The sequence below is a fragment of the Hyaena hyaena genome, unplaced genomic scaffold, assembly GCF_003009895.1.
Source record: "Hyaena hyaena isolate Hyena2069 unplaced genomic scaffold, ASM300989v1 scaffold_40, whole genome shotgun sequence".
Lineage (NCBI taxonomy): Eukaryota > Metazoa > Chordata > Mammalia > Carnivora > Hyaenidae > Hyaena > Hyaena hyaena.
The window spans coordinates 2,906,657-2,978,745 of record NW_024080672.1 but is presented as its reverse complement, the minus strand read 5'-3'; positions in this window follow the sequence as shown (position 1 = coordinate 2,978,745).

The window sequence follows — 72,089 nt, the reverse complement described above, 5'->3', positions numbered from 1 at the left end:
TAATTCTCCAGACAACCAGATGAAATAATTACTATGATTATCCCCATCTCATAGATGAGAAAACAGCCTCAGAGGTGTTGAACTTTTAAACTGCTTTATCAGAGACTTAATGATTTTATTTAAAAAAAAATATTTACAGGGGTGGCTCATCGCTTTAAGCACCCGAACTTCAGCTCTGGTCATGATCTAGAGGTTCATGAGTTTAAACCCTCCGTCGGGCTCTGTGCTGACAGCTCAGAGCCTAGTGACTGCTTCAAATTCTGTGTTTCCTCTCTCTCTGCCCCTCTCCTGCTCACACTCTGACTCTCTGTCCCTCTCTCTCTCAAAAATAATAAACAATTTTTAAAAATTTTAATTAAAAAATATATACTTGTGGGGTGCCCAGTGGCTCATTCAATTAGACCTCCAAATCTTGATCTGGGCTCAGGTCATAATCTCATGGTTCCTGAGTCCAAACCCCACAAAGGGTTCTGTGCTGACAGTGCAGAGCCTGCTTGGGAGTCTCTCTCTCTCTCCCTCTCTCTGCCCCTCCCCAACTCTTGCCCTCTCTCTTTTTCTCTAAATAAATAAATAAATAGACTTTTAAAAAATATTTGCAAAGCTTATTTATTCAGTGTTTCTTGTTTGTTTGTAAGTAGGCTTCACACCCTATGCAGAGCCCAACACAGAGCCTGAACTGACAAATCAGAGGCTCAACCAACTGAGCCACCCAGGTACCCCTATTCAATTTTCTTTTTTATGTCTCTACTCAGTGATCCTGCAAATGATAACTACCACCGTGGGCATATATAAATTCATACTTTGACTTTACAGATCCATGTTAATTATGGCTCATGCTGTACAACATAAACTGTGAATAACTGTTAGTGCAGATAATTGAAAATTTCAAGAATTACAACTCTGAGTTTTCTGTTCCGAAGACTATCCTTTTGTGTCCCTACAAAATAAAAGCTGCTTAAATTTCTCACACATTTGAATTTCACAAGTTATATTTATAATGAGAAAATACTATGTTCAATATGCTTTGTAAACTTAAAAAATGCCTGACAAACTTTAAACCACCAAACAAACGTGGTTTGGTTTTAAGCTATTATTTCCAAACAGAAAGTGAAGCTCATCAGAATTTTTTTTTCCAAACAGTCACACTTCTGGTCCATAGAAACAACCTAAAACTACAAACTAAAAACAACAGTTAAGGAATGTGTTAATTGCTCACTGGCCAGTGTCATTGCTTGACTGAACTATTCCCAAATGGAGACAGAATATAAATTTCTATTCTATACAGATATTAGAATAGGGTCTGACAAACACAAAAGAGGAAGTGGGGAGGGAAGAAAGGATAGCTTCAAATGTGTATTTTACAATAAATATACCATGTACTTCTGAGAATTTGCTTAAATCAATATTTTAAGTCATACTGTTGCCCAATTCTATTAACCAAATGTAAAGGGTTCACTGCAGGACAGAGCTAAAGCACTTTGCTAATTTATGTTTATTGATGAGGACTTGGCTGGAGGAGGAAGATTTAGCTTTTACTTTGACAAAGAAAGGGAGCTCTAGTACTTGGAATGGAATATTGCTGCAGTGTCGCTGGGGAAAATCCAATTAGAAGATCTTCCCTGTTTCTGCTACCATCTAGGCTACAAACCCATGTCTCCATCCCCATCTCCTCTCCCAGCAGACATGGTACCCACAGTCCTATGGCTCTATTCATTGGGTTATTGTTGGGTAAGCGATCAGCCAAGAGTTTGGCTGATCCAACATAACCAACTCTGGGAATGTACTGGAAGGCTGTGGGAACCCATGAGCTCCACCAGAGGCTGCAGAACAGGCCCTGAAAAGGACAGGAACCAAAGAGCTCTGTGGACTGGGGAAGTAGACACGCTCATAGTAGCAGGAACCCTACGGTCAGCATGCTGCTGCATGTTTTCATCACTTCTTCTTATACTCAAGGGTCCATGTCCTGGAAGAGACTGTTCAATTGGCCAAGATCAGGTCCTATAACCACTCCCTAGCTGCTCAAGAGCAGGGAAAGGAAAGACATGGCTGGCCCCTTTCATTCACTTCCCTAAAGAGAGATGTGTGGATTTATGTTCCCACTAAGGCTTCCTATAAGTGGGGGAAAGAAATTCTCAAAAAGGAAACTGGTATACTCTTGAAGAGGGGGAATGGATAGTCGGCAGCCAAAACTATATGAATATTTACTTATGTAAGTTTAGGAAGGGTTGATAATTAAGGACTGCAAACAGGTAGTAAAGATTCTGGAGAAAGCAGCTATAGGAACAGTGAGAATGAGTTGGCTTCCAAGAACCTAAACATATGGCAGACACTGGGCTAGGATTTAGTTATATTATTTTATTCTACCTACGTGACAACACCATGCAATCAATGCTATTGCTATTATTTCTGCTTTACCTCAAGATGAAAAACCCTGAGGTTGATTAAGATAAAGCAAGATTTTTTTTCACCTCAGCACTGTGGACCCTGGAGCCAGATGATTATTCATGGTAGGGAGATGTCTTGTGTATTGTTGGATATCCAACAGCATTCCGGCCTCTACACTATAGATGTTCATAGCACCCTACCTCTCACAACTCTGTCAGTTGTAACAATCAAAAATGTCCACTGACATTGCCAAATATTCCCAGGGCAGGACAGAATTGTGCCCAGGTGAGAATCACTAAGATAAAGTCACACCACATAGGAACTGCTCCCAAACCTGTCTGAAACCACCAAACCTACTAGCCATGTTTCTGACACACACTTCAGTCTACAGAGCACTTTCACATGGATTTTTTCACGAGTGTCTGAGAACACTCTTGTGGGGGAGGGAAGGCAAGTTTCATTGTTTTCCTTTGAGGAAACGGAGTCTCACAGAGTCTGTCACTTACCTAAGAGCTCTCAATCCTCAGGGTGTCAAGCCACCACTCAAGAAACCCCTTTTTGGTCTGCTTAGCTTTTAGTTTGTTTGGGCTTGGGTTTGTTTGGGTGTTTTGTTTTGCTTTGTTTGCTTTTGTTTTGCTTCCAACCCAGTATGTTTTCCACTCTGCCAGTTTTACTTTAAAAAAATTTTTTTTAATGTTTTATTTATTTCTAGGGGAGAGAGAGAGAGACAGCGTGAGCAGGGGAGGGTCAGAGAGAGAGGGAGTCACAGACTGAAACAGGCTCCAGGCTCTGAGCTGGCAGTAGGCACAGAGCCCGACGACGCGGGGCCCAAACCCACGAACCACGAGATCATGACCTAAGCGAAAGTCGGACGCTTAACCAACTAAGCCACCCAGGTGCCCCACTGCCAGTTTTACTTTAAACAACAGGAATAATGATAAGAAAGAGTTTCTTAATCAAAGTGTTAAGCAGAAATAGAAATTCTCTTTGAATGATTAGGTTTTCCTGGTTTTATTACTTTGAAAGAAGTCAAAAGTTAAAAAGAATAAAGGATGGAAAGAAAGGAAGGAGGAAGGGAGGGAAGAAAGGCAAAATCACCAAATCAGCCCCCTCCCCACATACATCACAAGTTGCTTTGCATCTGAGAACGAAGAGCCCTTAGGGTTTCACCACAGAATGGCCCCTGTCCTTCCTCTAACATGCTGAGGCATTGTTTTATTTCTGACTCAGAGGGAGGACTGACTCACAAATACCAGTTTACCACTTAGTCTTTCATTGAAGGTCTCCTGGCCAAGACCAGGTCAAATGCGAGGCAGCTTGAAGAAGAGATCAGATGAGTTCACGGCCCAAGGCAGAATGGCTGCAGATGTTTGGGAAGGAAAGACTTTCACAGCTGGGATGTTCGTGACTTAAAAGCAAAACAACCCTCCTGGCTAATTAGAAACCGAGACAATGCCTAAAAAGAAAACAACATGCCGTGGTTAACCACTAGGGCTCCCAGGCCTTGTCCCAACTGCTGGAAGTGGTGGCCAGCTGCGATATCCAGGAACCACTAACAATCCTCCTCATCCCTGGCCTACCCAGGTGCGAAGGGCCATGTCAAGTCCTGGAGACGCAGCAGCTGCCCCCCTCCCTGGGGAGGTGGGAGTGTTGGGTGGGAGTGAGGAGTGGCAGATGCGAAGTCCCAGGCAAAACCAGCTTACCCGCACTTCCTTCCGGCCTCCCTTACGCCCTAACCCAGTATGGTGGGGTAAACGGTCCATGAAATTAACAGACCATATTCAAGCCCCAGCTTTGACTCTCAGGCTTCAATTTCTTTCTTCATCGCTAAGACTAGAGAACTGTATTTGTTGCCCAGGGTTGTTGTGAGGACTAAATAAAGCCATGCATATAAGACACCTAGGAGAAAGAGTGACATACAATAGGTGTTCAAGAAAGGCTATCAGCTCCTTCACTATGGAACCCAAAACCCAGGCTCTTCCCTCCATGTTGGCTTCGACCTCTGCTGTCAATCAGCACAGACTGAATGCAGTGACAGGAGTGTAAATTCTGCTTCCCCACCCTGCTCAGTTCATAACTCCCCCAAACGCCCTCTCCTTTACCTTTGGGGATGCTTCCTTTTTTCCATGAGCCATTGTCACTTCCGAGAATTCTTCAATGAAACCTCTGACTTGGATAGAGTGGCACTAAATGCTATTCCAAGCAATTGCATCCACAATGAGCTCCTGGCACAAAGCAGTATTTACTTGGTTCTTTGCCTACACGGAATAATTCCAGTACATCCACTCCATGCCCTCCAAGGGTATTTTCTAACTGATATACATTCATGCTCATGAAGTCAAAATACCTCTAAACTAGAGAGAGAAAGATTTAACAGGAAGTGAAAAGAAGTATATGGGGTAATTTTTTTCTTTATTTTTTTAATTGCTTAGATAAAAAAAGATCCCAAGAGAGGACATAGCAATTTCTTTAATCCAGGCTAATAGAATTCTTAACAGCAAAATCCTACATAATTCCTACAAATACTGAAATGCCTGATTTACCATACTTACCTTCATCTCCAACAGATTAGATGGGCAGTCTCAGCTTCATTTTTCTCCTAGTAAAAGACTTCTGCTCTCAAGTTGGAAACTCAGAAACACATTCAAATTCAAGTGGAAAAAAAAAAAAGGAGAGACATTTGAAAGTGATTTCTAGAAGAAGTTGCTTTTCAAGCAAGAATCTAGACTCATGCTGAAGAAAGATGTGCCATGGAATTTGGACATCGGCAGTGAGATTTAGGAAGAAAGAACCCTCCCTGGAGAGTAGGAAATATTCTTCCATTTGGGATTTGCTTTTTGGCCTACGTCAAGTCTCTCTGTGGTTTTAGTGAGGGATTTAGAGAAAGAAGAATGAGGAACGGGGATGGTCCAGGGCCCCAGGGGGTTTTGTCTCCTTACATGCTACAAAACAGCTTTCTTCCTCAATAGGAACAAGTATGAAGAGCTTGCTGGTAGTCCTCTCAGTATCTATGCTCCCTCTCTCTATGGTAAGAACATTCTTTACCTCCAGGAATGGACACATGTCATCAGCCTCCTGGTGGCTAGGAAGGGCCCTGGGACTTAGCTCTGGCCAGTGAGAAGTATCATGTGGCAGCCTTCAGGAACCTAACTAAGAAGCAGTGTAGGGGCACCCTTGCCATGTCTTCCCCATCCTATCACTGAAACACAGTACTCACCGTGGTGAGTGTGGGTCATCCAAGGGCATGAGCACAATCGAGAAAGCCTGGCCCTTGACCCTGTGAGCACTGTAGCTGCCCTGAGCCAACTACTTGTACGTTTACAGGAGATAGAAGGCAACTTCTATCTTGTCCAGGCTGTATTTTGGGTTTTTTCTCACTTCCAGCTGAATGCAAGCCTAATCAATATGACAGCTGAGTGTAGGCTCTTAGGTTAACCCCACAAGCCTATTGATTGGCCGTGGGTTCATCTGCGCTCTAGTTCAGCTCACGGTTGGTAGGCCAGCCTCGGTGTATAGGCACCATGTTTAACTTCTTCTCTCGTTAAATGTCAGAGTGCCAAACTACTGCCTAAAATGATGTCATAAAATAAAACCTATGTCTAAGTTGAGAGCCTTGCACACAAACCCGTGTATGCTCACACGTGTGTTTTATAATATATACACACTTTTCATTGAGATAGCAGCTGTATAGGTGGAAAGCCTTCTTTCCAGCACGCCACATCTGGGTAAACTCCAACAGCCAATCGCCTTTTCACTTTGTCAAGGAGTAGAAAATGACTCATTGTATCTGAAACAGGTTTAAGTGCCCCTGATTTATTTACCTATCTGCATTCAATTAGAAAAGTGCCGTTATTTTCTATTTATTTATAGACGTCATTTTGGTTATGCTGGTGCTTTGCTATATGTTGTTCACTTCCCTTGAACAGAGAGGCGTGTTTACAAAGCCCTTACCCATAATTAGTGTCACTCAGCGGAACAAGGCACCTCTGTTTTGTACCTGCCACAGCTGTCATGCTCTCTTCAGAGCGAGTTGCACTGATGGACGACTTGAGTCACCCATTTCTTCAGAAAGTAGCATAAAAAGTGTTATTGCAGTTGGCCTGGTGCTCAGGGAAGCCATATCAGGTGTTATACTCTGTGACAGCCCACGCTCAGAAAGAGCTTCCTCTATTACATTTCCAGTTAATTATTCCTGTACATTTCAAGAGCTCCATGTCACAAAAACGTGGCATGTAGTCGATTTGGATTAGCTTTATCCTGTCAGGTGATGGCAGACCTCAGACGACACGTTAATCAGTGGCTGTTGGCCTGGATATGCTATGCATGTGACTACCATCGGCCATATTTAAGTGGTGGGGGCAGGGGGTGGGGAAAGCACTTTTATGGGTATATATTCATTAGAATTCCAATAAAAGTACCATGTCTGTTTGAGAAAAATATAACATGACCCACTGCTGTGTTTAATTTTTCTCTAGGACACTTTCCTATTAACATAAATTGCTTGAAGGAAAACCATGTTATAAGTAATATTTTTCTTCAAACATGAAGCCTTATTACAACTTCAAGGTCTTTTTTTAAAACATTGTCATGATCTTCTGCTTTTGGTGCTTCAGATCCAGTCGCAGGCCAAATGGACTTCATTCCAATGTCATGGCAATGGTGGACCACAAGAAATGGAGCCATGGCTGAAGGAATTCACCAGTTCTTCTCTGTGCTGGACAGAGTAAGTACTGTGCTGCACATGCACATCTTATCCCAAATGGAGCAGAAGCTTCACAGAGCTCTCTCCTCCAACCTGCCAGGGTCATAAGCGCACTATATTCTTTGAAGGATTCAAACAGTATACACATGCAGTCAAAGGAAATTGAGCATTGAAGATTTCTTGTACTGGATTAATGCACTTTTCTAGGGAAGCTTTCTATTGTGAGTAACAGAAGAAGTCACCAACACTAAACCATACCAACCTAACCCAGGGGCATATTTATTGCTTGCTGAACAATTCATTTGAAGGTAGCCAGGTCCCATAGATTTGGAGAATTTGGGGTACCATCAGGGTTGCAGGCCCCTTCCATCCTTCTGCTTCTTGGAAGCTGTCATTCTCAGGTATGTATGCTACCTGAGGGTCAAAAGATGGCTCAGGCATCAGTACATTTCTCCTATTATCAAGAAGTTAAGGGGCACTTGACTGGCTCATTTTGAAGAGTGTGTAACTCTTGATATTGGGGCCATGAGTTTGAGCCTCAGGCTGGGTGTAGAGACTACTTGAGTAAATAAAATTGAAAAAAAAAAAAAAAAAAGAAGAAGTTAAACTCTTTCCCAGAAACCCAGAGCCAAACTGGGTCACATGACCACCCCTATAAGAATGGGTGGGAAAGCAACTATCTGGATTTTTCCATCTCTGAAGTGGGATCTGGACAAAGGAGAAAAGAATTGGAAATGGTTGATGAGTCAGCTAAGTCTGCCACAGGGAGGCCCCAGGTAATGCCATGAGGGGGAACTCTTGAATACCTAGATAGTGGCCTTCCTCTTCCACTTAACTTGAACTTATAAGCACAATCTTAATATTGCAGAAATCCACTCTATGCCCTGCAGTCAGAGAGAAATTGCTAAAATTTTATTCTGATCAAGTCCCTCTTCTCCTAAAAATTTTTTTTAATTAAAAAAAATTTAGTATTTATTTATTTTTGAGAGAGAGAGAGAGTGCATGCACACATGCACGTAGGTGAAGGGCAGAGAGACAGGGAGACAGAGGATCTGAACCAGGCTCTGTGCTGAAACTGGAGAGCCTGACACAGGGCTCAAACTCAAGAAACATGAGATCATGACCTGAGCCAAAGTCAGACACTTAACCAACTAAGCCACTCAGGTGCCCCTTTTCTAAAAATTCTTAATCATTCTCCACTTATCTCAGGATTGAGTTCAAACTCCTTCATATGCTTAATTATCTTTAAGGCTTCACTTCTTTTTACCTCTAGAATCTTACCTCTCAACTATATTACATTTTGTACTTAATCCAGATTATTCTCAACTACTTTCAGTTTACCAACTGCACCCCATTCTCCACTTTTTTTTTTAAATGTTTATTTCTGAGAGAGAGAGAGAGACAGCGTGAGCAGGGGAGGGTCAGAGAGAGAGGGAGACACAGAATCCGAAGCAGCCTCCAGGCTCCGAGCCAGCTGTCAGCACAGAGCCCGATGCGGGGCTCGAATCCACGAATCGTGAGATCATGACCCGAGCCGAAGTCGGACGCCCAACCGACTGAGCCACCCAGGTGCCCCTCATTCTCCACTTTTTTATGGTGCTTCCTCTACTTGACAAACTTTATCTTACACACACACACACTTCCACCTGGATAATCTTTCTTTTCTTTTAATTGAGATATAACTGACATATAACTTTATATTGGTTTCAGGTGTACAACATAATGATTTGATAAGTGCAAAATGATCGCCACATTAAGTCTAGCAAACATCCATCACCATATAGTTACAAAGTTTTTTCTCTTGTGATGTGAACTTTTAAAATCTACTCTCTTAGCAACTTCTAAATATACAATAAAAATAAATGAACAATACAATATTAATAACTATAGTCACCATCCTGTGCATTATATCCCATGACATTTACTTTATATGGCTAATTTTTCTCATTCTTCAGATCTCAGTAGAGGTAATATAACTCACTTCCTCTGCAAAGCTACTCCTCACTCTAAGACCAAGTTCACTGCCCCTCCCATAGACTCTCCTAGAATTCTGTACTTTCCTATCAGTGTGTAGGATCCAGAAGAGGACCCTGGGGAGGAAAAAAAAAAAAACCAGCCACTTCTGATGGAAAGAATGAAGATGAGAAAAATCAAAACCAATTTTTGTGTATATCTTTAATCTAAACTGACTCCAAGTCCCTGTTCAGAGTTAGGAAGATATCTGCCATAGCCAAACAGTTTAGTGCAGTGGATAAGAACGACTACTTTAAAGACCAACTGCCTCAGTTCAAACCTGAGCTTCACCAATTATTAGCACAGAAATGCTAGGTATATTATTCAACCTTTCTCAGTTTCAGTTTCCCTATCTGTAAAATTTGTAAAGTGAGGATAATGATAGCATCCACCTATGGTAGATAATCAGTTGCCTAGTCAACATCTATTTCCCATCTAGCAATAGTCTTCCACAAAAGACAGAAGAAGCTGGATCTAAATAAAATGAAAAGCAAGGAAAATTGTGTTCCCTCTACTTCCTCAGGAGCTTGACATGGAGAATGCAACCCCTGAAATTGTGGCAGCCATCTTGGGACCCTGAAGGGAGCCTACCCAAAGACAAAGCCCAACAAGCCAAACAAAAGGACAGAAAGAATCCAAGCTCTTGACAGGGTCATGTGATAAATTTACCAATCTTGAAGCTGTTCTATCTTCAGATTTTATTCCTAGAGAAAATTCATTATCACTTAAGTCATTTCTAGTTGGTATTTTCCATGCTTACAACTGACAAAAATGTTACATAATATATCCCCTCTGAAGACTGTGAGGATGAAAAGAAGTAATGCATGTAAAGAGCTCAGTGCTGGACCTGAGCCAGAGAAAGACCTTGGAACATGATGTCAGTCATCAGTATCAACCAGGACACTCTTCTGTCAACGAAAAGAGATTATTCCCAATGCACCTCAGGCCAGTGTAGATAGTTGTAGAGGATAAACTCCTCGAAGGAAGGGACCTTGTTTGGGTAAAATTCATTAATTTCCATCATCACCCAGACCCATGCCAAAGACTCAATGAAGAACAATTTGAATAATTTTTTATTATAATATGGCAGTCTTGGCAGTCCGATGACTATCAAATGATACCAGAATACCAGAATACTAAGCTTCAAATCATGCCTATTTGGTGTTTTGTTTTTTTTTTAATTTTAAAGAAACTAACATCAGACACTTTAAAATGTAATTGTAACTAGTTGCATGTGGTTGCCATGAATGGCCCAGTTTTCTGAACTCTGATTTATTTAGGGGATGTTAATTTACATTTGTCCCTTTCACTCATCACTATCCCTTTATTACCAAACTTTATTACTTGTGGTCTATAAATTCCTCCATAGCATATGGACCACATAACTTTCTTGGATACCTAATTAACAAGGATTTTTTTTCTAAACTGCAATTATAACAAAATATGGTACATTTAGCTTAATTTTCAATTTAATGCTTGAAGGTGCATAGGAAATTTAGCTCTGTGGCTCAGAGATGGGGAAAGCTGCCATGTATACATTCAGTTCCAAAGAGTGGGTCTGGGGAGCAGATGTTCATAGGAGCAAAAGAGAGATGAGGATAATGAAAAAGTGTATATGAAATGATATCAATGATTAAAGGCCAGGATGTAGTTCATGCTCATTAATAGATGAGGAGAAAGGAATAGGAAAGGGAAATCTCACAGTTATCAAAGAACATAAAAGACACTCCATTTCTGGCGCAGGCAACCTGCCTTCTTCCTGGCTCCTTCACAAACCTTTCTTCCTCTTTCATGCAGCCCAGCAGTGTGGACCTGTAACCACTGGATGTGTGTCCTGAATAGGAAATCATCCCTCTGAATGGAAAAAGAAAACACGGAGCACATTGGAAGACCTAATATGAGTAACTGTATGGTCTGAGGAGTGTTCTTCTGGGAGATATGTTTAGTGAAAATATTCTTGAAAGTGGAAACTATTCCAGAAAATCATATGTTATACAAAAAACCTGAAATGCCTTTTGCACTCATGCACAGACTTAGTGTGCACAGGCTGGTGTGGCACAGACTTCTCCCTGCCACACCAGCCACTTACCACAGCTAGCTCTTCATTTGTTGGGGCAGGGATGTATATAATCCACCTTTGGATTATACTTACGAGTGTCTTTGGAATGAATTTTATTTCTATCAGTACATAATGTTGTCTGATGGCAACGTAGGCAGGGCTCAAAGTCTGTGGTACCCATTAACCATTTGCGTCATGAATGACACAAAATCCAACTCAAACTGTTTCAAGCCAAAAAAAGAAAAAGGAGGAATGTACTGGTTCACATGATTGGAATGCCCAAAGATTTTGCTGGCTTCAGGTAATGTTTGATCTAGCAACTCAAACAGCACCACCAATGACCCAGTTTCTCTCCATATCTCTGCTCTTTCTTCTGCAGTTTGGCTTTATCCTCAAGCTCCCCACCATGCTCTCTTCTCCCTGCCTCAACCCTGAAGCTAAGAACTCTCTTTGGGATCACAAAACAAATGTCTGTCTCCATTCTTATGCCCTCACCCCATGCAATGTGGCAGATTCCATGGAAGAGAAGGGGGGGGGAAAAGATCTCTTTTCAGAAACACTAGCAAAGATTTTCTTCTATCTCAGTAAATATTATTGGATTAATGGCCTCTCCCAGAACAAATATGTAGCCATAGGAAACAAATAATAGTACAGGCTTAAGCAAAGTATGACTCTCCCATGAAATTTTAAGGGAGTTAAATTCCACCCACATCACATGATAAAAACGGAGGAAGAGAGCTTTCCCAAGGACTGTAAACAAGAGGAGAAGCAACATGTGCTAAGCAGCAAGTAATAACACTGCATCTACTCACACAGTTTACCCTCCACAAGTGGCCACTCTCCTCTATTTCAGAGGTACCATGAAATGGAACACTCTGGAGGGTGCCAGATGGGAAAACAATGAACTATCTTTAATTAGGTACAGATATACAATTAGATATAGGCATGGATATAGAGATATTTCCTTAGGATACTCCTGAAGTTAACTTTCCCCTTTGTGACTCTGGAAGTTGGCACCTTGTCCTACATCAACTAATGATGGCCAAATGCCTGAATCCATAGGGGAAATTCAAGGTGTTAACTTTTCCTTTCTGACTGCTTCTGTATAACATCCAGCCTATCACCTAAGAGGCCTTCACTACAATGGACATCAGTAATCTCATTAAGTAATTCCCCTACAAATAAAACAAGACTTGATGACTTTTTGGTGGACATCAAAGTAACTTTTCCCCAAAGCTACCACACAGGAAACAAAAGTCACAGCTGTTTCTCCAGTGTTTAGCACAGTGTGGGTCACGGAGTTAACTGGGAATAAATATTTGAACAACTATTCCTCTGATTGAATGAATGATCGAATAGGGTACAAACACAGGCATCAAAGTAAAAAGGGACATGGTCACAACCCCAAGTCATACCTCATCTCCTGGCATCCTTCCATCACTGGAACTAAGGTCTCTAATTAAGCAGATGGCTGTTGACACTGAAGTGGCCTTAAAAAAAATTTTAAGTCTCACTGGGCCCATTGTGGGCCTCCTTTCTCTGTTGGTTCATAGGGTATAAGAACTTGGAGCAAAAGAAAAATTGTTAAAGTTCACACCTCTCCTATTGGCCCTTTCTCCTAAAGTCAATGCCAAAGTTTACACCCCTCTTTCCCTTTTCCCGCCACAAACAGGCACTGGATTGACTAGGGGTGGGGAGCATTTTGATCAGCAAACTATCTGCAAAATCCATCACATTTTAAGTGTGGTTTCAACAGGTTGTTATTTGACTTGAAAATTAGAAAAAGCTAAGAATGAAAGCCTGTCCCCTCTACCTAAGGGGCTTCAGATGAAGGGCAAAGAGGCAAAAGTTGGAAATAGTCACAGGTACTCTTTTACATGTATTTTCTTTTATCTTCACTTCTAAAATTATAACCACTGTCAGAGTACTCTACTGAGAGCTTACACAGATTCAAAACTACCCCAAACTCAAAGTGTTGCTCTCTGTCTAGCCATCGCCGATATGCTATGGTCTGTCTTCACTTAGAGCACTTACTGCCACCCGGAGCCTAGAATTATGGACATGACAATAACCTGGCAAGGTCTGGGGCCACTGCGTGGGGAAGCCTATACCCGGCAATGTTTCTCTGTGGAATTCATTTTCCTCCATCACTGCAGCGCTAATACTATCATTTAAGAAACAAGAGCCAGAGCTAGGCCAAAGTCACGGTGGGTTATGCCATAAATAACCTCACGTTCAAAGCGATTTATGCAGCTGCCTGGTAAGCCAGGCCCAAGAGGCTGGCACAAACAGCCGCCCCATGTATGGCCCAGTTGGAGAGCGCTCTGTGCGTGGAATGTGGCTATTGGCACAACTTTGTCCTGTACCTGGACCAGCCTGAATTGCTGTCTCGTTGCCAGGAAACCCAGCAGACCTTTGGGAACCCATTAGGAAAAATGCCATATATTTCATGTGACTTGTGAATGGAAAGATGGATGCTGTCAGCAAGCCATTTTTGCTGCCAGATTGGGCATAAGATAAGCATTTGGGGATTTGGATTATACCGAGAAACCTTTTTTGTAGACTTCAGCAATAGTTAATGGTAATAATAACTTCCATGTATTGCGTTTCTACTGTGGGCCAGCTAATACGCTGAGCATTTTAGATGTATCATCTCTAATTCTCACTGCTACCAAGTAGGATGCGGGTATGCGTGTTACATGTGCGCACGGGCCTGGTCACTTTATAAACAAGGAACCCGACTCTCAGAGAAGCTAAATGACTTGCTTAAGGCTAGCAACGCGCCAGCAGTGAGCTGCAGACATAGTTCTCTTCGGCTCCCAAGCCCTCATGTGTGTCCGAGTCACACTGTCTCCGGCCACGCCCTGCTTCCATCCAAGGGCAGGAAGAGGCCAAACAAGGAACTGGTGATCGTCCATACCCCAAACCTCTGGAGCGACCAGTGGGAGCGTTCGGATGAATAACACAGGAATCGGAGCACGGGGACACAGCCTGTGCCCAACCCAGGGCAGCATTTCAACATCCTCACCTGAGAAGGCAATCTTCCTACAGCTTCCCCGCGCCGGGACACCAAGTCCAGAGCGAGACTTTCAAACCAGGTGAACTTGGAGGCTTTGGAAGACAGCAATCTCTTGACACGGGTGCTCCCCAGCTCCCGATGGAGGGTTCCTCTAACAAACGGTCTGAATTACAGGGAATTTGAATGTGTTCTCTCTTCTTGGACAGAGTCAGTGCAATTATGAAATAACCCTCTTTTGAGAGTATGTTGTCCATATGCCGCTACAGCTGAGCCTTTTCATGGACGGCAGACTCCGGACCAATTTCATGCGGAGTCACACCCCCACACAAGAAGTGGACACCCATAATCTGTGAAAGGATTCAAAACCAAAATCACAGCCAAAATTCAGGCTATCGAAAGCGAGCCTGTCTGAATTGGAGACAGAGGCAGAGTTAATATTATTTAGAAGAGACACAACGGCTGTTTAATGACACTTGAGGAATTAGAAAAATCTCACAATTTGCCACGATGAACCAAATGTTGTGACACATTAAATGCTGACATCGAAACATGCTCTAGGGTGAGTTCCCCACTGCTTACTCACTTCATTTTATAAGCGGAAAGTTTTTTTGGTGTAAGAATGTTCTATTCTTGGACTCAAGTGAAACAATTTTTCCCTCCTTTCTGTCCTCCAAGTGGGATTAAACCAAAGACCACTTCGAGCTATGCAGAAAGAAGACAATTCTCTCTAAAAAGAAATTCATTAGTAAAAAGAAATATACCCCCTACCCTGGTCTTAAAAGACAAAATGGCTGGATATGCACACTGACAATCTCACAATAAGAGAATATTAATATTAATAAGGTTTACAAAACAAATTTGCATCAATGCCTCAACAAATACTTCTTAAAATTAATATTGCATATTTGCAAATGATGAGTAGATTTGACTGAGCATTTGTTAAGGCATTATAAGCCTCCAGGTCAGGATGTATAAGATTTGCTAATATGACAGGGAGAAATGTCCCACAGATATCCACAGGGGTCTTTTTATTTCCTTGTCTCTGTTTTCCTCAGCTTCTCATAGCCAGGTTCACTGATGCCCTAACCTAATTAGACTTAGCCACCGTTGCCTCCCACTCCACCCCTTAGCATCAGGGTCCAGAGCAACTGGGTTCAGAGAGGAGACGTATGCAGTTTTTCCTACGCCCTCCCTCACTCTCCCTCCCCTCCCATCAAGGTCAATCCAGTGGGATTGAATATAATATCAAGTCTTCCCTTTTATTTTAATCAAAGTTCTAATGTCCCAGTCCTATCATTCACGGCCATTGGGCACTCATATTCCCCAAGTCATAACGCTGTGCTGGATATTGTGATGTGCTCCCTAGATCCCTTTTCGGGAAGGAAGGACTTCTTTCTCCAGCTGCTGGGAGCACATCCAGAAGACGGCCCTCAGCTGTTAGCCATCTTTGAGACTTGCTTCTCTTAAAGAAAAATTCTGACCAAAAGTCTTGCCTTTTTCCAATGCAGCCCAATCCAGTGACTACTGAGTGAAGGGGGGAGGGGGTATAAAGGCCTGACTCCCCAAACACAGGCCCCCACCTCCAATTCAGGACAATTCTGAAGGGTTCTCTCAATTTCCCAGTGGGGTCAGCAAAGCCTTTGTTGGGGAACCACCTCAACTGACTTCTCTCTCTGCTCAATCTCACTTGCCATCTCTTCCTTCCACAGACGTTGATCCCAAGAGCATTAACGAATAAATCTCCTGCATACTGATTTGCATCTCAGAATCTACTTGCTGTGAAACCCAACCTGTGACTTTCCCCCATCTCTACACTATCCCCCTTCTGGCAATGTGGTGTCTGTATCTGAATGCTGAACTTGAACAAAGACCCCACCTTATTCCATCCCCACCTGTTCCTTCCCCATCACTGCAGTTATAGGGCTGGGTTCTGCTTGCAACGCCATGCTGAGATGGTCTGTCTCCTGCTGAATGTCAAGCTGTACCACAGCTGCACCAGACCCTGGCTGATAGCTGAGGGTCAGCCGTTCCCAGCCTCCCAGTAGGTAATCCCTTCATATCCCCACTAGTCCCATACTGAGCACCTGCCGGGCCGAGATGGGTACTGCTACTTCATGCCCCCTTGAAGACTGTGCCTCATTCACCCACTGAGCTGAGTCTCTGCAATGAACAGGATGCCCCCCAGCACCTCCTTGCCCTACAGGGTAGACTGAGACCAAGCCCACCTCCACCCCATACCATCTGGCTCCCATCAGAGCAAACTCTCTTATGCAACAAGTGAAATAGGTGGCTCAGTGGGATCTCAAAAATGACCACCAAAACTCAGATATTATTTTCTTCTTCCTGTAACCTGTGACTTTCAAGGCCTCACAGGATAGACGGAGGGATTGCAAATACAGATGAGGTAACACTAAAAGTAATAAGGAGCTCTTTTTTTTACATTTATTTTTAAGAGAGATAGAGAGAGTGAGCAAGCAGAGGAGGGGGAGAGGAAGAGGGAGACACAGAATCCAAAGCAGGCTCCAGGCTCTGAGCTGTCAGTACCAAACCCGACGCCGGGCTGGAACTTACGAACTGTGAGATCATGACCTGAAAAATCTGACACTTCACCAACTGAGCCACACAGGCGCTCCAAGGAGCTCTTTTTTTGAACCTTATAACATTAGAGAAGTTTCAAGCTCAATCTTAAATTTTGTGATTTTTCCATTTTAACTCAACAACCACAATCCTGTGGTATACAGAACATTGCAGATGCAACCACTTGTTACTTTAGTTTGAGTCACCGAACACCTACAAATCTCCTTTCTTTTCCTAAGTGTTTTGGTAATTCAGACTTTGCACTCCTACTTATATAACTACTAATTAGTCTGAATCAATGAGGCATACATAGTTACTTGCTTAGCCACTCCCAGCTCATGAAGAAAAGGGGCCTCTGTACCACTTTGGTCTTCTCACTCACCCTCCCCTCCAGCCTTCCACACTGGGGCAGACTATGATAGCCACTCCTAGGCAGAAAACAGGTGACTAGAATCATGATACTAAATCTATTTTTACATACTTGAAGTTTTACATTTAAAGACTGTCGAATTTGTGAACTCATAGTCAAGCAAACACAGAGACAACCCGGAAAAAAGAATGTGGTGTAGGAAGCAGAGAATGGCCCGTCTTCCTGCCATTCTCCACCTATATCCTCCTGGGGCGTAGGCCAATATCTGCTTCCGATACCACATTCCTTTTTCCAGGTTGTCCTGGTGCTCACCTAACCGAGACTTCACTAACATTAATCTATTCCCTGTGTCTGTGAACAATTCTGTCTTCCAACCACATCTACTATGAAGAGGCTCTGGTTTCCAAATGTCTTCTCTATCCCTTTCCTCCACTCAGATCATACCTGGCCAACAACACCAACTCAAAGCTCCACTTCACGCATACAGCCTCCCAGGTCTTAACTTTCAAGAAAGGGGTAAAGGTGGACATAATCCAATGAACTTGGTATCAATCCCTTGTGAATTCCAGAATGTATCATTGAACAGATAATTAAGGGGCAAGAGCAAGAGAAAGTCCTGATGGCTGAGAGGTTATGTGGATGCACCATATACAACTTATTATATTCCTGGGGACAATTCAGTTTAAAACAAATGTCTACTGGGTGCCCCCTATGGTACACATCAGGCACTATACCAAGTATGACAGGGAATACAAGACAAAGTAAGGGGCAAACCCTGTCCTGAATGGGCCAAGGTAAAAGCCAGTACAATCTGATAAAGATGTTATATTGGAGGTGAATAATGGGGAACAAGTTGTCCACTAGGAATTTAATATCAACCAGAGGGAAGCACTGTGAGGTGACAGTTGTCCATTTCTCACCCTGTACTGGTCAACACTGCTATCCTTTACACAGAAGAAAAAATAAAGTACCTGCTTATTTGGTGTTAATGACTTGTATGATAGAGCATGAAGTATAATTCCAAGATGATCTCAGTGGATCAAAAAGAGAGGAGAAAATCCATTTTCCCCAATATTAAACAAGGGTAGATTTAAAATCTTAAAAGTTTAAGCCAAAGAAAAGTCAATAGTGTAAGGAAAAAAATGTTTATGATACAGAGTTCAATTTAAAGGCAGAAACAAGACTGTACCTAAGCTATGATTATGGTTGTATAAAAGTCTCACATGAATTATTTTAAAATCTATGTAATCAATTGCTCAAACACAAGTCTGAAGAAGCACTCCACTAATAACCATCTAGGTTAGCAGAAAGAGTTTTAGTTAATCACAGGTTCAAAAGAAGATAGCTGTCCATCATCAAAAGAAGATAGCAACTATTTCACAAAGCTAATGAAGTCGTCTGCCACATTAAAATAAGTGTCTTGTTTGAGTCAAAAGCGGTAATAGCTCCCCAGTATTGGTGTGGCCAGATTTACAGGACCTTATGTTAGAGTGGCCATTCCCTTTTAAGAGGGACATTAGCATCCATCAATAGAAGATTGGTTAAATAAATTATGATAATCCATACAATGGAAGCCAGGTAGCTATTAAAACGATGATGTGCAGCTACTTTTATTGGAAAGGTGAGATGTCCATGGCATGTTTTTTAATGGGGGGGGAGGGAGAAGCAAGTTACTATTGAATAGCCTCTATGATATTAACTAGTTTATATAAAGTTAGGCTTACCTCTATTTCTAACATTTTTACATTTTTAAAATGCATGTTTCCAAACGAAGATATAAGATCTGGGTGTTTATCCTCCACAGGAGAAGACTGTTGGGAGAGCACAGAGAGAAGAGAAGTGTACGTGGTCATAGCCGTCAGGTAAGTCCATCTAGCAGAGGAGGCTGTAAACAACGTCACTTCCCACTCACTGCTCATACCGTGTGGATGTAAACTGAACACCTGTACATCACTCACCAGGCTTCCCACCAGGAACACACAGATGAACAAGACCCTGTGCCTTTAGGAGACCACAGGAGAGTGGAGGAGAGATGGGTTATTTGTTTCCTGTGGCTGTTGTAACAAATTGGAGGCTTCAAATATCAAAAACTTACTGCCTCACAGTTCTGAACCCAGAAGTCTGAAAGCGAGATTTCAGCCAGCCCACACCCCCTACCGAGGCTCTAGGGGAGGATCCCACCCAGCTTTCGGAGGTTGCCAGTATTCCTGGGTAGACTGCGGCCGCATCACTGAATTCTGTCTCCATGTTACATGGTCTTCTCTTCTGTGTCTATATCAAATCGCCCTGACTTTTCCCATAGAAGGACACCTGTCATTAGATTTAGGGCCCATCTGAATAGTCCAGGATGATCTCTTAATTACATCTGCGGAGAATCTTTTTTCCAAACAAGATGACATTTATAAGTTCCTGGTAGACATATCTTGGGGTGTGGGGATGTTACTCAATCCTCTCTATAAACGGTGGAAGCAAAAGACGGCAAAGAATAAGGGTAGAGGAGAGGATACTGCGGTATATATATCAGGAATTAGCTATTTGCTCATGTGTCTATCATTCCCATTTGACAGAATTTTCAGTGGGGGTGCTATCCCCTCAAGGCATGGAAACTGGTTCTTGAAAAGCACAAAACAAAAAAACACAACAAAACAACAAAGAACTTATTCTTTATTGCAAAAGCGTAGATATATATGTAGTATACACATGTGTATATACATATATACTACATGTCTAGTATATATATACAGTATACCTGTGGTATTAAAATTTCATGAAGTAGGGGCATTTAGAGGGGAAAATGTCTTGAAAGGCCCTCTAAGGGAACAATAATGAAAATAAGGTTGAGTAACGCTGAAGTAGCCCAGAACTCCACAAAACCAAAGACCATCTCCTAGTCGTCCGTGTGTAAGCAAAGTACTCAGTATCTGTGAATCCACTAGTTGAATCAACAGATGAAGCTTCAGGAAGACCAATGTGGCCTCACTAAGGAAGAGTTCTACAAATAGAGCTGATAGCGAACTGCATCTTCCCCACAAGGTAGTAAGCATCCTGCCCTAGGAGGTATTCAAGCAGAGGCTAAATGAGGGTTTCCATTTGAAAACTGTCAGGACTGGTATAGAAATATTTGTTAAGCTTCATCAGTCCATGACACATGAATGTCACAATACCATGAACCCCGTTGGGTATTTGTTCAGCTGCTTTGGCTTTTAGACAAACCGAGTCCAATTATCGCAAGTCTGAATGTCTAGGACCATACGTAAGCCCTGACCATGACTTTAGACTGTCGACCAAGACAGAAAAACAACACCCTAATGAAAACGAGTAGTGTTGCCTCCAATCTGCTTTCAGCTAGGAGACCTAGCCCACGTCTGTGATTATTTCTTTCTGCCTCTGCTATTCTGTTTTTGCGAAGATACTACAAATTAAATGAATGGGCAAGGAGTGAGAATCTGAGATAAGGCACGCCATTACTTTCAATCTGTCACTGACAGTATTTCCCCTTTGGCTTAGCTGCAAAGAGCCAGATGATTCTATGACATGAAGGAGAAAGGACCCTGCTCTTAAAGCAAATTCAATGTGGGAAACAAAGGCAAGGCGCCGTCTAACAGCACTTGCTAAAGGACTGGAATTTTTTTTTTTTAACTTAAGGCTTATATTTACATAAGGGGATGGTTTAACCCTCCTCTCAATTATTCAGAAATTGGGTAAGCTAATTGATCAAAGAGTCGATAAATCTGAGTCACTTGGAGCAGCTGGTGTTTCACAGCCGATGTGTGGGATACCAAGGAAACCTTCAAAACAGGAAATATCAGACTCAACTCCAGAGAGTGGAGCTGTGGTGAATTTGTACTTTTCGGGTTTGCACAATGATTTGCAGATGTCTTCTGAAACCTGTGGCCAAGGGAGGGCGGCTTGGGCCACACTTGCCCTTCGCTGGACCTAACCTTGCAGGCACCGGGGGGAGGGGCCCCTGGAGCTTCTTAGCCACTGCCTGAGCGGATGAACTGATGGGAAAGGTGTTTCAAATTATTCCTTCCTTAAGCAAAAACAGCTCCACGAAGCCATCGGTTTAAAAACTACTGAAGCATCTGCTCTTACTGAATGTGTTTGGGGTTGCTTTTCCTTCTCCGACCAGAGCCACGTGGGATGGCACAGCCAAAGTTGGGGAGTCTACTCCTGTCTTAGCACGAGGTGAATTTATACCCCTCAGCCCTGTTAAACCCTTAAGGTGCCAGGGGCATAAATCGTCTCATTATGGGAGGAGAATTGCAGCTTGATCATTGACAGAGAGCTGTACCCTTTTATGGCTAAAAACTAACATAAAATTTCTCTTTCCAATGGGGTTCAGGGGGAGGGGCGGGGGTATGGAGTGTTGGCTTTAAAATCTCACACACCATATTCTGGCAGTTTGATTTAAAAAAAAAAAAAGAAAGAAAGAAAGAAAAAAGGTTAAACAAGTTGGCAGCAGGTCAAAAATATCACCATTCTGATTTTTATGAATGTTTAAAATTTGAATCTGGGTTTGTTTTCTGAGTACAGGAGCCTTGGGCCCAGAGCCAGCCTGGGAGGCAATGGCCCCCATTCAAAGACTCTTCTCCCCAGTGTCTCCCCATTCTGTAGCTGGGAGGCCAGAGTAAGGGTGAACTCCCCATAGACTGAGGCTTCTGGAAACACAAGCACAGGGGCGCCTGGGTAGCTCAATCAGTTGAGCATCTGACTTCAGCTCAGGTCATGATATCGTGGTTTGTGAGTTTGAAACCCACATCGGGCTGTGTGCTGACAGCCCGGAGCCAGGAGCCTGCTTTGGATTCTGTGTTTGTCTCTCTCTGCCCCTCCCCCTGTTTACACACACACACTCTCTCTCAAAAATTAATAAACATTAAAAAAATTTTTATAAACCACAATCACAAACTCTGCCTCCACTCCAGCCTCTGACCCATGAGCAGTACAATTATAACCATGTCTACATTGAAGAAGAGAAAATGATGCAGGAAAAGGGGACATAGATGATTTCAGCTAGTCAATTCAACAACTGTCATTGTCCTGTGATGTGAGAATGTTGCTCCCTGTCTGCAAGAAACCTTCCTGTATATTAACCCATATTAATCTATTAGAAGATTACTCACGTAAGAAATGAATTCATGGCTTTACGAAACGAACCACTAAGACATTCCTTTGAATGGAGAGCGCCCCTGGTTATATGGAAGTGCTCTTTGCAGACATCAAACCAGAAATACCTCTCAGGAAGGCTAGTGACAGTCACAGACCAAATTCAACTGACTTCACCAAAAAGGTATTTGCATATAGCTTTCCAGTAATGTAATCTGCCCTTTACAGATGGAGAGTGGCAGATTGGTGGCAGCCAAGAGTCCCCTGGATACCCTAAACAAGGTTTTTCAAAGTACAATTCATCACAGCTGAATTATACTTGGAACTTGTGAAAAATTCAAATTCCTGAGCCCCATCCTAAACACATAAGTCGAATCTCTAAAGGCAGCCGGGATCTGCACATTTATTTATTTATTTATTTATTTTAAGTTTATTTGTTTGGAGAGAGAGAGAGAGAGAGCAAGGGATTGGCAGAGAAAGAAGGAGAGAGAGAATCCGAAGCAGGCTCCACATTGTCAGCGCAGGGCCAGGTTGGTGAACCGAACTGTGAGATCATGACCTGAGCCAAAATCAAGAGCTGGATGCTTAACCAACTGAGCCACCCAGGTGGGCCCTGGATCTGCATTTTTAAACACTCTCCCAATGTTGATAAAGTTTGAGAACCACTTCCCCAAAGCAGAGCACCTACCGGCAGTAAACAGTGATACATTTAAATGGACTCTGCCTCAACTTAGAAAAAGCTCTGTGCAGACAGTAAGTGCTCAGCACATCTGATTCTTACGATTACCTCCATGCAGAATGAGCATTTAAGAGCTTTTTGGCAAGGGCGCCCAGCTAACTCAGTCAGTAGAGCATGCAACTCTTGATCTCAGGGTCCTAAGTTTGAGACCCATGTCGGGCATGGAGATTACTCAGAAAAAAATGAAAAGGCAATTAAAAGGTGGTGGGGGGGGGGCCTTTTGGCAGTTAGGGCAGCTTAATGGAAAAGAAGAAAAGCCATGCAGAAACCTGGCCACGCCTTAAAAATACACAGCACTTAGGCACTCATACACCTTGCTTCTTGAAGGCTTTTCTCTTGCCAAAAATATCTGAAACGGTTTGAAAGCGAGGTCTGTGGCTCACCAAAAATGACAATGCAGACACAGTCATAAACTTCTGTCTGTCTCGATTGTTCTGTGTTTCTTAGTTCCTTTCTTGTGGCCAACTGTGGGTATGACATACAATGAAAATAAAGTTTATACACTGAATTTTCCTAAAAAGGGAGGCTGAAATCAAATGAGGACTTCGGGCTTAGATTGAATACAGTTACAGAAAGTGGCCAACCATAAAAGGTGGCATGTTGTCAACCATTCTTCAGAGTTCACTGGGTAAGGCAGACAACCGGCTCTGGTTTGCAGGAAATCCTAGAAGCAAGTAGGAGATAGGCCCACAGGCTTGAGGGGTGCTGCCTTTATTTAAACAGTATGCTTCAAAACAGGAATGCTTATTTTTATTTTTTGATCTTCCAGCTAGTGATTTTGATGGATTATGAGAACAGAATCTAAATGTAATGAGGTCTGAACAAAACCAGACTTGCTGTTTTGAAAAAGGAAATGGAATGTGAAGTAACTCATTTATCCCCAAATCAAGCCTCTAAGAAGCCATCTTATCTGCCACAAATCAAGCCTCATAAACAATTGCTAATATCTGGCTTAGCATTTTCTCTCTCAGCAGGAAGTGTAAAATTTATTCCAGTATGTTCTGAAAACCTTTATTGACAGATGTTAAGAACTGGAAGAAAGTTTTGGCCACTACTCTTCAACAGGATGTGTGGCTACAGTAAATAGAAAAATGAAAAACGGGGGTCCTTGGGTGGTTCAGTCAGCTAAGCATCTGACTTCGGCTCAGGTCATGATCTTGCAGTCTGTGAGGTGGAGCCCCGTGGCAGGCTCTGTGCTGACAGCTCAGAGCCTGGAACCTGCTTTGGATTCTGTGTCACCCTCTCTCTGCCCCCTTACCCGCTCATGCTCTGTCTCCCTCTCTCTCTCAAAAATAAAGAAACATTTAAAAACAAAATAGTTAAAAAAAAAAAAGAAAAAAGAAAAATGAAAACCAAATTAAAAGCTCTCAAAGGGTTGGATTACAAAGGCAACAGAAATGCCAAACTGGGAGAAGTAGGGGAAGGCAGAGACAAAGGAAGAATACTGATAAATCTCTTAATCAACACATATTACAGCAGCATCTAAATTATATATATAACAAATTTTAATTCAAATAGTAATTTTTATCAGACACCTAATATGTGCAAGGAACACTCCTGACTTGTAGATGAGTACCTACAAGGGCTTTATATATTTAAGTTCCATCCCTTTATAAGATCCCTTTGTATTTTCTTACAGTGTATGAATCAGGCCATTCACTCACTCTAAGATATACAACAAAATGCAGACTCACAGATTTGAAGCATTTCTTAGAACTAAAATTTGTAACTCTCGGGTATGATTAACATATACCAGGGAGAAATAAGCATTGCTGACTTAGTTATGTCTATCCTGCCTTCCAGAATCCGAGTCAGATAAACTCAATCAAATAAGATGTCTGTATGTTTATCTACCTCTACTGACCCAGCACAATGTAGGTTGTGGGACGGCATGTAGATTGCAAAAGGGCATGTGAAAGATGACTGAGCCCTAATTCTGTAATAAGCATTATACACAACATAGGTATACAGGTATACTTATGTACAACAAACTTTAAAGTTTAATAAGACAAATATATTCAGAGCAGAGACACATGGTCTAGGAGAAAAGCCATGAAGTCAGATGTTCTAGCTGTCATGGTCACTGGCGTGTATATCCAGAGCATTCACCACTGTGCCTGACACAGGCAACATGCTCATGAACAGAAGAAAGAATGACTGACTGAATGAACGAATAAATACCTACCAGGAAATCATAAGTGGTTAAGTTGGAACACTACTAGAGCTAGGAGCATGGATTCTCAATTGGCACAGGTTTGTGTGAATCAGTAGTGCTACAGCCAAGGAATCAGTCTGTGTGGCCAATAGACTGGCTACATATGGAGGGATTGAGCAAATAAATACACCAAGGATAATGGGAGTCAGGCTTCTCACTGTTGGAAGAAAGAACTACAAATAGAGAAAGAGAATTGGCTAGAATAAAGAGTTGTTAGATTGAAACTGTGGGTATCTATCAGTGTGAACTCATGGTTTTTTAGATAGATGGACAGATAGACTCATGTATGTGTGTGTGTGTGTGTGTGTGTGTGTCCTCACTGTCTGCTGACAAGTCCTAAAAACAATGACACTACAGTAACAATGAGCACATCGTGAGCCCCTATCTTAGTTACTAAATACCATTCTCCACTAAAAGGAATCAAAGCTCCTTAAAGAAATTGATGGTTCCAAAGAACATATAAAATGGGCCTAAAACATCTTTTTGTGCCAAAACATATCAGAGTATTCAAAGAACAACAGAGGCAGCTCAAAAGGACACAACAGCCAATATGAAGGGACTCCTGATAGCTGAGTCTAGAACAGTCTGATCACAAAATGAATTATGCTAGTACTTGGTAATAACACAATGAATAAAATAGGAACTCATGATTCCACAGTGGTATAAATAACAAAGGTGACATTTAAGCCAAAGTATGAATAATAAGCTACTGAATGAGAAGAATCATGACAACTAGTGCAAGGATTCCTTGGTTAAGATGATGTTGGCATGTCTGAAGAATAGAGAAGGCTGGTGTGGCTGAAGAATGCAGAGTGGCCACAGAGAGTCATAGAAGATAATAAGAGAAGCTGACAGGGTCCAGACCAGGTAGAGTTTACAACCAACACAGGAGGCTGGATTTTATTGTGTCATAGGAAGCCTTTGGAAAGTTTGAAGCATGCTCTGATTCACATGTTTTAAACATTTCTCTGCCTGCTGTATAGACAAAATACAATCGTGCAAGAGTGTAAGCAAAAACACTAATGGGGAAGTTATTGCAGTTCTTCAGGCTGGAGAGGATGATAGAATATAGCAGAGTGTGGTATTGGAGGTTGAAAAAGTGGGCAGATTAGGGATGTATTATGAAGGAAGCAGGCAGATTAGGGATGTATTATGAAGGAAACACTGACAGGTCTTGGTGATAGATCTGACACAAAATGTTAAAGAGAAAATCAAAATAATGCCTAGCTTTTTGGTGTCAGCAGTTAAGTGGATGATGGAGATGCTTATTGAGAATGGATTATAGCAAGAGAAGCAGATTTGGGTGGTAAGGAAAATACATGTTCCAATAGCCATGATAAATAGGAACTTCCTATCAAACATCTATATGATGATGTAGACAGACAGTTGGCTACAGAAAATCTCAAGTTCTAAGTAAAGGTCAGAGCTAGAGTCACAGATTTGGGAGTCATTGGTGTGTAGGTTCTACTGAAGACCATAAAGTTAGATGAGATCACCCATAGGAAAAAGTTCTGCGTGAGATTAGGAAAGAGCTTAGGAATGTTCTCCAGAAACCTCTAGCATTTAGAGATCTAGCAGGGAGGAGGAGCCAGCAAAAGAGACAGAGAAGGGACAGCTAGTGAGGTGGGAGCAAGACATGTGGCATCATGAAAGTCAAGACTTATTTTTCCTAAAGGACTGCAAAAATGAACAAGTGGCATATAATGTGAGACCACTGGGTTTGGTCACATGGAGGAAATGGTGCCTCATGGCAGGCGCAGTCTCAGTAGAGGTAGGGACAGAAATCCAACCTGAATGAGCTAAGAAGAGAATGAGACAAGGAAGTGGATTTGGAGTTGTAGGCAAGTCTTTCAGGTCTGCTATGAAGGGGAACAGAAAAATGGAGTGGAAGCTGGAAGGATACGTAGAATCAAGGCAGGATTTTTTTTCTTTTATTTTGTCTATTAGGAAAGAGATATTGGAGCACAGAGATATAGATCTTTTGCTTTAGATGCATATCCCTCTAGACAGAGTAGGGACATTTGTGAAGCAGTGATGCAGCAGAGGAGATAGGTGCAAGAGTTAATGAGCTGAAAAGTAAGGGGACAGATACAGGGTACAAATAAGTCTTTTGATAGATTGGAGCAAGGACAATTTATTAGGATATAAGGAGGGAGGGGAAGGAGCATGGTAGTAGAAGTAGATTAACTGATGAAAAAAAATAGTAAGAGAATTACTACCTGGCTGCTTCTATTTTCCTAATGAAGACTGAGACAGGGCCACAAGACAAGTGCAGGGAGGGGGTGAGGAGAAGGTCCAGCACAGCAATTCTGAAGAGCGGAAAAGTGAAGAAAATAATAATTGCTGCTATGTTGAATGGCCATTTGAGATGTGAGACCAAGAGTTCAAAGTGAGAACAGTCTACACACACGTTTTTTTTTTTCTAGCCAAGTACCAGCATGGAGTAGGTAGTTATGGTTTTAACCAGGATCAGGGCTCGGCCAGCCAAGTCCAGTGGGGATGAGTGTCCAAGAATTCAGAATTAAGGGACAATAATGCCCACGATGATGAAATGCAGCAGTTAAGCTAGAGATGGGGGGAAATGAGGGCACTGGAGACAGTGACCGAAAGTGATGGCTAATGATTTGGAGACCTTAACATGGTCAATAAACTTCTAGTGAGTGCTAGAATACATAAGCTAAAGAGCGGAAGGAGGGCGTCAAGAATGTGGTCCTGGGAATGGACAAAGAAGCACAAGAACAGATCATGGGAGGAGGGCCGGTTGAAGAACCATGAGACCAACTTTAGTTAGAAGATAAATTCATTTTGAAATTTGATATTTCATTTGCTCAATGGACCCTTTTTCTTTTTTCCAGGTTCCCCTGCTCCTTCCAAAGTCTGAAATAAATAGTAGGAAAAGAATAAGACACAGGCAAATCATCAGAAAAAAATATAGTCCTATTAAGTCAGTAGTCCTGAATTTTTTTAATCTGTTCATTTCGTTTTATCCAGTAACCCAGATTTTCCCTACGGAACCCTTTTCTCAAGTTAACTTGCTTTGGAAAATGCTGATCTAAGGCTTTGGGTTAGGAGATCACAAAGGCCTTTGCGGAAGTTATTCTATTATCTCTTGGATTGACCAGTTGGTTAAAACAGACTTGCTATTTTTTTTTCCCCTTGAGCTTCACAAATAGTTAGCCTGACTTACCCAGTTTGTGTTGGCCTCACCAAAACGGAGAACAAAATCTAGTTTCTACATCTGAAACCAAAGAATCACTTGATAATCAAAATAGGGTTTCCACTGACCACTAAGGTGCATCACATCTATTCAGCGATTTTCAGGGCCGGCTTCACAGACATGTGACACAGGGACCCACGCTCAGAAAGGGACCCACACTTAGGCTTTAATGCTCTGTGATCAGTGTCTTGAAAATTCTCAATAATTTTATCTTTGAATGTATTTTTGTAAGCCAAGTCTAAGTAAATGTTGAAGCATCACCAAGGTTTGGAGCCTCTGTCTGTGTTCAGGCCCTCCTCCCCCCACCTCCCTGCCTCCCCAGAAAGTACTCCCACCATCCTGCTCCTCTACCCATACCCAGTGATCTCTGCTAACCCCCACCCACAGGAGGAGGCTAGACACAAACACAGAAAGGGTCAAAGCCAGAGGAGTGCACCAAGTTACGGGGAGAATGCCCAAGCACTCGTGGGAGTCTACACTGGCCACAGGAATATCGTTGTGTCTGAAGGTGTGTCATTAGATAGCAGAGAATACCATGGTTGGTTGGGAGACAGAAAGACCACAAAAGAAAGAAAAGAGCTTCATTCCTGATTTTTGATCAAGAGGCCCTGTAATTTCATTTTGTGCCTGCAAATGATAAGTAACAAGCCCTAGCCATTTAGTATGGATGATGATGATGGTGATGATGATGATAGCAAACAGTGGGAAGAAAAGGGATTTAAAAAAAGAGAGATAAGGAAGACCAAAAAGAATGCTTTTACCAAAAAGGTAATATTTTTACATCACTTACTAAGTTCAGGCAGTGTTCCAAGCACTTTATACGTTTTAGCTTATTTAATCCTCTCAGCAATGCTTTGAGATAAGTACTGAGATGGCTCCATTTTACAGCTGAGATGAAAGCGATGCCCAGGGAGGGCTAAGTAGCTGGTCTCGGGTCACCCAAGTGGTAAATGACAGTGCCAGGATTCAAACTCAGGTTGTTTCCCTCCAGAGTCCCCAACTTTCCCATTCCCCCTCTCTGAATCATACTTCAGTAATACACATTTGTACCTGCCTCTTTACTAATTTTGAAAGACGTTATTTTTATAAAGAACTCTCAGAATATAAATTCAGCTTACCAGTGTTTGCCCTCTCGCTCATAAAATTTTTTTCTTTAATTATTTATTGCTTAATTTAAGGACTGTCTTCTGCTTTAGTAACCCACCCCCAAAGGAAGTGTTGATTAATCTTGACTTGGTGGTGTGAAGTGAGAGTTCTGATATTTGAAATGTTATCTTTGCTTAAGGAGACAACAAGCGTAGGCAAGCATAATGTATTCACTCACCAATAATTATGTCGGCTGAGGATACGGGCCTGCACTTGGCCTGAAAGAACATAGAACATTCTTCACCGTATTTCCTGAACTCTGGAACTAGGTATTTATGCAAGACATAGTCTTTAGGCAAAACAGGCCATTAGGACTCAGGCAGGACCTGGAGCTATAATTCGGCAGAGGGAAAGGGAAGGCTGACAAGGAAGTCCAGGGAGCTCAACTCCTATGTGGCCAATGTTCCTGCATGAGTTTCATTCCAACCTTCTGGCTTTTATCTCCAATCACCAGCTTCCCTGGATGGGATCCTCTGTGTTCAAGTCCCTGGATTCCCTGTTATGGAATTTTCTCCTCTTTGAGAAGAGAATCATTTCCTTATCAGACATCTATACCCTTTATAATCTAGGCTGGAGACATGGGGTTGGTGTTACACTGAGATTATATTAAAGAAAGAAAACCAATTTGCAGTAAAAAGATCTAGAAGGGGGAATTATTTCCATTAGAATAAATATTTAAGTGCAGCTACATTGCCAGACCCCTGCCACCCAACAACTGTTATCAATTAACACATGGAATGACACTGGAAACAGACTGTGTAAATAAGTGATGAAGCAAACACCAGAGATTTCTACCTTTACGGTGCTAGTCCTGCATTTGATGGGGAAATCATGAGACATCCCTGAGGAAGGTGACTCAGACAATAGTGAAGGGGGGGTGTGAAATGGAGGGTCTAACTATATCCACCTGCATCAATTCCAAATGCCTGGCTGGCTCAGTCAGCAGAGAATGTGACTCTTGATCTTGGAGTTGTGAGTTTGAGCCCCACATTGGGTGTAGAGATTACTTAGCATAGAATATTTTTTTTAAATGTATATCCAGGAACCCACATGTAGACTGAGAGCCGAAGTGGCATTTTCTTGAGGGCTTGAAGGTCCAGCTTCCTCCTTATCCTTTGTTCAGAGAGTAATAAAGAAAATGCTATTTGCTTTCCATTAGGAATCTTGAGAATCACAGAATTAACACGCTTTCACTCCTTTACCCAACACTGCCCAACAACTTACCAACCCTGAGGGGTGAAAATCCTCCAAGTTATGGGTAAAGGTATCTTATGTAAACCAGTGGCACAAATAAAGAATAAAAAAGGCATGCCCGGATGAACCTGTAAGATATACAGCCTTTTTTGGCCTCACCAATGGGCTGTTCAGTTGCCCTTTGACCCAGGGAACTTCTATATGGACCAGGCAAAGGGGGGGGGGATTTTCTTCCTTTTCTGCCCCTAAGATTTTACCCTATGGTTCCTTACCCTTCCCAAGCAAACCCTCACCCTGCCCCCAGAAGTATGTTCTAGCGCCTGGCCTCAAAGAAACTAGAAAAGAGGATAAGAATGAACTCAGGTGCCAATCCACCAACTGAATTAGCACATTTTACATATAGAATAAGCTAGCCTCCTTCAGTCTAAATTGGTTGAAATGCCACAGATAAGAATGTCAGTCCAGATTTGGAGTCTCTTGAATAATGATGTTTGAGAGGACTCATTCGACACCTTCCATTTTTCTTCCCCCACATAATCATTTCAAGGTATTATATTATCAATCTGCAAAAGCCTAAGCAATTAGATTTTCATGAACCATGAAATGTTTTCCTCTCCAATACAGCAGCTTAACATTTAGAATGGGATCATGTGCCTCTTCTAAGAATTCAGTATTTAGCTCTGTACAAATACAGGACATTTTTGGCACAATCCCTGGACCAGAAACTGGTCCTGCCTCTCTGTCTTCCCAGCCTGAACCTGCCCCTTAGGTCAAGCTAGGTCTTCTCCCAGGCAAGTCTGAGAAGAAGGCATTGTGGGGGGAAATTGAGGCCCTATGGAAAGTCAATTAGGTTGAAACTATTTGTATTGTTAATTATACATTTTTGAAAACAATAATACTACATTTTCAATTTAACCCACTAATAGCTCAAGGTGTACAGTAAACATATTTGGAAACTTAGCAGAGAATTCCACATACTCTTACAAATAGCACCTATTCATTTCTGCAACACACTTTTTTACTGGAATGGGTATTTCCAGAACATCTGCATCTTGTTTGCTAAAGCATCGTTATTGCCACCTGTTCTTGAAACCAACGCATTGCAGATTGGCTACATCCACAATACAACATTCATGGATCGTATTGAACCCCTCTGTGGTAATTTCAACTGAGGGAAGGAGCTTAATATCAGAGTATGAAAGAAAGGAAGGAAGGAAGGAAGGAAGGAAGGAAGGAAGGAAGGAAGGGAAGAGAGAGAGAGAGAGGGAGGGAGAGAGAGAAGGAGGGAGGGACAAACATAGGCTGTGGTAAATTGGAACCATTCCAAACTCTTAAAAAAAAAAACCCTAGGGATAAACACTAGGAATGTTTGGCAGGTTTCAAAACTAGATAACTTCATTTATCTGGAAACAGTTGCCTAAAAATATTGAGAATGTAATAGAAAATGCCACTCTTGTGGCATAACTGGCAAATTCCAGAAAATGTATTTGAAACTTTTAGAAAATGGCTTACAGAGCCTTAAGTAGATTCTGGGTCCAAACTTCCTCTGCTAATGGCTGACCTTGCCTTGTCATTAGAGACCAGTGTTGCAAATGTTGAATGGTCATTTACCCTGTGTGTTTGTTCGGTCAATGCCGTGAGGGCGCCATGTGGGACTCAAGAAATATGAGACCCAGTCCTCCTTGCGGGACTTAAAACCGAAATGAAGAGATGAGTGTGACACATGTGGAACAATAATCTAAAACATACTGTACATTATTATTAATAAACATATTGAAGACTGACCAACATGCAATGCACTGTGCAAAACACTTTACATACATCACCTAGAGTAATCTTTGCAATGAGACAACGAAAGAGAACGGTAAAATAGATTGTGAACCAGGTCTTCAAACCACATCTGTCTGAATAAGTACAAAGCTGTTGCTTTTATTTATTTTTTAATGTTTTATTTATTTTTGAGAGAGAACAGAGAGAGCGAGTGAGGGATGAGGCAGAGAGAGGGGGCGGATGAATGATCCAAAGCAGGCTCTGCACTGAGAGCGGTGAGCCCGATGCAGGCCTTGAACTCATGAGCCACGAGATCATGGCCTGAGCCGAAGTCAGACACTCAACCGACTGAGCCATCCAGGTGCCCTAAAACTGCTGCTTTTAGTGGTGCTCTCCTGCCTTCAAATGCACAGAGCACAGCATCAGCTATTGGCCCTCCAGGGATTCAGAGATGCAGGAAGTCAAAGTTCTAAAGAAGATGCCTCTTCCCCTTACCCACCAAAGTGGTTTGAAGTTTTATGTTTTGAAATTTGAAGTTTATGGGATGCTCGTGTGGAATAAGAGAGGAATCGGCTGTCTGCCCTTTGACACACAGGAAACAACAGCCACAAGCCCATCTCTGATTCAAAGGCTGTCGTGGCCATGCCAACTCTGGTCTCCCGGTGGTGGGGATATCTTCATGTCACACTCTCACAGGGTAAGGTGGAGCCTGTATAGAGCATTTCTCAATCTCTTCCTGGGAGATGCCAGTCTAGCACTGTGGAACAGGGAGAAAATGAAGCAGAGCCCCAGGCACCAGAAAGCAGATAATCGTCAGAAAAGTAGTGCAGGGGAAGAGATGGAATGGATCTTACGAAATGCCGGGTCTCTTCGTTCCTGCCAAATACCTGCTTGGATGTCCTTTCCTTAAGTATGCCAGCCTCTTAAATCATGACTTCTCTTCAGAATAAAAAGCTGGCATTTTGGGAGGGGCAAGGTCATATCGATCGTTGGCGCAACTGGGGGCCAGCTCTTTTGACAACTTTGCAAGACACTATTATTATCCCCATTTTACAGATTAGGATATCGAGGCTTGGGGAAGCCCGAGGGGCCCAGCTGCCTTTTACCACATGCGTCCTACACTGTGACTCAACGAGTAATTGTGAAGTGTTTTTAAGTGTCACCACAGTACCAGCTGTCAAAGCTGCTGCACAGTACCAAGCAGCAGAAATCTCTGTTATAAAACAGTAAGCAGCTCTGCCAGTTACATACTAAGAATGATGAAATACCCCATTTGAGTACATCTCAAACCACATCCTGGGACATCCCAGGCCCTGTGGCTAAACTAAAACCAGCCTGGTGGCAGCAGTGACTCGAAATGCCCAATGCACACAGACACTGCCAGGCTGTGTGCTTCTAGAGCATTCATCAGCTCCTAACAAAAACCATACCTCACTCCTGAGCTCCCAATTCTGATTTTTCTCCTTTGTTTTTTCTCTCTTTTTAGATCCAAAGTTAAATGATAAACTATTTATTACTGACACAATCTTTCCCACCCCCCCTCCAACCCCCACTGCCCAGCAGTCTCCCAGGAGATCCTTTGGCTCAGGCTTTCCCAGGCGTTGTCAGGCGCATCTGTGGCTCCAATAACTCCCATGTTTGTCTGCAACTGCTCCGGGCAGATGTCTGAAAATCACCCACTGACAGATTTACGTTCGTCAATCTCTGAAACACCCTCCGCCCCCACCCCCAAATCATATCATACGTGTGGGTGAAGCCGCTCGGAGGCCAAGTGCCCCGGGCCCTCTCAAGTGCATGCAAAGCAGGGCCACGGAGTCGCAGCGGCATCCCGCCTGCCGGCCCTTCCCCCCCGCAGCGTCTCCGTGTAAACCCTAAACCCCCGGCTCCTCCGCGAGGCGCACGTTCCCCGGCCGGCTTTCTTCCCGAGATCTGGAAAGACATGGGCCTCCAGGCGTTTGAAACAAGATTAAAAGGTCTCTTTTACAGCTCTTGCCGAAAAACTCCGCAGAGGAAACGTGGTTGGCAGGTAGAAAAACCGGGACCTGTCTCCTCGAAAATCACAGCTGTGTTATCTTTTGCCTCCTCTGATCGCTTCCAGATTATTACTCGGGGCAGCCGGCCAATGAGCCAGTCCTCCGTGTCCCAGAGCCCGGCCCCGGCAACAGCTCGTTTCGCCGTGGAAGGGAACGCGTTTGAAGAGGTGTAGACGGGCGGGCCGAGCGCCGGGGCCGGGAAGGAAACCTGGGAGGGCGCCCTCGCCCAGGCAAGTCGGCACACGAAGGGAATCGCGGAGCCGGTGCGGGCAGGAAATCTTCCCAAGCCCGAAGACGAGGCCAAACACAAAAGACTCCTTTCTGGGAGGAAAGAGGATTGAAACTGCGGGGAGAGACAAAATAGAAACACAGGCCGTGGGAACCGTGAAATGATGAAATCTGTTGTGGGGAACAGAACCCTCTATTCCGTGTCTCCTGCCTGCCTTGGCAAACGAGTTCTCTGCAGAGCCTGCTGGAAGCATCTTCCTCGGGATCCTCTGGCCCCGGGCCAGCGCTCGGGTCTGACCTCGGGGGAGCGAGTCACACAAGGCAGCCACCTCTGCTTTGGGTGACTGGGGCAAATGGCCCTCGCCGTGACTTCTCCAGTAAGACTGGTCAGACCAAGACCCTGGCTGCTCCCAAGTCTGTTCGTTGAAGAACTGACGCTTATGGGAGAAAGATCTGGGCCAGATTCCCTGCTCGTGGTGACAACGCAGACAAAACGTGCATCCAGGAAGTCATCGGGACGCTGACTTAGACATAGAACCATAGCTACCACGGGTGGGACCCCACTAAACACCAAGGACAAAGTCTCTCCTGCTGATGTAAAGGTCTTTGATCAGCAGCTCTAAAGCTGCCCTGAGCAGTACCGATGTCTCACAAGGTGTTAATAGTCTTGTTATGAAAATAAGTTCCTGTCACCTATTCCAGTGCTTAGAAAGTGCTTAGAAAGTGCTTCCTTAAACAAAACTGAACAAGATTCATTGCCATTGGGCTCTTCCCAGCCCTCAGCCAGATTTGCCAAATGTATTGACCATCAAGCCCTTTTAACACAATAGACTTCATCAGATCTAATTGGACGCCAGCGATCCGGGGCACACAGTTTGGGAAGAACTACTATCAGTCTCTATCAAGAGACATGGGGACCCGGGGCAATATTCGTCTTCAGGAACAGACCTTCGGGCTTTCTTTTCCTTGGCATAGGTGTGTCACTACTCACTGACCCTTACTCCAAGTGCATGAACTCTTTCTTACAGCGGCATTTGTTGGGCACCAGGCTGAACATACTGAGGGTGTCTTAGATAATGCCCCGTTATATCTCACAATAATCAATGGCGCAGGTACTACTCTCCCGCTTTTTTTGATGGGCAGTGAAAATCAGACATGTTAAGGTCACAAAACAGTGGTGCTTTAAAGCTCCATACCGAGGGGTGGGTTAAACAGGTGATGGGCATTAAGGACGGCACTTGTGATCAGCACTGGGTGTTGTATGTAAGTGATGAATCACTAAATTCCACTCCTGAAACTATTATTACATATATGTGAACCAACTGGAACTTAAGTAAAAACTTGAAAAAGAAAAAAAAAAGATAAAGCTCCATAGCTGGAAAGACCAAGATTCGCATCCTACAGTCAACAGTAAGAAGTCAACCTTCTTAGGGGCGCCTGGGTGGCTCAGTCAGTTGGGCGGCCGACTTCGGCTCAGGTCACGATCTCGCGGTCCATGGGTTCAAGCCCCACGTCAGGCTCTGTGCTCTCAGTTCGGAGCCCGCTTCAGATTCTGTGATTCCCTCTCTCTCTACCCCTCCCCCGCTCAAGCTCTGTCTGTCTCAAAAGTAAAATAAACATTAAAAATTTAAAAAAAAGTCAACTTAGCTTGGGCAAAGTGTGAAGGAAGACGGGTAATGAGGACAGCGCCATCTCTAAGGGAAAAACGCCCAGTTGCCTAATACTTACATTTCCATCTTTTGAATGCAAAAGAGCACTGTAGTCTCACCTTACAGTGTTTTTCCGAGAACACGTCTGACTTAATATGGCTGTTGCACATCTAATTATTAATTAGGATTTTTCACCATATATTCAGAAAACAACGTGTGCTCTTTCCTCATAAAGCTACAGAATTGGCAGGATAGCCTCTCTTCAAAGGCAGCAAATATCTGCTCTTTACTTGGACACATCGATATATTTCCTTAAAAAGGAGGCCCTAGCTGAAGCTCCACTAAAAAATCAGCCCCTAATAATTCTTTTCTGAAACATTCTGCAAACTTTTATGGGGGTTGCTTTGGCATAGCCAGTATTTTTTCAGTGGTGTCAAGGTTTTGTGCTTACCTATTCCTATTAAAATTATATATTTTTGCAGTTCCCAATAAAACTCATTGTATGGTATGCTAGAATAAATCTCAAAATCTCCCTGAAGTGCTAGAAACTTTCAGATATATGTCTATTAAGTTTTTATTTCTTGAACAAGTTGCATGTGTGCCAAGATATGCATTTCATTGCTAGAATGGTCATAAGTCCACAGAGCTGTGGTAGAACCACAGAGAAGCACTCGGCTGCCCATCACGGAACATCCATATCCATCAAGGTGGAAATGGCCATTGCAGCCTGCCAAAAGAATTCCTAAAATGGCTGCTCACCTGGGTAACTCCCACTCTTCAAACATGTTGGGCACTCAAAATAGATCCAGTCCACTTCAGTTGTTATCCCAAGAACAGAAGTTCAGATTCTTTTTTCTCCTTGGCATGGTTTAAGGTTTTCACCATATGTCCAGAGTACCAGCATAGTCAGGTTTTTACCCTTAGAATAGTGAGACCCAAGCCAAAGCTAATAAAAGCATTTTTTTGTTAAGGCTAGGGTGAATAATTTTTAACTCTACCATCAAAGAGGCAAGGCAAAGAGCCAGTGGGTCAAAGGGGTAGGAAGACAGTTTGCAGATTAGCATCAGAGAGATCCTTCCCACGGACTGTGTCAGTGCCACAGACTACCAGAAGCTGGCTGAGCGCGTTCATGAGGCAGGAAGTTCTCGGTTTCTGGAGGTATCCAAGCATTGTCCACATCAGTGGTTCCCAAGGTAGGGTGCCCCACACCAGCAGCATCACCATCACCCAGGTACTTGTTAGAAATTAAGATTCTCAGGCCCCACCGCGGACCCACAGATTCAGGAACTCCAGGGTTAAGAGTCAACAGGCTGGGGCGCCTGGGTGGCTTAGTCGGTTAAGCGTCCGACTCTCGCTTAGGTCATGATCTCGCTGTTCGTGGGTTCGAGCCCCGCGTCGGGCTCTGTGCTGACAGCTCAGAGCCTGGAGCCTGTTTCAGTCTGTGACTCCCTCTCTCTCTGACCCTCCCCTGCTCACGCTGTCTCTCTCTCTCTCTCCTAGAAATAAATAAAACATTTAAAAAAAAAAAAAAAAGAGTCAACAGGCTGGGGTTTAACAAGCCCTCCAGGTGATTCTGATGCCTGGTAAAATTGGAGAAACGCTGGCTAATGCACCACTTTGGCAACAATGATGCCCAGAAGATTCAACCAACAGATGAGTGATTGGCCCGGATGACCGTTCAACCCTGGAGTTCTGCTAGTCTAACAAGGTTCTTTGGCCTGCATTATTTCCTTTCGGGAAATAAGGAACCAAAGGCCTATCAACACTAGGCTTAACCCCTGGGCAACCCTCTGAATTATATAAAGAAACCAAAATATATTATCACAGCTGTTATAAATCCTGACATTCAACTCTCCTGAAGAGCTTTAAAAAATAATATCAATAGCTGGCCACCCAGAGTCTCTGGAGATGGGGTCCCAGGCCTACTTTTTACCAGGTACTTTCACATTAATTATCTCACTTAGTCTCCACAATAATCCCATCTCCACAATAATCTTATGGATAGCTATTACTGCCACCTCCATTTTTACAGACAGAAACTGAGGCTTATGGTGGTTGAGTGACTCATCCAAGGTCACAGAGCTGGGAAATGCCTGAAGTGAGATTCAAACCCAAACCTCAAGATCCATGTTTGTTCTCCTCCACCCACCTTCCTTCTTCTTTCCAGGTCAGAGACTTTCTAGGTATATGTGGCCTCCTCCAAGCCACTGTGCCCCGCCCCCAGGTGGCAGGTCTGGTGACAGCAGCCCTCCCCCTCTATCACTGTACCTTCCTCTGTGTGAAATCTTGGCAGTGGGTGTCTTTCTCCCTCACAAAGTTGCTTTCACTTGGCTGCCTACACATGGGCCCCACCTGAGCAAACGCAGAAGCTACCTTGGAGCCAGGGTATGTATGATGGCATCCAAAGCCAGCTGGGAACTGGTAACTACAACTCTATCTTTCTATCAATTAGCTAAATATTTTTCATTTTCACAAAAATGAAAATGACCTTATGGGAGGAGCGCATTAAGTTGGTAATAGCTGATTAGAATCCTAGAGTCTGAATTCACCCATTAGATATTTTCCAGCTCTAAAGAGGGTCTCTCTGTGAAGTAGAGGGGCAAAGGCACACAGGGCCCTTCCAAGGAGGACTTTGAAGGAGGTGGGAAGACAAAGGTAACGGCCAAGAGCACCATGGGAAGGCAGTACAAGGGCCTGAGAGACGAAGCCACGTGAGCAGAGAAACTGTCACTGAAAAGGGCAGGACAAGGCCCACAGAGGCTGTGCCCACCGCCTGCAGACTTTGCTCGGGGGGGGGGGGGGGGGGGAGGTCCTGGTCAGCTACTCCATGTTCTGGTTGTTTTAGTCAGAGCCTTTCATTGCAAACAACCAAAGTCCAGAGAGGTGATGTCACCTGCCAACATCACACTGGCCAGGCATTGGCAGAGCCCGGCACCAGCTCCCAGGGCTCCTTACTTCCTGTTTTCTAAAGGAATGCGCCTCAATGGGGGACGAAAGCAAAATCAGGGAGAAACTGCAGAACATTCGAGAGACCAGCTGCCTCGGGCTACACTAATCTGCCGGAGTGAAATAAAAAAGTACGTTCTGTGTGACCCAAGTTTTCTTAAATACAAACGGAAGACAGCTCCAAGGGTCTGTTTCTGATCACTGTTCCACAAAACAGGTGACCAGGGGACAATGTGGATATGTTTTCAAAGCTCTGCACGAGATTTTAACAGCTCGGTTCCTTGTGGTTTGAATGATGTGACCACAGCTAAAACTGCCTATTTCTTTGAAAAGAGATCTCCTGGCCCAAAAGTCCATGAAAAAGAACCTGAGAGCGAGAAACAGTACCTGCCTTCCTTAAGGTGGGAAGCCAACTGAGGGCTGCCTGGTCACAACTGCTCTCTGCACTGTCTTCTCAAATGCTGTCTAGGGCCACCCTGTCTGGTGTCAAAAGAACACTTCTGTCTACATTAAAATATCTGTTCTCAGTCGGAAGAACATGGGACTCGATCTTAGGGTCCTGAGTTCAAGCCTCACTTTGGGTGTAGAGATTACTAAAATAAAAAGAAACTTTAAAAATAAATAAATTAATAGTCTGTTCGTTAGAAGAGATTAAAGAAACAACCAAATGTCACATGTGGATCCTGATTGAAACAAAATGATAGTGAACAGGTATTTTTGAGATGTTCAGGAAAATTGTACTATGGTCTGATTTTTAGATGACATAAAGCTCTTTTTTAATGTATTAATGGCATGGTAATTCTTTTTTTAAATATAATTTATTGTCACATTGGTTTCTATACAACACCCAGTGCTCATCCCCACAAGTGCCTTCCTCCATACCCATCACTACCCTTCCCATCTCTCCCACCCCAATCAGCCATCAGTTTGTTCTCAGCATTCAAAAGTTCCTCATGGTTTGCCTCCCTCCTTTTCCTCAACTATTTCTCCCCATCTTCTCCCCCACGGTCCTCCGTTAAGTTCCTTCTAATCCACCTATACATGCAAACATATAGGTATCTGTTCTTCTCTGCCTGACTTATTTCGCCCAGCGTAACCTCAAGTTCCATCCACGTTGCTGCAAATGGCCAGATTTCGTTCTTTCTCATTGCCAATAGTATTCCATTGTATAGATAAACCACATCTTCTTGATCCATTCGTCAGCTGATGGACACTTAGGCTCTTTCCATGTTTTGGCTATTGTTGAAAGTGCTGCTATGAACATTGGGGTACATGTGCCTCTATGCATCAGCACTCCTGTGTCCCTTGGGTAAATTCCTAGCAGTGCTATTGCTGGGTCATATGGGAGTTCTTTTGTTATTTTTTTGAGGAATCTCCATACTGTTTTCCAGAGGGGCTGCACCAGTTTACATTCCCACCAACAGTGCAGGAGGGGGCCCGTTTCTCCACATCCTCGCCAGCATCTAGAGTCTCCTGATTTGTTCATTTTAGCCTCTCTGTATGTCAACCTTTTAAAGTTTCATATCTGAAAAGAATGTTAGATCCTCTCCGGTTCATTCCATAATCCCTGTTTCCCAGATGAGGGCTATGAGATACGACCCCTCCACCAATGCTCTTCCAATTCTTTAGTGGTTCAGCCAACACAAGATCTGGTTCTCTGGACTCTCAGGCCAGAGCTCCTATACCTAACAGCCACCAAAAAGTGTAAACATGTTGCTTTCTAATCCTTGTATTGTAAACTCTCAGACAAGGTACCTCACTATGATTATTTTGCAGGTGTGAATCTGGTCAAGGAACAAAGGAACACCTCCTTTGCTCATTCTGTGTATATTTCTGCATAAAATGATTCTCTTCCATTCCCTCCAACCTGCCCCTCACCACTCTCCCTTCCATTCTTTCCCCATCTCCCAGCCCCCTCACCCACTGTCTAGCCTTTTGCATCCTTCGCTGCTTTTGAGCTCAAGCTGCACGTTAAGACATCTGTGCCCACCCTCCAATGTTAGCTCTTCCTGCTAAAATCCGGCTTAGCTTCAAAGCCCAGAGCAATTCACTTACCTCCCTGAAGTCTCTCTCTCCCGTTTCTGGACACCCTCAGCCCTTAGTCTCACCCTCTGTTAGAGCCCTTGTCACCTTCCTTCTTTAGGATTAGGCACATATGTGTCCTACTCTTGCAATGGTCTGCATACTGAGACCGCAATGGCAGAAATTAGAAGGCAAAATAGGGAACCAGGACCAACGAGGACCAATGTAGAGCCAGAAGCTGTCACCAGAAACATGGCTGGCTCTGGAATGAGCAAGAGAGGTAAAGCATTGAGCCAAAATCCCAATGTGATCTCCAGTGGGTATGAAGGAAGCCTATGCCTTTCCTAGCTGGGAGAAGCAGGATTTAAAAGGAGCCAACCTCGGGGCTGGTGGGCTCTCCTGATACTGGCAAAATCAATTAGACAGCTCAGTAATTTGGTAACTAGGCGACACCAGCCCGGCCCTCAAACTGGGAAGCTGGTGAAGGTTAAGCAAGATGGCAGCCAAGGCTCGGGATCGAGGATAAGCCTGTCCCCCAGTAGAGGAAAATGGGCATGAACCAAGGGCACAAGCCAGAAAACCAGGCAAACCAGATGGACATGTGTGGTGGGTCCAGGAGAAAAGAGGAAGCCTGGAGGCTATGGCTCTATGGGCTGGAGTCCCGGGCTTATTAATGCAGCTTATATTTATTGAGCACATACACTGAGCCAAATGCCAGGTATACAGGGGTATATTAGTCAGTGTGCTCCAGAGAAGCTCAGGTCACGATCTCACAGTTTCTGAGTTCAAGCCCCACATTAGGCTCTGTGCTGACAGCATGGAGCCTGCTTGGGATTCTTTCTCTCTCTTTCTCTCTCTGCCCTTCCCCTGCTTGCTCTGTCTCTCAAAAATAAATAATTTTTTTAAAAAGGAAATTGGGGGGCACCTGGGTGGCTTAGTCGGTTGAGCGTCCGACTTTCGCTTAGGTCATGATCTCGCGGTTCGTGGGTTCGAGCCCCGCGTCGGGCTCTGTGCTGACTGCCAGCTCAGAGCTTGGAGCCTGTTTCAGAGTCTGTGACTCCCTCTCTCTCTGACCCTCCCCTCCTCACGCTGTCTCTCTCTCTCTCTCCTAGAAATAAATAAAACATTAAAAAAATTTAAAAAAAAAAAGGAAATTGGGTCATATAATTATGGAGATTGGCAAATCGAAAGTGTCCAGCATGGGGCCAGCAAGTTGGAGACCCAGGAGAACTGATATTCCAATTTGAGCCTAAAGGCAGTCTGCTGTGACCCTCTCTTGCTGTTCTAGCCAGGCCTTCAACTGATTAGTTGAGGCCAACCCATCCAATTAGGGAGGGTGATTTGTTTTACTCAAAGTCCACAGATTTAAATGTTAACCTCACCTAAAAATACCCTCAGAGAAACGCTCAGAATAATGTCTGCTCAAGTATCTGGTGGCTTACCCAAGACGGCACACAAGATCAAGCATCACAAGTGGTGAACAGAAAAAGTCTCAGCTAAGTGCAGAAGCTAGAAGCTTAGCAAAAGGCCTCATACCTGGATGATGATGCAGGTCCTGATAGGCTTTCTGCCACGGTCAGGGGAGAACTGGCCCCGAAGCTGGTAGGGGTGAACCAGAAGGGGCTGTGCTCGTACCTGGCAAAGAATAGACAGTTTTATAAGCTCTTCAAAAGGAAGGGACCAAGACCCTCACCACTACAGCATGAGGATGGTGCCAGCCGCCAGCTCCACTGCTACAGTAGTTCAGACCAGTTACTTTACCTCTCTGTACCTCAGTCTTCTCCTCTGTAAAATGGGGAAAGCAAGACTACCTAAATCAAATTAGGTAATAACTAAATTCAGTGAGTTAAATACTTGTAAAGCATAAGCACATGTGTAAAGCTGGGGACCGTGTAAGTGCTGGAAAGCTGGCTCCTAGTATTATTTGCAAGCACCACAACAGCTTCTATATCGTGCTCTACCTCATAGATACTTTGGAAATTTCAAATGGTAATTTTTTTCTTCTAATAGTGCAAAATAAGAAGGAACTAGGGGTGCCTGGCTGGCCCAGTCATTAGAGCATGTGACGCTTGATCTCAGGGTTCAAGCCCCACGGTGGGTGTTAGAGAGCTCACTTAAAAATAAAATAAAAAGATTTTGAAAAGAAGGAACTAAGAGGCACCTGGGTGGCTCAGCAGTTGAGCATCTGACTTCGATTCAGGTCACCATCTCGTGGTTCCGTGAGTTTGAGCCCCATGTCAGGCTCTCGGCTGTCAGCGCAGAGCCTGCTTTGGGTCCTCTGTTTCACTCTCTCTCTACCCCTCACCCACTCTCACTCTCTCTCACAAATAAACATTTTTTTAATAAAATGGAAAATAAAAAGGAACTAAACCATGTAAAGATTCTGTCTTACACTTCAGTCCCAGGTTTTTAAAAAAGGCAAATCGATTGAAGTTACTTAATTAAAACCCTACTACAATTTCCTGTTGCCTTAGGAAACAGACCCAAATCCCTTCCCCAAGGCCACTTAGGCCTGCCTGATTTGCCCTGGATATGTCTCTACATACTCACCTCCCACCCTCTCCTCCAGGATCCTCAGGCTCCAATCAACCTGACCATCCCGGGTTTCTCTAGGCTCCCTGAACTGCCCTCGGCATCACTGCAGGCATCTTCCCTATGCCCGGAAGAGCACCCCCTTAGGCCCCGCCCAGCTTACCTGCTAACTCCCACCCATCGTTCGGACTCAGCTTAAGGAAAAGTACCCCTAAGACCAAGTCAACTCCTCCATCGTGTGTCCCGTAGCCCCTGCTTTCCTCTGTGTACCAATTGATATATTTGGAATCAGATGCTCCATCACTGTCGGTCTTTCTCCATCAGATCAGGGACAAGGTTTGTATCACTCACAGCTGAACCCTGGACCCAGCACAATGCCAGGCACACAGTGCTCAACAAATAGGTGAGGAGATTTTAACAAATCTGGAGATGACAGATTTCAGCTTTCGGCCAAGTCCACGTGACTTGCAGTGGCCCTGAAACGTCATGTTGGGAAGGACTCTGAAGTTATATCATGTCATGGCTAACTGAAATGTCCGCTGTGACTGTCTGCCATGACCAAGGGGGGGCAGAGGGGGAAGCAACAGCATCTGACATCCATCTCTATCCTCAAAGACTTTATATCTCATGTAACACTGGTTTAGGTTTAAGAGCAAACAATAAAATTTACAGAAAAAGTACAAGGGCGGCTCACATCTGAGTCAGCAAAACTTCAGAGCCACATGTATACTACAAGAACAAGGAAGCCAAACTATGGCCATCTATCAGATGCCAATTTCAATCACCATTCTCACACCTCGTCGTATTCACAAATCCCTTTCCATGACTCTAAGCTTGTATCTGCATGTACTAACACCCATTTTTTTTCCACCTCCCTTTTAGAATCCTGTGTCACTGGGAGCAGGAAAGACTTCTGATTTGGGAGCTTGCCCCAGGGGATACCGACTCACTTAGGAATGAGCTACAGCCTCGGAAGGGAGCCAAGTTTGTGGAGCAGAAAGCTGGCAGCAATGTCAGACACTTTGGAGTCCTGCAATGGACTGCAGGATGGCTACAGGGGATGGCCTATATCCCTTCCGCGTCTCAGTGTCCTCAGCAAAATGGGGACTTACGGAAGAGTAACACACGAGACGCACGGAGAGTAACACACGAGACATGGAGAGCACTCAGTAAATGACAGCTATTATAAATCATATTCAGTTTGACAGTTGGGTTTCTGTTGACTGTGGACATGAACAGCAACTGTTACAATTCATGGCACTTGGGCTGCCTGCAGCTAGAGCCAGGAGAGAGTCTGGCTCTCCACAACAGGAGGCACAAACACATCATATAGGAATAGTCACTGCAGCCCTGGCTGTAGTAGTGAAGAACGGCAATTACCTAAGCCGCCATGAGCACCGGAATGACTACATAAAAGCACATGATAGAAAAGAATGATCCCATTTCTTAAAAAAAAAAATCTGGGCATGTCATGTCCACTTACGCACACGTGCGCGCACACACACATACAATGTGTGTCGGATGCTGGATACCTAGACAAACGTGTTAGATATGTAGACAAATACTTAGATGGATTCCGCTATAATGTAACAATTGTTGAGACTTCTGGGGAAGCATCATATACTTCCGTATCGTTTGAATTAGTTGACAAGGCAATATATTATCTCGTCGGTCAATCAACCAATAAGTACGTGAATGAATGAATGAATAATGGTTCTGTCCCCAATTCCAGTGTGTGGAGCTGGTTTTCCCACACCACCAAGCAATTCTCTGATACCATCTGGGTGTCCTACAATTCAACTCAATTCTGACACTGTGTACCTAGAGAGAGTATCAGATCCCACAGGGGAAGGGCTCAGTCCCAAGAGACTGCACCTCCCCTTTCGCATGCTAATTGCAACTTCTGGTTGTTTCAGGTACTTCTCACCCACTGTCTAGAAACTGAAGGTTCCAACAATCTGTCTCCTTGAATAGAATTCATTTCCTAGAGTGACTCACAGAACTTAAAGAAACATTTTACTTACTAGATTCACAGTTTATTCCAAGAAGATATAACTCAGGAAGAGCCAGGGAGGAGAAATACACAAGGCAAGGTATGGGGGAAGGGCACTGAGCTTTCATGCTCTCTCCAAGCATGCCACCCTCCCCAAATCTCCATGAGCTCATCAACCTGGACCCTCTCTGAACCCCATGCACCTGGGGTTTATGGAGGCTTTACAACTTAGGCAGGCATTGATTAAATCATTGGCCATTGGTGACTGAACTCCATCTAAACCTCTAACTACAAGGTTGGCCACCAGACCGCATCCTTAGGCGACCTAAGGACTTTCCCAAAGTCACCTAATTCACATAACAAAAGACATTTGTATCACTTTCAGCATTTAAGTTTAGTGAGAAGCAGGATGAAGACCAAACATGTATTTCTTAATATAAATTATATCGCATGAAAAAGTCAGTTAAAATAGTAAAGTTGTAAAATAAGTCAAGCAGACAGCTGATATTCACCATAACTAATGCTAAGGAAGCCAAGACAGGCTGGGAAAGCATTGCTACTGGAGATCTAAATGCATGAGTCACCATCCTTTCAATTCAATGAAGCCACCTTAAGAGTCCTCAAAGCGTCAGCAAATTCCTTTCCTGCGGGCACACTCCTCACTGTGTCACACCAGGAAAGCCCAAAGTGAAGACAGTACTCCTCACAACTGCAGTGGCAGCTCCACTGAGCTACAGAGAAAGTCCCCAGGGAGAAACCAGTAGCTCTGACATTCGCCCTCATGTTGAGGGAAATAAAAGGTTGTCCTCCAGACCTCGCTCAGTACTGCGAGGCAGGTTTTCCTGAAACCTTGTCTAAGGAGACTCAAAAAAGAAGAATGAAGGAGCAAAAGTCTGGAGAAGAGATGTCAAAAAGCCCGGGGATCAGAGGCCACAGTGTCCCTTCGGAATTGTGTTCCGGGGGCATCTGGGTGGCTCAATCGGTTACCCAGCCGACTTCAGCTCAGGTCATGACAGCTCAGGTCATGATCTCGCAGTCTGTGAGTTCAAGCCCCGTGCGGGGCTCTGTGCTGACAGCTCAGAGCCTGGAGCCTGCTTCTGATTTTGTGTCTCCCTTTCTCTCTGCCCCTCCCTGCTTGCGCTCTCTTCTCTCTCTCTCAAAAATAAATAAACATTAAAAAATTAAAAAAAAAAAAAGAACTGTGTTCCAACATGAGGAAGAACAACAGGAAAGGCTATGACAGTGAATTATAAAAGAAGTGGACTTGAACTTCACTGCAAGAATGATGCTAAATATTCCTGGTTATGATTTAGGATGAGATTGGTAGCTCAGAGCTCTGTAACTGAGAACAGTACTGGCAAAGATAAACTTTTTTTTTAAAACCTGTATATTTTCCTAATTATGTAATTTGACAAGCATGTTGCAAGGTTGAGAAATAGGAAAAAGTCTCAATGAAGAAACTGATATATAAATATGAGATAATCACGGTACACACCTGGGTGCACACACTTCCAGCCTTTTATTTCTACAAATGTTACATGTTCATATCAAAAACAAAGTTGCACAGTATTTACTGTCTTACAACCTGTTTTTTTCCTGCACTTAGTTGTATATCATGAAAATGTTTCCATTAAAAGGAACTTTCCACAATGTGAGTTTTAATAGGTATACACTATTCCACGGTATGGGCGTATTTTAATTTATCCACTACTCCCCCCCCCCTCCCGCCCCATACCAATTATTGGGACATTTATGTTATTTCTCTTTTTTACTTATAAATAACATTAATATTTGTTCGTGCCTCTCATTTTTAAAATTTTTGATGTTTATTTATTTTTGACAGAGACAGAGCGTGAGCGGGGGAGGGGCAGAGAGAGAGACAGAGAAACGGAAGCAGGCTCCAGGCTCTGAGCTGTCAGCACAGAGCCTGACCAGGGGCTGGAACCCACAAACCCGGAGATCACGACCTGAGCCGAATTCGGAAGCTAAACCCTCGGAGCCACCCAGGTGCCCCAGGCCTCTCCTTTTCTTAGAGATTTCCTAGGTGGAAAAGATCTGAACAAAATCGCAGTTTCCACTAACCATTGCCGGATGACACTTCTGCAAAGAAGCGATCGATGCTCCTACCAGCAGAGGAGGAAACGGCTTTCCTTCCGTCTTTTCACACTCCCCAGAACTGGATATTGTGGCAGGAAGGCGGGGATGGAAGACAGGTATGAACCGGAGCAATTTAACAGGAAAAAAAAAAAAAAAGATAAATTGTTTACATGGTCATTTCTTTGCTTACTCGTGAGGTTGAGCATTTTCCACATGCTGGCCATGACATGGACCCTCACAAGTCCCCGAGGCCTGTGAGTGTATGACGGCGTCAGTGGGTTTCAGGCCTGGTGGGAAACGGCTTAGGCCTAAAAGCAACCAGGGACTAAGAAGCGGAGAACCCTGCGCATGCGTCCTCCAAAGGCACGGCCTTAACAGGGAGACTGATTTCCGCGTGATCTGCGGACGACCGGGACTTATCTGCTGACCAATGAACGGCCGCCACGAATCTCTCCCAGTCCTCAAGCCAATGAACTTCCTGCGTGCACCCTGGGGGGACCTGCGCGGTTTGGGGCTCCTGGCGCGTATATAGAGCCGCTCCAAACCCTCGCTGCCTGGTCAGGAGCTTGCTATGGCTTGGCGTTTGCAGAGTGGCGGTTCCTCTGCTCTTTCTGAATCAACATTTCTGGTCGTTCAAATTCATCTTAGTATTTCTCTGTTTCTGTTGACAATGGTTAAGCCATGATCTTCTTGCTCTGGTCACAAAACAGAATTATTAGACGCCCTCACTTTTTTTCTCTCCCTAAAACTGGTAGGAAAGAATTTCAAAATGGTACCAGAGGATGTAAAATCCAGAATCTCACTTATGCACCGCCCCCCCCCCGGAACACAACACTTAAGAATTGAAGAGACTGGGGCGCCTGGGTGGCTTTGTCGGTTAAGCGTCCGACTTTCGCTTAGGTCATGATCTCGCGGTTCGTGGGTTCGAGCCCCGCGTCGGGCTCTGTGCTGACTGCCAGCTCGGAGCCTGGAGCCTGTTTCTGAGTCTGTGACTCTCTCTCTCTCTGACCCTCCCCTGCTCACGCTGTCTCTCTCTCCTAGAAATAAATAAAACATTAAAAAAAAGAATTGAAGAGACTGATTTCCCGTAAATGACTACCTTACAGGAAACCAAAATTTACCTCCAGATCAATGAATATCTACCAAGAATCTCTCCCAGTCCTCAAGCCAATGGACTTAATAGTTGGGCTGTGGCTGGACATCTTCGCCCTCTTTGCACTCCTTGTTTAACAAATACAGCCCCCCAGTCCCTCAGCGGAGTCGTCTGTAGCTTGCTCCAGTTTGCGTGTTCTAAATTGCAATTCTTCTGCTATTCGAGAATAAACTCATTTTCCGGTAATTCAAACCTTCCTCAGTTTACCTCTTTATTTAGGTTGACACAGGGATCACATCTTTAATAGAAGACTTTAGATAAAACAAGATGAAACCCTGTGTTTATTCTTGCTATCCTTAGGTACTTTAATAACAATGTTTAATTTGTACATTTGAGCTAAGTTATAGCATTTTGAATGCCAGTATTGGACTCATAAAAAAGCAGCTGTTCTTTTGAGCTATTTATTCTCTTATTAACAAGATTGCCTGATTTTATATTAAAACTATAGTTATTTTATTTCACTTTTATTGCCAATGTAAATCCAATGGGTATTTTTCTTTGCATTTATTTAAACTTTATTTTTGAACACTTGTGCATAAAATATTATAAAATCCAGTTAACATTAATCAGGTCCACATTTCTCAAATTCTTATTTGCAATAGCATTAACTTAAATATGTATATGTGTGTGTGTGTGTGTATATTTTGGATTGTTTCCATAAGGTTTTCGAAAGCGAGAAATTGGCCACAGGGAGGCAAAACTGGTTATTTATATCAATCCTATTCTTTTACTGACTCATAGAAGTTCCAACACTATATACAATTCCTATTCATCTTCAACAACGATGCAAATATTTGTGTTAAACAGTCTAATCAGAAGACACGTATACATTTATTAGGTGTTCGTATATTTTTACATACGGCAAAGTTAGGAACCAAAGAGAACAGTGCCTCTATATTAAAATGCTTGAGCGTTAACTTGATAAAGGCTGAATCATTCCTCCTCTTGATTTATTGTTATAGCATTTTTAAAGAATGTTTTATTAGTTCTTTCTTGTAGTAAAATGAAACTGTAATCATACGTTACTTTGTTTTTCTATTGGGTTTTCGTTAACTGTGCCAAGATGTAAGTGAGGGCCCAAGTTTTCAACTGACCTCAAAAATTATGCCCATGAATTGGACAGTTCAACCATTACATTTTCGAGGGCCCACAGCATTCACCCAAATAAAAAAGGTTCGTAAAGGTCTGTTTACTACACATATATTGCGTAAATTAGACAAGCTGTAAATAATACATTAGGACTAGCAAATTAGAGCTCTGCTCTGCATCTTTTTTTTAAAAAAATTGGCAAGGGAAGGTGAGGAACAGCTCTGTATTCTGCCATCGTCCATGAAACAGCATAACAACATTCCCTGTCTTTCAAGTTTGATTTTTATAGTAATATAATCACCATAATTGGTGGGCAAGGAAGAGGTGATCTCTATAATTCATGTGGGTCCAAAGCCAAACAGATGTGGCTTTCTATTCTCTTAATGTGATTTTTTCCACATTGGTGTTTAAAGGTGGTACGTTAGAGCCTGATTTCTGTGCTGGAGAGAGTGCTGGCTATCCATGGAAATAAGAGGTTGTGCTGAAGGGGCCCAACAGACTCTTTAGCAGGACATTCAAGGCCCTTCCTGCTGGTCTCTGCCTCAGCCCAATCCATTTAATTCCCAGCTATAGGAGACTTTGGAAGAGGCACGACAATTTTCTGGCTCTCAGTTTCTTCATCCATAAAATAAGGGGATTGGATTCAACATCTAAGATCTCTGCCAGCTCTAAATGCTGTGAAGTTGTTATATTAAAATCCCATGGTTTCAATAATTGCACTTGGATTCTTTAAGTAAACATAACAAAAAATGCATTAAGTTCATTGTACATTTTAGCCTTCATATGTATGAATTACTCAAAGGAACACAGATTTTTAACCTGTGATATTCACTAAAGAGACTCCTACATGACATATTTGTTTCTAAAATAATTTGACATTAGTATTTCTTCACAGTAGAAACTAGAAATTACCTCCTAAACCCTCAAGTTACTAATGAAATGCTTAATGTAATGTGAAATAAGCATCTTTTTTAATTTGCTGCTTCAAAACTGGAGTATTCATATTTAATGTGGTATATAGGAATACTGAAATTTCTCACCTCATTTAGCTTAAATAATTTTCATCTTGATATGCCACATTTTAGCTTCAATAATATACCATGTTTATTATAAAAGAAATTGAAGTTTCTAATTCAAATATTCTCTGAGTTTATCCATTTACTAAAATTCCCTACCTAGTCACATTATTGTGACAATTAAAAAAAAAAGGAAAAGAAAAGAAAACATTACACCAAAGATCTAACTCCATTTAGTCACTTTTCCTAGTTAGCAAACCTCCAGGGGATTTTTTGTTCCAAGGTAAATTTTTTAAAAAATAAAAAACAGATCCAAAAAATATTTTTTAAATCTTGTTGAGGAGTGATTGTCAAATATAATTATATATATTTAAGAAGTAAACGTGAAGATCTGATATACACCTTGTAGAATGATGATCAAGGTCAAGATGATTATCACATTTACCACCTTACATAATTAATACAGTTAACTGTTTTGCTTTGGTGTTTGTTTTTTTTTATTTAAGAAATTGGGGGTGCCTGGGTGACTCAGTCCGTTGAGTGTCCGACTTCGGCTCAGGTTATGATCTCACGGTTTGTGGGTTCTAGCCCCATGTCGGGCTCTTTGCTGAAAGCTCAGAGCCTGGGGCCTGCTTCGGATTCTGTGTCTCCCTCTCTCTCTGCTCCTCCCCTGCTCACGCTCTGTCTCTCTCTCTCTCTCAAAAAATGAATAAACATTTTTAAAAAATTCTTTTAAAGAAATTGTTTCTTGGGACACCTGGGCGGCTTCGTCAGTTAAGCATCCAACTTTGGCTCAGGTCATGATCTCCCAGTTCATGGGTTCCAGCCCACACCGGGCTCTGCACTGACAGCTCAGAGCCAGAGCCTACTTCAGATTCTGTGTCTCCATCTCTCTCTCTCTCTCTCTGCGTCTCCCCTGCTCTTGCTCTCTCTGTCTCTCTCTCTCTCTCTCTCAATCTCAGCAATAAATAAAACATTAAAATAATTTTAAATAAATAAGCATAAAAAAAGAAAGAAATTGTTTCCTAACAATTATTTGTCACATTAGGCAACAACTCCAAGACCCCAATCATATCACTACACCCCATGCCTCTTCCTTTTCTAAGGGGTACAAAACAAATCCAAGCACAACAAAATTCATCTCAGGGCTGTATCTTCCAGAGATACTTTACCTTTTTTTTTTTCCTTAGACTACAGAGTACTTTGGGACAAAATGCATCTTCTGAAGATGTTGATCTTGGTTCAATAGATTTGGGGTTGGACCTCAGTCATAATTTCTAACTTATCACTGAAAGCCACCAGGCCGGTATCATCAGCATCACCTGAATGTGACGATGATGCAAAATCTCAGGCCCTTGCTCCAGACCTACTGAGCCAGCATCTGCATTCCACAAGATCCCCTGATGATCTGCCTGATGTTTAAGGAGCACTGGTCTGCCTCCCGTTTGGGGGTTATTTCCCAATGGGTTTTGCTCAGTTCTCCGTCTTGCTCCAAGTGTAAGTTTTGCCCAGACCCTCATCTAAAACGAGTTCTTTCTTGGGCTCACGCACTTTAAAGAATGCACACAATCTGAGGACGGCCGAACAACTGATCCTCTGCTGCCGTGCCACACCTGAACAGTTCCAAACCGAAAGGGAATGTGGAGCAACTCTTCTCTGAGAGCAGCGGTTCTCGAATCTGTCCCCACCTGAAAATCACCTGGAGAGCCTTTTAAAAAGACCAAAACGTAGACCAGACCCCAGACCAATTAAATCAGAATCTCCAGAGGAGTGGTTCTGAAATTTCATGAGCATCTGAATCACTGAAAGGCTTGTTAAAACATGGTTTGCTAGGCCCCAAACCCAGTCTCTGATTCAGTCGGTCTGGGGTAGGGCTTGGGAATCCACATTTACAATAAGTTCCCAGGTTCTGCTTATGTTGTTTGGCTCTGGACCACACTTGGAATCGCTGCCCCGAGTGACAGTATTGTTTAAAGGCTCTTCAAGAGGGGCACCTGGGTGGCTCAGTAGGTTAAGGGTCCAACTCCTGATTTTGGTTCATGATCTCACCGTTTGTGAGATGGAGCCCCGCATCAGGGTCTGTGCCGACAGCTCAGAGCCTGCTTGGGATTCTCTCTCTCCCTCCCTCTGCCCCTCCCCAGTGTGCACATGCTCTCTTTCTCAAAATAAATAAATATTTTCCAAAAATAAAAATTCTTCAAGAGATTCAAACGTGCAACGAAGTTTGATAACCACTGTCCTGGGGAAAGATGACATGGGCCTTAAAAAATAAGATGGTTTCCGTACATCCTGTGAAACCCGTTTCCTCATATGTAAATAACACTCAACCCACCAATTTCTGCACAGACGTCCACAGCTTCAAAACTCCTTAGCAAAATGAAATGTAAAGTGTCTTTTTGGTTTTTTTTTAATTTGTTTAATGTTGATTTATTCTACAGAAAATGAGAAGGAGACACAGAATCTGAAGCAAGCTCCAGGCTCCGAACCGTCAGTACAGAGCCCAACACAGGGCTCAAACTCATGAACCGTGAGACCATGACCTGAGCTGAAGTCAGATGCTTAACCGACTGAGCCACCCAGGCAACCCATCCAGTGTTTTCTTTTTTAATGTGTGTCTGTCTCCTCACTACTAGTATGTGAACCCCTCGAAAGTAAGGACTACACTTTAACACATCTTTTACCAGTGGGTAGCAAGTACAGGGCCCAACACACACACACACACACACACACACACACACATACACACACACACCCATGTTCAGTAACTGCTTATAGAATTGAATCTATCTCCCATCTGCCCATCCTGAGCCACCTGGAGATGAGCACACACTGTTGAGAAAAGGGCACAACGGCCTGAAATTTTCATTTTCCACTGAGCTGCCTTGACAGCATAGAAATGTAATCAAAACTCCTGAATATCACCACAAATACTCGACAAGCAAATTACCTTCTCACAGCATGTTCATTCAGCACGTAAATAGAATATCCTCAGTAGGGTCCAGACCTTGAGAACCAGTGTCACGTGGGGAAGGTGGGAGCTTAGCTTAAGCAGTCCCCTGGACATAATGGAGAGTCTGAGGGTGAGGAAGGTGAGCGACCCTCCCTGCATGACTGAAATGAAACACCTAAGGTTAAAAAAGAAGGAGAAGCAGCAGCAGCAACAATAAAATGGACAGTAAATATGACAGAAATAAAAGAAGACAGCACATCACCAAAATATGGATGTGCAGAGATTAGGAACCATAGAGTAATTGCATTTAACTATCAGAATCTCAGTGATAGAGATTCTGAACTGATTCTTATAAGATGCACTATGCAAATTCAGTCTTAAGATAACTTTGGAGGCCTCTAGCTGATTCAGTCAGTAGAACACATGCCTCTTTTTTTTTTTAATGTTTTTTAATGTGTTTTTTGGGGATTTTTTTTTTTTTTTTTTTTTGGAGACACAGAGCATGAGTGGGAGAAGGTCAGAGAGAGAGGGAGACACAGACACAGAATCCAAAGCAGGCTCCTGGCTCTGAGCTGTCAGCACAGAGCCCAACGCAGGGCTTGAACTCACGCACCATGAGATCATGACCTGAGCCAAAGTCGGACGCTTAACCAACTGAGCCACCCAGGTGCCCCAACCATGTGGCTCTTGATCGCAGGGTTGTGAGTTCAAGCTACAAGTTGGATGTGGAGTTTAGGGGAAAGAAAAAAAAAGATAACTTTGAATTAGTCACGCATATCATCTAATGCATATATTAATCTACCCAAACTCCTAAACTTTAGCAACATAATTTTGCAGGATTACAAAATATATCTGCTCAACATTGAATAAACATTAAGCAAACACGTATTGGTTCAAACTGCACAATCAATGCTGGTGAATAACACTTCCCAAGGATTTTAGGTAGCATGAGCAGAAAACATCCATTATTTCTGTATTCTTTTAAGGACCGTGAGAAAAGGATATTAGAAGCCCTGTCCAATAAAACATTCTGGGTGTTCTATTTTTCTATATAAAATGGTGGCTACTAATTACATGAGCCTATTGGGTGATTGAAATGTAGCTAGTGTGACTGAGGACCTGAAAATTTATTTATTCCATTTTAATGAATTTGAATTTAAACTTAAGTCGCTACACGCAATCAGAACCTACCACACTGGACATCTAAGTACAGAGAATGATGCCAGGGCATAAAAGCTATAGCTACTTTTCCCTGCAAACAAGCCTGTAACCTTGTCCAAAATCTGCCTGTTGCTCCACTCCTTGCATCCATCCACCGGATCAAAAAGAAGACAAACCCCCAAAATACTCCAGTTAATTTCATAAAGAATAAAAACACCACGACTTTCAACACGAAATCCACACTCTTTGAAAGCCCACAGACTTCCTCACTTTTATAAACAGTCCCCAAGAAAAAGCAATCACAGCGGGCAACAGCTTTTGTGTTTATAAATCAGTCCTTACGAGAGAGGGAAAGGGCTTTTTTAAAGCCCAGGTCTCTTTATAGACTTCCAATTGTGCCACCCAGTGGCAATATTGCTTGATTGAATTTCTGACTCCAACAGGATCTTTCCTGGCTGGGGAAGAATTCTACATAGTCGGGATGCTAAGTAGTGTGGGCTGAGATGGGGAATGACAATGGCACAGGTGATCTACCCTATCTATTTGCACCATAATTTTGACACATTTATTTCCATCTTAAGTCAACCAGTGCTTTGTTCCACAGCCTTACTTAAGAAGAAATGCAAAATAGCAATAATCATTGTGTTAAAGACTCAAGAAGATTGTCTTAAGTTCCTTCAGATCAACGTATTTACATTATGGGAAATTTATTTCCCACTCGTCAAATATTATATGAAGATATTGGATTGATTTTTGCCTTTAAGAATTTTTTAAAGATAGAACACTCAGTGAGCCAGAAACATTTGGTAACATCTTTTTTCCGAGGATTTAAAAACACTTCAACATAAAATTAAATGCAGATGTATAATTTGAGAGTTCATGAATCATCAGCTTATGTACATTTATAATTACTCTAAACTGAAGTATTCCAAAAGCCACATTAGTCTCTGGCTATTGTAGCTAATCCTCTGGTAAAGAATTTGAATGGCATTGTAGTATTGCATTTTACCTAGAATACACTGTTACAGAATTGAGTGCAGGATTAGTTGGGTTTTTTTCAATTTAGAATTCCTCCAAGTGGGAAAAAATGCTCAATATGAAATACAGGGGGGCGCCTGGGTGGCTAGGTTGGTTAAGCGTCTGGCTTCGGCTCAGGTCATGATCTCGCAGTTCGTGGGTTCAAGCCCGTGTTGGGCTCTACGCTGACAGCGAGCTCAGAGCCTGGAGCTTGTTTCAGATTCTGTGTCTCCCTCTCTCTCGGACCCTCCCCTGCTTATGCTCACTTGCTCGCTCTCTCTCTCTCTCTCTCTCTCAAGTAAATAAAAGATTAAAAAAATTTTTTTAAGAAATATAGGTAAATTCCTCCTCGATGTAAATTCCAAGAAGCAAATATCTAAGGAACAAAAAGTTAGAGTAACTGAAAATAATCAGCACCATACAACATTCAGTGTCATTGTCAGGTAGGCAGATGGCGCACCCCCAGTTTCCATGACACAAGAGGGCTCAAGCGTGTACTAAGTTTGGCAGAGGATCGTGCTGGAGCCGAAGATCTCACAAAATATAACTCCAGGAGACATTTTATTTGATGTTTAATTTTTTTAATGTTTTTTTTTTTTTTGAGGCAGGGAAGGAGCAGAGAGCAAGAGGGAGACAGAATCTGAAGCAGGCTCCAGGCTCTGAGCTGTCAGCACAGAGCCTGACGCTGGACTCGAACTCACGAAAACTATGAGATCATGACCTAAGCTGAAATCAAGAGCCAGAGGCTTAACCGACTGAGTCACCCAGGCGTCCCTCCAGGAGACATTTTAAAGTGACAGAAGCTTGCAAATCTTCCCAGGAACAAATGCAAAGCAAGAGTGAGCATAAACATGAAAATAACACGAATTTAACATTGGCCCAGTTGGCATGAATTGCCACTCTCGTTGGCAGTTTTAACAGAAAGATAAAGACTGGCTGAATACAGGAAATCTTAAAAGACTCCCAGTGTGGAGAGGAAAGAACCACATTGTGTACTCAGATTTGCACTACATAATCAAGCCAAAGGCATTTGTTTCCTCCTAAGGATTTCTGAGTCCTCTACTTCAGATTCTCTAGAGTCTCCCAGTGTTCTCACACAGGGGGTCCTTGGCAAATTTGTTTCTTGACACTGTGGATCAATCCTTAGATGCCTCTGCCGCTTAGTGTCTGTGTGGCTTTGGGCATGCCACTTAGGTCTAAGCAGATCTGAAGATGCCATCAGATTGTCTTAGTAGCTCGTGACTCCACAGAAGGTATAAACTACTGCCTAAAGTTCTTTGGGTCCAGAGACGACACTTAAGCAGAAAAAGGAGATTTTGCCAGACGTAAGGCTCTATGCCAATTTTGAGTTTAGTTTAAGATGTATATAGTACAATAACCAAGAATTAGGAAGGGAATTCAGCAGTGAAGTCTTCCCTGAGACCGCCCCCTCCGGTGTCCCTCATTGTGCACATTGGACAAATTTTTTTTCAAAACCCTGTCTTACAGTCTTGTGACCACTAACTCCTCTGTCTCCACCACACAAAACTCTTATTTTGATAATATTTTTATTTTATTCTCCAGATCTAAGATAGTCCCTGATGCACATGATGAACAAATGCTCATTAAATGCATTAATATTGGGGCGCCTGGGTGTCTCAGTCAGTTTAGTGTCTGACTTTGGCTCAGGTCAGGTCATGATCTCTTGGTTTGTGGGTTTGAGCCCCATGTCAGGCTCTGTGCTGACAGCTTAGAGCCTGAAGCCTGCTTTCGATTCTGTGTCTCCCTCTCTGCCTACCCCTCTGCCACTCATGTTCTGTCTCTCTCTGTCTCTCTCTCAAAAATAAATAAACATTAAAATATTTTTTAAAACATTTTAATACATCAATATTATATAAAGTCCTGTCATTTAGACTCTCAAAAGGTAGCATCATTTGAAAAGCTCAGTATCTTCCCTTAGGATATATTTTTTATTCAGAATACATTAAGAGTTCTTTGTGAATAGTATAAAATACTCCGAATTTCATGAATAAGTGGAAATACAACTGGAATATTCTGATGATGCTGATGTGGCTAAATTAGAGAAAAACAACACAGCCATTAAGGAGAATTCCTTACTGGAGTCTTGTAAACATACAAGACTCAGCATAAAAGAAAAGAAGGAAGAAAAGAAGGGAGAGAGGAAGAGAGGAAGGAAGAGAGAGGAGGAAGGGGAGAAAAGCAGAGTGGTCTCATTTATGAATTTCAATTTTTTAAAATCCTGATATAATATTAACATTTGAATCCAGCAGCACTTTTGAGAACAAAGCTAGAGGGCTCACACTTCTCTACTTCACAATTTCCTACAAAGCCGCAGTAAACAAAAACATGTGGGGCCTGGTATAAAGACAGACGTATAATCAATGGTGTAGGAGCACCTGGTGGGCTCATTCGGTACAGCATGTGACTCTTGAACTTGGAGTCATGAGTTTGAGCCCCATGTTTGGCCTAGAGATTATTCCTTTTTTTTTAAGTTTCTTTATTTTGAGGGGGTGGGGGGCAGAGAGAGAATCCCAAGCAGGCTCCCTGCTGTTAGCGCCGAGCTGGACACAAGGCTTGAACAGACGAACCATGAGATCATGACCTGAGCCGAAGTCAAGAATGAGACGCTTAACCGACTGAGCCACCCAGGCGCCCCTAGAGGTTACTCTTAAAACTAAAATAGATAAGTAAATAAATACATGGAATAGAATAGAGAACCCAGAAATAAGCCCTCACATATATGGCTAAGTGGTTTTTAGTACCGAGACCATTCAAGGAGGAAATTGCAGTCTTTTTGACAAATGGTGCTGGGAAAACTGGATATCCACACACAGAAGAATGAAGTGGAACCCTTACCTAACACCATGTACAAAAATTAACTCAAAATGGCCTAAATGCAAGACTTAAAACTATAAAATTCTTAAATATTTTTTTAAATTTTATTCATTTTTGAGAGACACAGAGAGACAGGGCATGAGCAGGGGAGGGGCAGAGAGAGAGAGAGACACAGAATCTGAGGCAGGGTCTGAGCTGTCAGCACAGAGCCCGACACAGGGCTCACAACCATGAACCGTGAGATCATGACCTGAGCCGAAGTCGGACGCTTAACTGACTGAGCCACTCAGGTGCCCCTAACGCTAAAAAATTCTTGGAAGAAAATAGGGCAAAGTCTTTATGACATTGAATTTGGCAATGACTTCTTGGATATGACGCCAAAGACACAGGTAATAAAAGGAAAATAGACAAAATGAATTTTATGAAAACTTAAACATCTATGCCTCAAAAGACACTATCCACAGAGTAAAAAGGTAATCCACAGAATGTGAGAAAATACTTGCAAATTATATATCTGGTAAAAGATTAATATCCAGAATACAAAGAGAAGAAACTAACAACAACAACAAAAAAAAACTTGATTAAAAGTTGAAAACTGGGCACAGGACCAGAATAGACATTTCTCAAAAAGATTACAAAGGACCAATAAGCACATGAATAGATATTCAATATCACCAATCATCAGGGAAATTCAAGTCAAAACTACAATGAGATACTACCTTATACCCATTGTGATGGCTACTATCAAAAATATAGAAGGTGTCTGGGTGGCTAGATTGGTTAAGTATCTCACTCTCAATATCAGCTCAGGTCACGATCTCACGATTCGTGAATTCAAGCCTCACGTCAGCCTCTGCACTGACAGCACTGAGCCTGCTTGGGATTCTCTCTCTGCCCCTCTGCTGCTGCTCTCTCTCTCTCTCTCTCAAATAAATAAACTTAACAACAACAACAAAAAAAAGCATAGACAATAACAGTGTTGGTGGGGATGCAGAGTAATTGGAACCCTTGGGCCCTGTAAGTGGGAATGTAAAATGGTACGATCACTATGCAAAAGAGTAGGGCAGTTCCACAAAAAAGTTAAAAATGAATTGCTATACGATCTAGCAATTCCACTTCTGGATATATACTCAAAAGAATTGAAGTTAGGGTCTCAAAAAGATATTTGTACAACCATATTCATAGCATCATTATTCACGGCAGACAAAAGGTAGAAACAATGTGAGTATCCATCAACAGATGAATGGATAGGCCAAATGTGGTACATACCTGCGATAGAATGTTATTCTGTCTTAAAAAGGAATGAAATTCTTACACATGCTATAACATGGACGGATTTTGAAGACATTATGCTAAGTAAAATAAGCCAGTCACAAAAATGACAAACACTGTTTGACTACACTTTAATAAGACATTTAAAGTAGCTGAAATCATGGAGACGGAGAGCAGAATGGTGGTTGCTAGGGGCTGAGGTGGTAGGCAGGGAGTGGGAAGTTATTGTTTGATGAGTATAGCATTTCAGTTTTACAAAATGAGAGTTCTGGAGATGGATGGTGGTGATGGTCACACAACATTACAAATGTATTTAATGCCACTGAGCTGTACACTTGAAAATGGTTACGATGGAAAGTTTTATGTTATGTGAAATTTAGTACAATAAACAAAATAAAATCAACAAAGAACCCGGCAGCATTTTGAAAGAACTATGCCGTAATTTAAGAGGGGTTAATTTGAGAAATGCAAAAATGAGTCAATATTAGGTGATGTATTAACCTGATTCACCATATTTTTAGACCAAAAGGGAAAATGTATGTGATCCTTTTTCTAGATGCTGAAAACATATTTGATAAATCTCAATATCAACTCTTTTTCTCCGGGGTAAAATATACATTACATAAAACGCTTTTTAACCATTTTACCCATTGTTTAACCATTTAACCATTGTTAAGCAAGCAGTTCAGTGGCATGAAGTACATTCACATAGTTGTGCAATCACCACCACCAGCCATCTCCAGAACGTCTGTGCCTTCCCAACATGAAACCCTGTGCCAGTTAAACAATAGGTCTCCATTGCTCCCTCCTCCCTGGCCCTGGCAACCATCCTTCCATTTTTCTGTTTCCGTGAATTTAACTAATCTGGGTATCAATATAAGTGGAAGCATACAGTATTTGTCTTTTTGTGACTGTCTTCTACCACTGAGTGTAATGTTCTCAAGTTTCATCCATGCTGCAGCATGTGTCAGTATTCCCTTCCTTGTTAAAGCTGAGTAATATCCATCATATGTATATGGCACATTTTGCTTATCCATTCACCTGTCAATGAGCACTTGGGTTGCTTCTACCTTTTAGCTATTGTAAATAGTGCTGCTCTGAACATGCTGTACAAATATCTGTTCAAATTCTTGCTTTCAGTTCTCTTCAGTAAATACCGGGAAGTCAAATTGCTGGATTATGTGATAATTCTATGTTTAATTTTTTAAAGAATCAGTATTCACTCTTTATCTTATTTTATTTTATCATTTTTTAAAGTTTTTTTTAATTATTTTGAGAGAGAGAGAGAGAGAGCTGGGAAGGGCCAAAGAGAGACGGAGGGAAAGAGAATCTCAAGCAGGCTCTGCACTGTAAGCACAGAGCCTGACACGGGACTCAAATTCACAAACCATGAGATCATAACCTGAGCTGAAATCAAGAGTTGGATGGTTAACTGACTGAGCCACTCAGGTACCCCTCTTCATCTTATTTAATTTTTTTAACATTTATTTATTATTGAGAGACAGAGACAGAGTGTGAGCAGGGGAGGGGCAGAGAAAGAAGGAGACATGGAATCGGAAGCAGGCTCCAGGTTCTGAGCTGTCAGCACAGAACCTGATGTGGGGCTCAACCCCATGAACCATGAGATCATGACCTGAGATGAAGTCAGACACATAACCAACTGAGCTACCCAGGCACCCTTCATCTTATTTTAAAAACTCTCTTAATTAAAAGAAAATAAAATAGACAAATACTTCCTTAATATGACAAAGTATTCCATCTCAACCCAGAAGCCAGTATAATGCTTAATGAGAAAAGTAAAACTATTTCCACCAATCCCAGGACCAAGACAAAGAAGTCTACTATCACTACTGTCATGCAGTATTGTTCTGGAACTGCTAGCCAACACAATTCCACAAGACAAAGGAATAGGACATGTGAACCCTGGAAAGAAGGAGATCAGGTTGTCATTATTTGCAGATGATATGTAACACGTGCTTGGAAAGAGAAGCAACTAAAGAACTATCTTAAACACTAAGAGAACTCAATAAGTTAGCTGAGAACAGCTGTCAATAACCTTCACATATACAATCACCACTGGAAAAATATAATTGCACAGTATATGGAAGGAAAGAAATACATGAAACATGAAGAAATAAAACACAAAATAATGTTCAAGTGCAATGATAATGAAAGGGATGTAAATGAAAACAAGACTCCCCATTCTATCCACGTCAAGTTGCCCCTGACCTGTCCATGCATCCACCACTCCAATTATGCAGTAAACATATGCTGCGTGCCTATTATGTATTGTTCATGTACCTGTGGGAAGCTCTGGCGGAAAGACCTCCGCATGGGAAGACAGACCTGGATTCTATCTAGATCTGGCCCTTGATCCCCGCCTGCCCCCCACCCCACCCCCCAAAATCAGTAGGATGCAATTTTCCTTTCTTGGATTGGCAAAAATCAAAAAGCCTGGTATGATAGGGGAGCCTGGCTGGCTCAGTCAATAGGGCATGTGACTCTTGATCTAGGGTTGTGAGTTCAAGCCCCACGTTGGGGGTAGAGTTTACTTAAATAAATAAAATAAAATAAATTGCTAAGAAGCCTGATGTTGATAAAATACTATGTTATTGTAGACATGGAGAAATAAGCATTCTCATACAACATTGGCGAAAAACTACAAAATATAGCCCCTGTGGAGGGTGACCTGGTAATGTTTATCAAAATTTAAAAATTACCCTACTTTTGGACTCGGTGATCCCAATGCCCATAACTTATCAATATACTAGACCATAAAAAAGGTGACATTTATGCAAAGTTATCCATTGCATGTTATTTTTAGTAATACCGATAGGAAATAACTCTGTCAGTAGAAAACTGGTTAAATAAATTACCATATATCCTCTACAATAGATTTGAGGGAATCATCAGGAAAAAATGGTCATGGTCTCATTTATATGTGGGATCTTTTACAATCTGACCCACAGATACAGAAAATAGACTGGTAGTCAGCTGGGGGGAAGGGAGAAATGGGTGAAAAGGGTCAAAAGATGCAAACTTCTAGTTAAAATCATTTTTTGCTATATACACATCTACCAAATCATATGGGGTACACCTTGGACTAATGCAATGTTATATCTCAATTTAAAATAAAGAAAGAATAAGGGGGAGCATTTCTCTTTGTGCTCATAGCAACAATCTTCCAGAAACATTATTAGTTGAAAAATAGATTCAGAACAATAAATGTGCCACCATTTATGTGTTTGAAAAGAGAGAGAAAACAAATGATACGTATGTTTTTGCTTTTCTATACATTTATTATCTCTGGAAGGACATATAAGAAAGGAGACCATGGAGACGTCTAGGGGCTGGAAGTTGTACCCAATGAACTGAAGTGTGAGGGAGACACCTTCCCGTGGACCCTTTGTACTTTTGTAGCTTTTGCAACATATGAATGTATCATCTTTTGTTTACCTATTTTTCTGTTTCTCTGGTTTTTTAAAGATTTTAAGTAATCTCCACACCCAACATGAGGCTCAAACTCACAGCCCCAAGATCAAGAGTCCCACACTCCAGCCACAGAGCCCGCCAGGCGCCCCATGTATTATCTATTTTGTAATGCATTTTTTAAAGAAGTATCTACTGAGATATTGACTTCTATTACAAGCAGAATTTGCATCCATATTCTGTTCAATTGCAAAGCAGCAGTTTTAGTTTAAATAAATTCTTCCAGTTGACTTTTTCCAAGCTGTTGTCAAGACAACCTCCCCTTTCTCCACAACATTGAGAGAATTAGGTGTTAACCTGGCATCTGGACAGAAATAGCTGCTTAATTCCAAGCATGGATGGGTTAGGAAGGCTGCAAAGTTATTGTTCTTATAGATTCATGTAACACCTTGTAAATACTTCTTGCCCAGTGGAGGCTCAATAAATGTTGCTGACTCATCTGTCACAGAGAACCATTATTAACTGAGAAGGACTAACTGAAGTCATTTAATCAGAAAATCAATTTCATTTTCCTTGTCACAGGGAAAATATTTCTGCTAAGTCGAGAAATATGCAGAGGTGATTACATTGTGTCAAGGATTCAAATGGGAAGCCAGGAGTTAACCGTGGTGTGAACAAAACAGATGCAAATCAATTTGCTTTGCATTACAGTTGGCATTGTTGAGCACACTCAGCCACATATGGAAGTCATGTTTACTATTTCAAGAACATAGTATCACTTTACAGTGCTTCGTATTCAAAAGCCCGCATTATATTGCTTTTTTGCAATCTCTGAGCAATTTCTGGCCCAAGGTTTGGCATCAGGTTTACTAAAACCCTACAATAATTGCAAACTTGCCGTCCTGCCCCCACCCCACCCCCACACTTTACTTCTTGTGGTCTAAGACCATGATTGTATCAGATATTAATCTCCGACTCAACCACCAAGTGGATTTTATTGAAGCTGCTGTAATTCCACCGCCAGGAAACATGACAAATAGCCAACATGTCACTGAAGATTTATGTTTGGTTTTGAAATCCATTATCTTTTAGGAAATATTGCATAGTATGATTCACTGAGTGGTAGCAGTCTCATATAACCCAAGGTTTCTCCGTATTGATTTCACAGAGTCGTTATTACAAACCTGAGTGTCTGTGCTTTGCTAGTCTCCCGCGATTAAAACCGAAATCAGCTTCAGGGATCATTAGCAAGAAATAAATGTACCTTGCAATACTAAGAATCTCAGACTGAGCTTCCAACATGCTAGGAATAACGCAGCCTACACTTTCCCCTCTGTTTAAGGCAAATGAAAGCAGAAGAAGTAAATTGCTTGGACTACATTGACCAAACAACTGTTTGGCACGCTGGTAAGTGAAATGGAATGGCTGCAGAACTATACAACGTCGGCGTCGGAAGATGCCTTCAAGATCCTCTAGTCCAAAACTCTCACTTAACATCAACAGGCTCAAAGCCGTGAAGCGCCCCATGCCAATGATCTGTCCCTTTGCCCTTCTAGCACCTCTGCTCATGAGGGCATGATGCAGAAAAGAGGAAACTCAAAGCCACGGTCCTATCAACTTTCTCATTCCCTTTTCTTGAGGAAATGTTGAACAGAGATGCAGTTCCAATAAAGATGTCACCAGATCCCTTGGGGAGCTCTGGAGCACTTCAGGGTTGTCCCAAATCCAGGCAAGGGGCTGAGTCCTCCCTTGTCCTGGTCACTGCATAGGATGTGACCTTGTCAAGGCTCCCTTCCACAGAGGGTGGTGCCCCCAGGGAACTCAGCCATGAGCTGTGTCCCCGGCATCATCAGCAGGAGCTCCCAGTCCTGAAGGGGACTATCACAGTGCCAGCTCTCAGAAGAGAAGACTTCAAGGCCATAGTCATAAAGCCTGAGCTTGGCTGTTTCTAGAACAAACTGCTTGACATCCCCGGTTTCACAGCCACGATGTGCTTTGATAATCCAGCACTGTAGTAATGGTCCAAGAAAATTAGAAGGGCTACTTTGGACCCCAGTCATTTCGGAAATGCATTTACAATACCTTGAAAGCAGTTTTCTTAGATTCCTAAGTGGGTTTTTATAGGGTACAGTTCAGCTAGAACTTGCATAAAGCTGCCTAAAATCATGCCAACCTGAGCACTTTTTCAGAAAGCATTTAAAGGTCCCCTTAGAAGTCATCAGTGGCTACCAATTCTGATACTTTTTGTGAGGGAATGAAGTTGGAGAATTCTCTCTGATTCTCTGAGCCAAAGCCTGTTCTCCGCAAGTGATGGATCCTTCTTAATTATTCCTGGCGATGCATCTCCTGGGCAGGTGCTGAAGGACAAGCTTGCCTTGGTAACTTGGTCCCTTCTACTCAGAAGGTGATCCTTAGACAGCCACGGTGCATCACCAAGTGCCTTGCCTGGCATTACCTCATTTAGTTGTAAAATAACAACCCAAGAACCATCTGAGGCATTGCTTTTAGTCCCATTTTACAGGACAGAAAGCAGAGGCTCAGAAGTTTTATGCAATTTACACAGTCACCTCGTGCGTAAGTTGCCAGGCAGGGTCCAGAATCTGGGTCTGTGTGACTGCCAATGACCAGGTTTTGTTTCTTTGTATAAATATCCTACATCGTGGAACAGTTCCTTTTCTTTAAATGGAAACTTCTAGACTCTGGAACTACTGACAGAAGAAGTAGCAGGAGAAGCACTGGCTCTTGGTCACCATCCAGCATATCCCTCAGCTGTTCTCTTGAATTTTGACAGAGAGGAGGAGATACAAAGAGATGTACAAAACCTCTTCCCATATGGCTTTTCAATCCCCATAACAACCCTCTAAGGTGGAAAATGGCTTCCTGACATCTTAGGTGACCAGAAAAGGCCCAGGGTTGGGACTTGGTCAATCAGCTGCTAACTGGTGTGGGTTCCACCCCAGCTCAGGCTCCTCTCCGAACTCTGGTCTCATCATCGCCAGTTATGGCTCCAAGCAGTAGTTTCTGGGCTCACTCAGTGTGCATGGGCCATTTCTCCCTGCGGGAAAATGTTTCCCAAGATGAGTTCAGTTTGGAAGCTGGCCAGACCTCCTCTTGTACCACTGGCCCAGTGTTTAGAGACATGATTACTTTGATCTAGCTGTTGTTTCTATGGCATCTATAGCTAAATAAATATATCAAAGTGGAGCAGGGTGTAGAAATGTTTGCTTTTGGCTTTACTCTCTACTAATAGCATTAATTGTGCAGTGGAGAGAAACATAGGGAAGTACTATCTCGGAGGCCACGCAAACCAGTAATGGAGCCAGAAAGAGAAACCAGGCTGACCCCATTCTGTCGTCTTTAGCACGTGCTGTGTGCCACCCGCAGGATGCAGGCAAATGAAAGCTTTTGACTTTTACTAGAGGTTGCAAATTACGAAGATTTTACTCAGTGTTTAAAATTCTTTGGATTGAAAACAAGAGCAGAGGGGTGCCTGGCTGGCTCAGTTGGTAGAGTATGCAACTCTTGATCTCGGGGTTGTGAGTTTGAACCCTGTGTTGGGTATAGAGATTATTTAAAAACTAAATTTTAGGAGCACCTGGGTGGATGCTCAGTCAGTTGAGCGTGTGACTCTTGATTTCAGCTCAAGTCATGATCCCAGGATTGTGGGATCAAACCCCACATTGAGCTCTCCATTGAGTGTGGGCCCTGCCTGATATTCTCTCTCTCTCTCTCTCTCTCTCTCTCTCTGCCCTTATTCCCCTTTCACACTCTCTCTAAAAAAAAGGAAAGAAAGACAGACAGAAAGAAAAACACAAACAAAATATATAAATACGTACATACATAACAAAATATTTTTTTAAGAAGAGAAGAAAGTGTCTACAGAACTGTGATGGACATGTAGACATTGTTTCAGTACGTAGAAGAGAAAGGAAAAAATGAAAAATGGTGTGTTGTGGACTTGAACTTCAAAGATATAATATTACCCCTCCAGGCAAGAAGGCAATATAGGAACAATATTGTGTGTGTGGAGGGGGTGTATTCAGAGCTAACATAGTTTGAGCACATACTAATGCCAGGCATTATTCACAGCACTTTAAATTTGTTCATTCATTCAGTACTTACAGGACCCTGTGAGTTTTGGTGATATTTTCCCCATTACACAGGTGAGGAAAGTAAAGTCCAAAAAAAAAATAAAAACAAAAATAACTTGCCTGTGGTCTCCTCGCTAGTAAGTAACAAAGCATGGATTTAAATCCAGATGTCCTGGCTCTAGAATCTATACCCTAACCACTATGCCAATTTCTTACTAGGGACAGAACCTGCTTCATGGACCCACTTAACAGTCATACAATTTGTGTGACACACTAGGCCCTGGACTCCGATGGACCCACACTTGCTTTAAAGCTCTGCTGTCATGGCCTTGAAATTATTATTTTTTTTAATGTTTTATTTATTTCTAGGAAAGAGAGAGAGAGACAGCGTGAGCAGGGGAGGGTCAGAGAGAGAGGGAGTCACAGACTGAAACAGGCTCCAGGCTCTGAGCTGGCAGTCAGCACAGAGCTTGACGCGGGGCTCGAACCCACGAACCGCGAGATCATGACCTAAGCAAAAGTCAGACGCTCAACCGACTAAGCCACCCAGGCGCCCCATGGCCTTGAAATTCTTAAAAATTTTGAACAAGGAACCATGCATTCCCATTTTGCACAGGGCCTAGAATTTATATAACTGGCGCTGAAGAGAGAATACTTACTATTATCAGCAAAATGATTCCTTAAGAATATTACTTAATTTTATTTTTTTAAGTAAGAGCGTTACTTAATTTTATCTCATCCTCAATTATTTGGGAGTTTTTAAAAACTGAATGCATTTGCCTTTGTATCTGTCATCAATTTCCTTTAGATGTGCTTGAATTTCTGCAAGTACGTTTCAAAAAGCTAAGCTTACAAAGATTCGCCTTTACCAAAACTCTGAATTCTAATTCACTAATTTGATAATGGCTTCCCCCTCCCAGACACTAATCTGTATTCAGCCAGGGGCTATAGTCCAGAAGACAGAAGCCAGACAACCTCTCCAGGTTAAAATTAGAGTCTTGCTAAGGGCAGAAGAGGAAGGAATAGAATGGTCTTCAAAGAACATCTTGTCCAGACTGTCAAATGTAGGAACCATTTAGCAGCAGGGAGAGCTTTGTAAAAACTGACCACACTCACTGGGAGGCCGAGGCAGTAAGCAATGTTTTCCTTCCAAAAATCATTGTGCAGTTTTGTGTGTGTGTGTGTTTGAAGGCTCTAGGTGGTGCCCTGTTGTGTATGGACAAGAACAAGTTATATATCTGGCTAAAGGTGACAGCTATTCTCAGAGAAAGTGATCGTGGACTGAGACAGGCGTTTCAATAAAAAGGTCAGAGGAAGCCAGTGATTTGTCAAAAGGAATTTTTAGAAGGCATTTGTTGACTGACTAAAGAAACAAGGTACAATTCTTCATGTTAAAAATGAGTAGATGCTAATAAGTCCAAATAAACTGGCTATTTCTTTATTGTTATTTTTGAACAGTAATACATGCATATTATAGAAACTTCAAAAGATACAAAAGGGTATACAGAATAAAGTATATCTCCTTCTGCCCTGTTCCCTATTCCCCAACTTAGATCCCTTCCCTGGGTGTCGTCCCAGTTACCTGTCTCTTATGAATCCTTCTAGGGATGCCCTGGGCTTGTCTTTATTTAAGAAAAAAAAAAATCAAAAGGAAGTAGATGGAAAGAAACTAAATATTTAAACCAGAAAATCTGAGACACAATTGATATTATCAAACCTAAGTAGGATTGGGGGCTAATAGCTAAGGAGATACACGAATAGTGAAGGATTGAAATCAAAATGCACAAAAATGAAAATGCTTTCTTTTATTTAAATGGAAAGAAAAGGATGAAAGAAATCCCAACCGAAAAGATAGAGGGTACTAATGTTTACATTCACCCACATTCCAAAATATATTAAGTGGGAATTAAGAAATGGTTGAACTTCCTATAGAATTAGCCTGAATTAGAACACGTTAGTGAAAAGAGAGCTTGATGCATTTCTTTTCAATGGTCCACTCACTGAGCAACTTCAAGGATCTGATCTTCCCTAGATATCTAGGAGGATGCAAAGGAAGGGAAAAAAATCCCTCATGAAAATGGACATAGAGCACAAAAAGAATCAGTTATGAATATCTATTAGTCACCATGCCAGGTTATGCCTTATCTCATTTAAATCTCACCAAAGTGGGGTACCTGGTGGCCCAGTTGGTTAAGCGTCTGACTGCTGACTTCAGCTCAGGTCATGATCTCACAGATTGTGGGATGGAGCACCGCATTGGGCTCTGTGCTGACAGCTGGGAGCCTGCTTGGGATTCTCTCTCTCTCTCTGCCCCTGCTCCACTTGTGCTCTCTCTCTCTCCCAAAAGAAATAAATAAATAACTTAAAAAAATAATAAAAGTAGAAAAAAATATTTCACCAAAGCTTCAGTGAGGCCATTGAGGCCTAGAAGCCACATCGGTGGTAGGTACTGGAGGCAGAATTCACCAGAGCAACAAGGCAAGTGATGGTAACTACCTATAGTATATAGTATATCCTCTCTCTCCCTCTCTCTCTGCCCCTCTCCCCAACTCATTCTCTTTCTCTCTCAGAACAAATAAATAAGATTATAAAAATTGTCCCAATTATATATTGTTATTGATTCATTACTAATATGTAAATTTGTGTTTTATATATATATATAATTTCATATACATACATACACACACACATATAAATACACAAAGTAGTGTGTTTCTTTAACCGGTTCTTCCTGGTGAAAACAGTGTTATACCATCAAATCTAGAGACTTCCAGTGATGCAAAACAAACCAATCTTGTGCTCAATCCATAAATCTGAAAGAGACTCCCTCTGAATCTAACCAAAGAGCCATGCCAAAGGGAAAAACAGACAAGTAATGCAGCTCATCTCTGCAGGGTTAGAACAAGAGTCCTTGGAGGAAATTATAAGGTCATTGAGCTCCTGATGGAAAGATAGTTCAGGAAATGCAGTTCTAAGATTCCATATAATTTTATCTGTGAACATTTTCAGATGATAAAATGTATTCATATTTTTTTTTATAAATTTGATCCAGACCCCATTTTTTCTACACAATATTTGGTCTACACAGTAGAATTTGGTTTTGGATCCAAGCAAAGTATTGGGATTCCTTTGACAGGAGAAACTGCAGGTTTCTGCATTCAATTCCTTTCTAAAATCAAAGACAGAAGAAAACTCCCATAATGTAAGGAAGGAGGTCATGGGGTGCCTGGGTGGCTCTGTTGGTTAATAGTCTTACTCTTGATTTCCACTCAGGTCATGACCTCACGGTTTGTGAGTTTGAGCCGGGCATCGGGCTCCGTGCTGACATCAGGGAGCCTACTTGGGATTCTCTATTTCCCTCTCTCTCTCTGTCTTCCTTTGCTCTTGTGCATGAGCATGCTTTCTCTCTCTCTCAAAATAAATAAACTTTAAAAAAAATAAATTTAAAAATAAAATAAAAAGGAGTTCAGCCAACAAAAGCTGCAGAATAAACTTTCAACCGTGAAAAACAGTGGACGGTCTGGGACTTAACCACAGATGGGACATCGTCCCTTCACAGTACAAGCTTGTGTGGAAGTGGGCAACCATGCTTGAGATCTAAATGGAACCTTAGAATGCTGTTCCTGCTTCCACAAATTATTTCATTTTTTTTAGAAATAAAAGTGCCAAATTCAAACCAGGGAAGTCTCACTCATTCATTCACTCAATAAAAATTTTAATTACTTTAGTTTTAATTTTAAAAGAAATATTATTATTGTACAATGTTTTAAACATACATATAAGGAATTTTTAAAATCGAAACACATCAGGGGCACCTGGGTAGCTCAGTTGCTTAGGTATCCGACTTTGGCTCAGGTCATGACCCCACATTAGGCTCTGTGCTGACAGCTCAGAACTTGGAGCCCGCTTCAGATTCTGTCTCCCTCTCTCTCTAACCCCTCCCCTGCTCATGCTCTATGTCTCAAAAATAAATAAATATTTAAATAAAATTTTTAAATCAAACAAATAAAAAAGAGAATCGAGATTAACATTTTTTTATTATTTATTTATTTTGAGAGAGGAGA